At 38.8% G+C, this 72089-nt stretch overlaps 1 protein-coding gene across 1 annotated transcript; it reads right to left on the bottom strand.

The window, feature by feature from the left end:
* Positions 1–40105: 40105 nt before the first annotated feature.
* SLITRK1 (SLIT and NTRK like family member 1) lies at positions 40106–42393 on the bottom strand. The gene has a single exon (XM_063304314.1). The coding sequence runs from the start codon at positions 42391–42393 to the stop codon at positions 40318–40320; it is 2076 nt and encodes a 691-aa protein (XP_063160384.1). The 3' UTR covers positions 40106–40317.
* Positions 42394–72089: the final 29696 nt, after the last annotated feature.

The raw sequence follows: 72089 nt of genomic DNA, 5'->3' as shown, positions 1-72089 counted from the left end.
TGCTCAAGATCCTGCAAGGTAGACTTCAGCAATTCATGGAGTGAGAATTGCCAGATGTACAAGCTGGGTTTAGAAAAGGCAGAGGACTAGGGACCAAATTGCCAATATCCGCTGGATAATGGAAAAAGCCAGGGAGTTTCAGAAAAAAACATTTATTTCTGTTTTATTGACTATTCTAAAGCCTTTGACTGTGTGGACCATAACAAATTGTGGCAAGTTCTTAGTGGTATGGGGATACCAAGTCATCTTGTATGCCTCCTGAAGAATCTGTATAAGGACCAAGTAGCAACAGTAAGAACAGACCATGGAACAATGGACTGGTTTAAGATTGGGAAAGGAGTACGGCAGGGCTGTATACTCTCACCCTACCTATTCCACTTGTATGCAGAACACATCATGCAACATACTGGACTTGAGGAATCCAAGGCTGGAGTTAAAATCGCTGGAGGAAACATTAACAATCTCAGATATGCAGATGATACCACTTTGATGGCTGAAAGCAAAGAGGAACTGAGGAGCCTTATGATGAAGGTGAAAGAAGAAAGTGCAAAAGCTGGCTTTCAGCTAAACCTCAACTAAAAACCAAGATTATGGCAACCAGCTTGATTGATAACTGGCAAATAGAAGGAGAAAATGTAGAAGCAGTGAAAGACTTTGTATTTCTAGGAGTGAAGATTACTGCAGATGCTGACTGCAGTCAGGAAATCAGAAGACGCTTAATCCTTGGGAGAAGAGCAATGACAAATCTCGATAAAATAGTTAAGAGCAGAGACATCACACTGACAACAAAGGTCTGCATAGTTAAAACAATGGTGTTCCCTTTAGTAACATATGGCTGTGAGAGCTGGAACATAAGGAAGGCTGAGAGAAGGAAGATCGATGCTTTTTAACTGTGGTGTTGGAAGAAAATTCTGAGAGTGCCTTGGATTGCGAGAAGATCAAAGCAGTCCATCCTCCAGGAAATAAAGCCAGAGTGCTCACTTGAGGGAATGATATTAAAGGCAAAACTGAAATACTTTGGCCACATAATGAGGAAACCCTGGAGAAGATGCTGATGCTAGGGAGAGTGGAAGGCAAAAGGAAGAGGGGCCGACCAAGGGCAAGATGGATAGATGATATTCTAGAGGTGAGGGATTCATCCCTGGGGGAGCTGGGGCTGTTGACTGACATGAAGCTCTGATGTGGGCTGGTCTATGATGTCACGAAGGGTTGGAAGTGACTAAACGACTAAAGAACAACAATAGTTAAATATAGTAGAGACTTCCATGATTAAAGTGTCCCAACTGCAAGAGGGGAAAATAATTGAAGGAAACCAGCATATCAAGGAGAGAACTACACTATAACTTTTTTTAAGTTAATATCTAACTTATTACCTTTGAGAATGTTCAGTCATTTGATAAACACCTTTAATCTACAATACATATTAAAAATTCACTCAACTTCCTGTGAGACCATGCACCTTTAGACACACTGACTAGGAATTCCATCTTTTTAGATATATAACAACTAGTGAAAGGTGAAAGCTGAAAGGTCCCCTGTGCAAGCATTGAGTCATGCCTGACCCTTTGGGGGGATGCGGCTTTTGCGACGTTTTCTTGGCAGACTATAGTGGGGTAGTTTTCCATTGCCTTCCCCAGTTGTCCCCTTCCCCAGGAAACTGGGTACTTGTTTCACCGACCTCGGAAGGATGGAAGGCTGAGTTGACCTGAGCTGGCTACCAGAGAATCCCTAGATATACTGTATAACAACTAGTACCCCATGACAAAGGAAAAGTTACTCAGCTTTCCCACTAAGAATTGTTTAAGCTCTGATTTGTCCCTTCTGAAGGGTACTATTATTTTGAATATTTTGTTTATCAAATAGGAATGATGCATATTCATAAAATCTCAGACACCTATCACAGAATTAAAATCTCCAGAATTGGAGGTGATACACTTAAAATAATGTGGTCAATCCTGTAGAAAAAAGGCATACAGAAGTATTTTTACCATAATAAATAAATATATATATTTGTTATTCTTTTTTTCACAAAATTTGCTCAAGAATAGATATGTGTTGGATGTGCTTAGCTCATTATTAATTAAACTTATGGACATGGAAGTTCTTACACAGAGACCATAACCCAATATTTATAAGATTGCACAGAGGAACCATTGCCTGGCTCAAAAAGGTAGAAACTGAATGGACTACTATTATTTCAAGAAAAAATTAAACTGAACTGTCAACATGAGTTAGAGTTTTCAAATCAATTTAAAATCTGATGCTATTTCTATCCACATTATGGGATTCTGGTAAAGTATTTATGAGATGATTGTTTATCTCTTTGGCATAAAATAGAAAGAAACTCATATAAAACAAGAGAATGTACTGATGAATGAACTGAAGCAATTATTATCAAGACATAAGCAGAACTGAAATTGAATTTACAACAAAGATTAAAGTGACTGGCAATCAACTAGACAATGGAAGTAAACGAAACTTACAAAAGTATGGATTTTGCCAAACAGAAATATTTTGAGAAATGTAATAAACCTGAAAATTGTTGGCCTATCAATTGTGGGGGAAAAAAGAAAGAAAATAATTATTACTTCAATTTTGGATAGAAAGAGGTATGTTTCCACACCAAAAGAAATGATGAATTGATTTGTTAACTATTATTCTGGATTATATGGAAAACAGACATCTGGACTAGAGAAGGTCAAATAGTACTTAAATACAAGACAGATCATGTAATATACAGATCAACAAAAGGAAGACCTTGGTAAGCCAGTGAAAAAAGATGGAACAAAAGAAGCAATGGAAAAAAAATGAAATTGAATAAATCCCTAGGACCAGATAGCTTTTATACAATGCAAGACTTTTAAAGAAATCTTAATGAGACCATTAACCCAGGTAATGAATAAGATACAACATCAAGTACTTCTGTCATCCTGGCAAGAGGCTTTATCTCTCTGATTTATAAACAGGAGAATAATCCAGAGTCATATAGACCATTATTTTAATTGATTGTAGAGGACTTTTACTTTATTGTAAAGAGTATAAATGATGTTTAACTGATCTAATACATCCTGCTCAGAATGGGTTTGTCCTGAACAGACACATGACAGGCAGTATTAAATATTTTTTTAATGCTACTGATAATTTTTTATTTTTTAAAAAACTGCTATGATTTTTCTTGACACAGAGAAAGGTTAAGATAATTTGGAATGGCCTTTCATAATTGTGATTTTGAAGAACATGAATTGCAGCTTGAATTTTCTTGCATGGGTATTAAAAAATTATAATGAGCAAGAAGCCAAGATGATAATAAATTGATATTTATCACACACACAAAAAAAATGTATTATAACAAAAGGGATAAGACAAGGTTGCCTCTTTTCTCTTTCCTTATTCTTATAGGCATTAGAGCTATTAGCAATGAAGATACAGGAAGAAAACAATTTTTCAGAAATTTGAATTACAAAATGGAATATACATTAAAATTATGTACTGATAATGTACTTAGATTTACTCACTCAAAGAATTCTCTAAAATAAATAACAGAACACCTATAGCAGTAAGGTTCAGGATCAGGATATCAGATTAAAAGAACAAGATACAAATATTTTCATGGAATTTATCTGAACAGTAGTATCTGTAGTAGATAATATGATTTAACATCACTGCATCTGGCTTTTATTTGACAAAATATAATAAACATTTACTTTAGAATAATTACTTCCAGAATAGGAAAAGCATAATGGAGAAAGTTAAGGAAAAATATCAGCAGTGCAAATGGATATTTTAGCAAAAATTAGGTTTCAATTTCAATTTATTCCAATAAGAATGAAAGAATGATATTGAGTCGCAGAGACAAATAACTAATATTTCATCAAATAAAAGACTGAGGGTTAAACATAGAAATTTGCAAAACATAAGGTATATTATCAAGCTAGCTGTTTTGTTCTCTTTTGTTTGTTTTAACTGACAGCATGGTTACCCCTGTCAAAACAGAAAGACTTCCTGAAGGTTGCACAGATCTTTGAATGCTTCTTTTTGGAATGATCACAATGGTGGTTAATATTTTCAAATAGGTAGTATAATTCAAATTACAAAGCAAGGTGAAATACTGAAAGACTTGATTGAATCTGAAAAAAAAAAAAAAAACCTTCAACACAAATCACAAAACTCAGTACATCTCTTGGGACTTATTTATGAATTGTTTTTGAAATATAATTTGGAACCTGACCATGTCAAAGATTGTATGATGTTTGATGGAGAATTTAAACAGGAATTTAAACAGGAATATCAATATGCAACACTGAAAATATCCATTGAATAAAATTAATCAAATTTACTGTGAATATTATGCTTAGAGTAACCTGGTACAAGATGTTTTAGTGCTGCCATATTTCATTCTGATTATCAAAATAGATAATTCATATTTCCCAAATTGCTGGAAATATATTGGATGTTACATCCCCAGATTTGTTGGCAATGTCATAAAACTTAGCAGTTCTCGAAGATGATCTATTACAGAATGAAACAAATTTCATTTATATTCACATTCCAAGAAAGTATAAAGAGTTGGCATATGTGGCGGGTTAAAGTTCCTGGCAGGAGAAAAGGGGGTGGATTTATTTATGTATTGATTTATTTGGAGAAAGAGATGACTGAGCACAAGACCAAGAGCAGAAATGGAGAAAATGCTAGAAGGCACCTGTAAAGTAGCATGGAAGTACATGTCTCACACATAGAATATAAAAAGAACAAGGAAAAGAAGAGAAAGGGATATATATATATATATATATATATATATATATATATAGATGTTGCAGAACATGTTGGTAGAGAGGATGTCACCTGGCTAATGTGGAGTGGAGTGGATGTGCTGGGATGAGGAGAAAGATCAAGGGTTAAAACCTGGAGCAGCTTGTGAAAGTGTGGAAAAACCAGGAGGATGGACTGTGTTGTGTGTACAGAGATCTGGTTGCTGGACAGTGGAACTACTGTATATGAGTTTAATACTTTGTTGGGCAGCAAGACAGCCAGGAACAAACTCACAGATATTCCAGTATCAGTAATTGAAATAAGGAAGGGAAAAAGAATTGTAATAAAGTACAAGCAAAAAGTGAAGGAAAGAAACTTGAAAGGGAGGAAAACTGAGTAAGATAATGCTTGATTTCTTATATTTCTTATACTATCCTGTACACACATAGAAACACATACTGGCTGGGTTTCTATTAACATAAGGCTTTAAAATATTTGAACTTGCCTGCTTTGTCATAATAAGGATAGGTTTTTATATTTGATAGAAATTACATTTTTTATTCTGATTGATGATTCTTTCTATATTGTCTACTTTTGTTAATGATTGATGATTGTTTTGATAATCAGTAATGATCAAAATTATTCCATAAAACAGTTAAGATTATCTTATAGTGTTAATCTGATGTTATCTTGAGAATTCTTTTCAATTTTACACAATATGTAAATCTGTTTTTATTTATTTTTCTTTCTCTTTTTTCTTATGACTTCATGCTTGTGCTATTAAGTATATGTTTGAAATAAATGGAAACAAAAGAGTTTTTTTTTTTTTTTTTAAGAAAATAAGGTCAGTGGTAAAATGCATTCTTTGCGTGCCAAAGGTTGCCAGTTCATCTCTATGAAGATCTGAAAAATCTGTCATTGAAGAAGTTGGAGAATTGTTGCCCATCAGTATTGAACTATGTTCAGGGCCCCCACTGATGTAGGATTCATATTGTTATTCTACCAGCACCATGCTATGGTTCACCTTCCATGGCTGCACTCATTTTCATCTTGATTAACTCTGCCATGGCATCCGTTTTGCAATTTGTGATGTTGAAATTCTTCATGGGTGCAGAATGGGCCATTTTCCCTCTCACAGTAACTCCTTACTCACCCTGCCTCCCATCAGCTAAGCTCAGAGCTAGGCAATCTTGAAAATGAACCCAATCTTAATACCTTCCACTCAATTTCTATTCAGTTCATAATCCTTGCAAAAGTGCCCAATTTTCTCTGCTGATACGCAATGTGCCCTGAACTTTTGCTTCACCTACCATCCAAATTTTGGACTCTAGAAAGCCATTACTCTCTCTCCTCCTTTTCCAACCCCTTAGGAACACACACAGAGTCTCTATGCAACCTTTTACAACCATAGTGTAACTCTTAAGGAAAGTACCTGGCCATCAACACAGCTTTCAGTAGGAAGCTATATGCTAGAAGTATGATGTATTAATCACGAAGCAACTTCCTCTTCATACAAATAGTTCAGAATGTTTTGTTTGTTTTGTTCGTTTTTCAAACAAATAAATAAATGCACATACAGTATCAAGGACTGGGAATATGGGGGAGAGAAGTTTTATTTTTTTTCCTCCTTTCTTTGTGGAGTAGAGGTAAGAGGATTTTGTCAGCCAAAGAGCTACTGTAGTGGACCCTCAACTGAATTATTATTTCTGCACTCTCTTACTGATCATCTGCAGAGAGCATAATATAGTCTAGTGATTCTCAGCATTCCAAGGTCGGCTGAAAGACCATTACACAACTGACTTTAAAACCCTTGGAAGGAATTGGTGAATGGAAATGGTGCCATAGAGAAGTGCCATTAATTATTATCCTCATTAATCCAAGATAGCAAGCACATGATATACCCACTGGTTTGTTGTTTTTAACCTTTTCAAATTGCAGCCAACTAATGTGTACATACATGTAGTAAACTCAAGGTAAGATCATTGTACGTACTGCAAGATAAATCAGGAAAATGTTATTTTCCACATCATCTTCATTCTGCAGTTCACTGGCAGACATGAACTATTGACTCATACTGAAATACTGCCAAGCAACACTCTCACTGGCAACTCTCTCTGGGCTTCTCTTCCCCTCAGTACTATTTTCCTTTCTGGCAACTAATATTCTACATCTTCTCCTCTTTATAAACACAGAGCTGGCTTCTAGCATTGAACCCCTTCTGTTGTGGCACTGAGCCCCTTCTTTTGCAGAAATTCTCCATTCATCCCTCTTTCTGGAAGATGAAATCTGAACTTTTTAATCAAATAAAATTGTCACTGAAATCAATCTTGCTCAGTCAGGCAGTGCATTACTTGCCAATGAACTTCTGAAGTTCAAAGAAGATGGTGTCTGTTCACTGTGATATCAGCTTCATAAGTTCAGATGGTTCTAATATCAGATGTCTTCCTGATTACTGGACTAGCAAATAAACAAATACAAAAACCCATAAATATTTCCAGATACTTTTGGACCAGTCTGGTGTTCAGAAAGATAGGTGATGAATCCTGACTCTAGAAAAATTGGTACAAAATTAGGAGGGAAAATACAATTAAGAGCTATCTGAAACTGTGCAAAGATGAGAATTTATGAAGTGGCTACTTCCCATGCTAGATATGTGACTGTTGTAATGTTCATTGTTTCAACATCTTGAAAATGGATTGTCACAATTGGCCTCACCTCCCCAACTGAACTTGCACACACAGAGAGACACAGAGGAAACATTTGACTTAATTTCAGCTTGGTTGCAAAATGCTGATATGGCTGCCTGCTTCTGGAGATTCACCATCTGTATGGATTTTATTGTTGTTCTTGCTGTGCTTCAAGTCAGTGTTGACTTCTGGAGACTTCCTGGACTAGTCTCTGAAGTTTTCTTAGCAAGATTTTCAGAAGTGGTTTGCTATTGCCTTCTTCCAATGGCTGAGAGAGAATGACTGTTCCAAGGTCACCTAGCTGGCTTTAGGCCTAAAGTGGGGTTAGAACTCACAGTCTCCCAATTTCTAGCATGGTTCCTTAACCACTACACCAAACTGGCTCTTATCTGAATTAGAGAGGTATATTTAATAAATGATTACTTTTTCTCGTACATATAGTATATATCGTAATAAGGCACTCAGTGTCATGTTCACTGTTTCAATGTGCAATGTACATCGTAATGTTTCACATGCCATGGTGCTGATGCATGTTTCAGTTGGGAGGGAGCTGCTCTGAGACCTTGTGTCAAGCTCTGTATCTATGTTCATTTCAATGGAAAGTGTTTGGGTTATGTGCTCTGCTCAAGGACTTTTCCCGTGAACCAGCAGAAGCCATTAGGAGCACCTGAGATTGTGAGCCTGGGAAGATTCTATGGGGGGAGGGATTTCGTTTGTACTGAGGGTTTTTTAGTTTGCATTTGGCATGCTTTTCCCATTCTCAGCTTTCTTTGTGATCCTGCATATTATTCTTTAATAAATCAGATATCTTTATGAACCTGTTCATGAGTCTGATGGTGTTTTAGGATAGGCAATCATTACACTCAGACTGTGACATGGCAAATTATCTTTGTCTTTATGAATGAAGTGGCATAGCAATATGTCACTTAATTAATATATGTTATATGAATTAAGGACAGCCAGTTTGGTGTAGTGGTTAAGGCAACAGGTTAGAAACTGGGAGACTGTGTGTTCTAATCCTTAGACATGAAGCCAGCTTGGTGACCTTGGGCCAGTCACACTCTCTCAGCCCTAGGAAAAAGGCAACAACAAATCACTTCTGAAAATGTTGCCAAGAAACTTGAGGGGACTAGTTCAGGCAGTCTTGAAGAGTCAAAATCAATCAGAAGGTACAAAACAACAACAATAAAGATGTATTTTAAGCCTTCCTCAGATATACAGAACATGTAAATTCTATATGTAAAAAAGGGAAATGCAGCTATGCACACCAGTAAACCATCCCTTTGTGCCTTTCCCAAAGGTATAGTATGCAGAGAACATTGTATGTGTTACTACTATATTCAAAAGCTTCACATAATTTTAAACACAACAAATATACTAAAAAGTAATTGAATTTAATATTTCAACTGTTAATTGAAATCAGATGGTTAGATTCACACATCATGCTAAGCCATTGTTTGGAATTAGATTAGCATGTTATGTGTCATGTCCCCCGTTGCAATGCATATATGCATCATAACGGGGAACATGCCTTTCCAGAGAAGGGAAGGAAAGAGGAAGGAATTAGTGATAATCCTTTAAGCACTAAAACCAAATATCAATTAAGGACAAAGGAGCCATACCATTGCCCTGACCCGAGAAACCATCATCCTATCTCCCTGACACCTCTGCATTACCCCGGGGGACACACCTGCGCCAGACACAGGAAGAGGACAGAGGTGATCAGTGCTAATCCCCCTGATCGCCCATCGAGACTCTGGAATCGCACCCTGATCGCCCATCAAGACTCCGGATCAGGACTTTGGGGCAATGGGGGGTGGAGAAGGACCAGGTCCGCATCGGGGGTATTTACCAGCTACCTCGCATGCCATGTGCTCATTCCCATCTTTTTCTGTGTATGCATTCTATTCCTAATAAACCGGAAATCCTTAGCCCTGACTAAGTGAGTCTGTGTTTCTTTGGGTATAAGGCAACCATCACATTATGTGATTCCAGGCTTGATTAATGTGTTAAATGTTTAAAATATATTTCCCATTTTTTAAAAATCTTTATTTCAAATTAATACTTTTTTTAAAAAGAACTTGTTTGTAATTAACTTATTAACTGTTTTTATTGCATGTGCAGCTAAGGAGAAAAGTGGGAGAAAAATACTTTAAATTACAGTATAAACACACTATAATTTAGTGGGTTATACTGTAGTTCGGCCTGTTTAGATAAAACAAACACTTTTTACTGCAATATTTTAATCTAGCTAATTGTATTGGTGGTGGGACATTTAAGAGATTAAGGGCCAGAATTAAGCTACTGGAATTTATGGAGATTTTAGGAGCCATCTGATGGTATTTTTCAGTCCATTTTTTTTTTTGGGGGGGGTGTCTTTTAAGGAAAGGGGTCAGAAAGCAAATGCATGCATTCCCCAATAAAATGAACTGCAGTGGGGGAAACATTTGGAAACAGCACTGCTGCTTTGCCACCAAATTTTGGTGGTGCAATCTACAGAGGCCATATTCAGCCAGTGAGCTTTGTGCTGCCATCTGTGATCTGGTTTCTCCCTAACTGACAGAAATGTTCAACAATTTTAAATTATCTAATATATTTCACAGGCAACCCCAACCTTAGTCCTTCTAGTACTTTCTATCAGTTTCATAATCCCTGTTTAAGCAAACAACAAAAATCTGCCTGCCATGATTTTCCATTCTTATTTGAACAATGTGCAGAGAACTTCTGCCCCACCCTGCCTTCCACCCACTAAGCTCAGATGAGCCACTATCTCCTCCATGCAAATGCACACATACAAATAGGAGCACTAAACAGCAACTTACTACCTTGGATGCAGATTTTGAGGAAAATGATGCCTTGAGTATGAATTCATTTGCCAGACAATGCACACGTATTGAAAAACATGGGGGTATGTTAGCAATTAGTTTTCCTCCTTTATATAGGATAAAGGGATTTTTTTTCCCCTCCAGAAGCACTCTCTAGTTGTTCAGGTGGGGGAAAAAATAAATAAATAAACAGGGGCCATGCTGATCTCTACTTGTCTTTAGTGTTCCAAGGTCACCAGGAGTGAATACTTCGGAGAGACCAGAGAATGAAAATGGTGTCATCCCTGTTACAGTAAAAGCTCCAAAGAGTCTTATGATTCCTTCCTTACCTATATTTAAGATGCTGTGAGCCTTTTCAGTCTTTGTAAGAAATAAAGGACTAGTCCTGAGACAAACTATCCAAAATCAACTTTTCCTCCTCTTCCCCTCATGTAATACACTATAATTCTATATAGTCCATGTCTTGATGCCATTTCCTAAACAGACACAATCACCTCCTGCTTCCCTCAGATAGAATACTCTAGTCCAGGGTTGGTAAGGGAAAGCTGACAAAAACAGAAAATCCTTCTTCCTTTTTGTCCATAAAGTTTAAATAAGATTAATCCCTATAGAGCTTACAGGTTCAATCCTCAAAAGAAGAAAAGTAGGTTTATGAACAGTTGTCCTTGTCCAACTGACAATTGGTCCTTGCAGATATACAACATAATATCTAATGTGTGCATGACATGCTTTGTGAACAACTTATTCTATTAATTTTAATGGAGCAAAGCAGACACAATTCTGCCTAATCATTGTCAATTTGTGGACTCCTATTTCTTTTCTCCTCTTCTGAGAAATCATCTTCCCACTTTAAAGAATGCTAAGCTTTATCAGTTGAAGATAATTTGGTTCCCACCTTTCTATTAAAAAAAAAAAAAAAAAACTCCACTAGATGGTTTCATTAAAAAAAAAAGAACAGGCTATCACAAGAAAAGATTTGAAAAGTGAGTTTTTTTGAGTAAACATAAATTTTCTCTAGGATTTTCAGCTATACGTAACCGTTCTCAGACTTACATGGGATCTTCATAGATAGAGGTTCAATAAAGACAATACTCAATGTATGCCAAAAATGCCAATCATTTTTGGCCTGCCGTAGATGGCAGCAAGTAGACTTTTTCATGGCTCTCTGCTGTTATCTAATTGTTGCTCATATTTTTTGGAGTCCCAATATGTCCAGATATGGAAGCCCTGGTGCTAGGAAGAATGAAATGGCTATGCCATTCTTCAAAGAGTACCCTGAAGTATGAACAGCCATGATTTTTAAATTAGAATCTCAAAGTGTAATCAGATATTTCAGATTTAGTATTTTTTCAAACATAAGAAATAGTTGGGACTTCACTTATTCCCTCTTGAGAGAAAAGAAGAGCTATTTGAAGTTAGCTTTTACAGCAGGTTGGCCTGAAAATGAGTTTCCAAAGTTCATATTTTCCATTTATACTAATCCTTTTATCCTTTCAATTCAAGTCACTGAGTTTGAAAAAGCACAATTCAGCCTTTTGTAAAATCTGGTAATCCTGTATAAACCAAAATCTTAACCTGTGTGGAATGCTTCCAAAGTATATTGAGTTGCATTAATTCTTTTAAAACTTTTTAAACAGATTTTAACATACCCACTCAAGCACAGGAACAAACCCTACAGATATTTTAGTCTCAATGAATAGCATTCATGTTTCAATAGTTTGCAAGAGAGAGTTTAAAAAGGCTGAAACAATTCTGTATTTAAGAGCTTAGAGACAAAAGGACTTGTTTTCTTGTCAATTATATTTTTTGAAAAGAAAATGATTTTAATTTCTTTAATACTTTAAACCCAAATTCTCTGCCAGTTGGTTACTTTGCTACCCAACAGTTACAGTTAGGGATGATGGACTGTTATAAAACCAATCCATTTTACTACATGCTTTATATGATGGCTTTTTTTTTCTTCTTCTTTGGCAGCTCTCAGATTTGACATTTTAAATATCCAGGTAAAATGTATAAGCCTATTATCTCAGGGGATGATGAATCCTGTCCAGTCTCAAAAACTAAGCAGGATAGAACCTGGTTATGACTTCAGTGAGAGACTGCCAGGAAATTTCAGGTGTCCTAGACAAGAGTGGGATTTCTTTTCTTTTTTTTAAGGCCCTGAAGAAGGCACTGCCAAATGATGTCCACATTGTGGTCAGGTAAAATACATAGATGTGTCCATGTAATTACCAGGACTCATGTTCCACCTAATGGCAATGTTATATTCTTAGCATCAAATTGTGATTTGATCTTTGCAGCAGCATTTTCTGGAGCATCCATGTGAATGTATAGGGACTTAAATTTATTTTTGCTAGTGTTAGTCTATTACGGATCTACAGGAAGCTAAAAATCTCAAGTTCATTCTAGTAGGATTCAGAGTAGAATTCTTTGCATTGCTATTAGCAGTAAAATATTCTAGATATCTTTGATTGTCTGAATAGATATTAATAATCCATAAAGCTATAGCAAATTGATCAGCTTCTGCTTTCTCATAGTACAAAGGAACTTGGACAATTTACCTCATTCAGTTCTAGCTGAACAAGCTTGGATTTGTCTCATTAAGTCAGAACAAAGAATGAAAGGCACTTGAATTTAGTGTAAATCTGTAAATAGGATCACATATAAACCCAGATTAGCCAGAGGAGAATCTGTCAAGAAACATCTACTTGGTTGCAGATTAAGATAAATTCTAACCTTCCATAGACAGAACATGGCAGAATCTGGTTATTATTAGGAAATTTAGATCATAACTCTGGGACGCGGTGGTGCTGCAGGTTAAACCGCTGAGCTTGCCAATCGGGAGGTCGGTGGTTTGAATCCACGTGACAGGGTGAGCTCCCGTTGCTAGACCCAGCTCCTGCCAACATAGCAGTTCGAAAACATGCAAATGTGAGTAGATTAATAGGTACCGCTTCAGCGGGCAGGTAACGGCGTTCTGTGTAGTCATGCTGGCCACATGACCACGGAACTGTCTATGGACAAACGCCGTCTCTTCGGCTTTGAAATGGAGATGAGCACTGCTCCCTAGAGTTGGACACGACTGGACTTAATGTCAAGGGAAACCTTTACTTTACCTGGATCATAACTACAGTGTCTATATTTTATGAATTTTAGAGGAGGCTGAGACTCATTAGCAACCTGTTTTCTGGAAAGCTGGAAGGAGAAGACAATTTAGCTAACCATTTGTGAGAAGGAAACTACTGTAAGAGATGGAATTAGAATTTCTGTGAAGAGCTCTTCCATTCTCTCTATAATTCAAGCACTGGCACGTATCAGCAAAGCACTGACTGAATAATTTTATGTGGAATACATCATTCATTATTCAGGATTTATTTTGTTTTGTTTTGCACAAAGGGCTATTTGAGATAGATTAAAAATGAAGAAAGGTAGAGAGAGAGATCTAATCAGATAATCTCTCATTTTCCTATTTTTATCACATAGCATTTTATTCCATACTAACAAAAAGAATAGTACAATAATATGCTAATAAAAAGTTATATCACCAATCAGGAGTAATTTCTGACCATTTCTTTGGGAATGGTGACAATTATAGTCCAACATACTTGGAGAGCAATAGGTTGTATTAAAAGGATATTTACCAGTGGCTGCTTTGTTTATCCCAAAACTTACCATTTATCTATCAACTTATCAGCACAGCCAGCAACTTGATAAACATAAGGAAATCAAAATCAGATGTAGCCTTCTTATTAGATCAATTGATTGGAACCATATTTACCTGGATTAGAAGAATCCAGTACAATGTCATACCATGAGATCTACAGGATATTCAAATAATTCCAAATCAGCAAATGAGTTTCCTAGAGAGAACAATCCAGGCAATGGGGAAAACAAACAAACAAACAAACAAACAATTCATGTTCTTTTTTCCCACTGTAAGCAGCTATCTTTTTCGTGAACTGTGAGGATTTAGTTTCTTCCTTTCCAAAAACTGTGAACTTGCTTGAAAAAAAAGAAGAGAGATGGTACCTTAAACCATATATATATATATATATATACAGTATGTGTGTGTGTGCGCGCACACACACACACAAACGCACATACTCATCCAGTATATCGGCATTTGCCAGTATGCAAATACATATATCACAGAGATATTAAAATGTTTTCTCCCAATTTCAGATAGATTTGGATTATTCAATATTAAGAATGAAATAGCAATTACAGTGAGAAGAATTGGATTATTAATAATTGTCCCATAATCATCAGCAGTTGGCAATGAAAGATGGATCTACTGCACATACTAGCAGGGTTACAATCTGCCTTCTATATTGCCAGTTATTCTGCTATCACTCACTGAATTTATTTTTTTTTTCCCTGCCTGAAATAAAGTAGAATATGGTGTCTTCTTCTCATTGCATAGCTAGAAGGTAGTTTACAACTTGGTGACATGATTAAGCCCTCAAATCTTAAGACAGCAGGTAAAATTATGAGATCAATATGGGATTTTGGCTTATACACAGTTATATCCTCCAACAGAAGGGAAGTGCTGAGAAGTTCAGGAGAAGGGAGCAGAAGGATCTTCCACTGCTAACCATCTTGCTACATCTCCAGTCAGAGGTGATTGTTTCATGCTGCTTAATAATAGAGACAGTCTTGTCCCTTCTCCAAAAGTGGAGTATAGCTGCTGAAACCTGCAATTCATCTTCATGGTGTAGGCTAAAAGTTAATATACAAAGGTGGGGACAGATTGTGGAACGTGAATACCACACTGAATGGGGAGAACCCTGGACAGCTTTAATCAGAAGGAACTGCTTTCAACAAAGGAGGGTATAGCTGAGTCAGTGAGGAAAGGAAGAAATAGAGGACCCTAAAAAAACTTGGGATGACAAAAGAGTCCCAATTAGAACTGCAAATGGGGTAGTGGGTTGCCTCCTCTGATAGGGACAGTTGTGGTTTCAGGGATCATTTAACAACGGGGAGGGGGAGAATGAACCAGGAAAGCAGACAAGAGCTGTAGCATGGAAATAAGAAGTGTTTTGTGGACACACATATCCAGGTTGCAAAAACACATGATCTTCTGATTAAATAGCTCCATATGGTAGTAATGTCTTCCCAGACATCCTCCAGTTGATTATACATGTTCCAAGCTGGATATATGCCTTGAAACCTTGTCCAACATCCTGGGAAAGCAGCAACCACTATCCGACTATGCCAAACTGAGCTGCATTTCAGCCAATATTCAAAATGTTTGCACACACATGCACACAGTCTAATATGACAAAATATACTAATGTTGGATCAGTTCCTAAATCTATAATTAAAACATTCAGAGCAACAGCAACAACAAGAACTAATCATAATTATGTGATATCATTATATATGATCATTGACAGAGAATAGGTTCTGGATCTAAAAGTCAATAGAAGAAAAGAAACAAGGGGAGGTATATTGAGATTAAGTTAAAATGAACATTTTTTGAGTTCTAATTATGGTTGACTTGGATTACTGTTTATTACCTTAATAAGCCAGCTAATCTTCAAGGTTCTACTTTATTTGATTATATTGGTCCACGGTGCCTTCTGTGTCCCATTCTTTTTAATATTTATCTCAATTATTTATTACAGGACAAAGTTCTGCTTTAGAGAAGTACTAATTTCTTTACTTGTGTCCTTGTTCACATGATGTATGGTGCCTTCTGACTTAGGTCTACTGACATAGGGCAGTATGCACTGCCCATGAAACATGTACAGATTGACTGTAAAGGCAGACGATTGGGGAAAATAAATAATATATACTTCCCTTCAATGATTGCATTTATCAGAAGAAAAACATGTATATGGACATATAATTGCAAACATAATGCAAGATGATTCCAGCAAAAGTAGAAATCAAATTATATCAAATTATCAAATTCTGCTATTGTATATTTCAAAAATATTGAAAGCACAGAGTTATACCAAGAGAGACAGAGTGTAAGATTTTACTGTATGCAAAAGACAAGTTTTATAGATAAGCCAGAAATATCTATTTCTGTCTTACTGCATTAATACATGACTTTGGGATCTTGTCTGGTTATTCTAGCAAATGAAATAGATCAGATTTGATGCCACTGAATGATACTAACTTTACATTGCATTCTGACTCATTTGTTTATCCTGGTCTGGATAGGAGAGAATAGGCTTAAACTAAAACCTATCACAATGGAACTAAAGTTTGTACAGTCGGGGTCCTCTATACCATCTGTTTTGTTTATGAATAGGGTTGCACTGTTCCTGAAAGAGTAGGTCTTTGAAGACTAAACTTTTTCTGAAGGGCTTTGGGGGCCTGACGCCATTTATTTGCCTTATTTTTGTGCGGATTTATTTATTTACCTGTATTCCTTTGTCCTGTTAGCTGCTGAGAATCCTGTGATTGCAGATTTGATCAATCAATCAATCAATAAATAAATGGTCATTTTCAAGACACATGTTGTAACGGTTGCCTGTTCTAGAACACCATCAGACTCATGAGCAGGATCATAAAGATATCTGATTTATTAAAGAATAGTATTTATTAAAGAATAGTTGGTCTCTGATAGGTGCTCCAGAGGCATCGCTGAGGGCTGGGAGATAGCCATGGCTTCTTCCATCTTTTGCAACTCACCTCAGCTGGCTTCTTTGTCCTGTAGACCAGCAATTGCTGGAAAATCTCCAGGTGGCTCCAAAGAAAATATTCACAGGTCTTTGCTACATGCCTTTAAATTGTGTATGAGGTGTGGAGCTGATCTCTCTATTCTCTCTGGGTTTTGCTGGGCATACTGGGTTGTTTACTGGGCCCATAACCTGTTGGCAGATTGCTGGGAAAGCCTTTGGCCCAGGAGAGATCAGAAAAGTCACACACCAGGCATTTCTATAAAAATAATTTTATTTACAGAAAGCAAAACATATTTCAAGGGTTCTGCATTCTTGCAGGCTCTCAGTGAGAGCTGCTAAAACTCTCTACATGCCTACACAGAAAGGAAATGGAAACTAAAACAAGTCCAGGCTTTTTTTTTTTCCAGGTGCAAAAATTAACATTCGAAAAGGGGACAGTTGAATTCAACCTATTCACCCAGACAAAATGATTAGTTACCATAGTAAACCTTAATCTGTAGTAGAAAACATTAACAAGCTCAGGGATGGGAACAAAGTCATGAGCAGAAACCACACAAAAAGGGTTTGATGGACAGCATTGTTGTAAGCCACTTCAGCAAAAGGCAGCAAGTCCACCCAATTGTCCTGATGGTAGTTAATGTATGCTCTTAGGAATTGTTCAAGGGCAGAGTTCAAAATTTCAGTAGATCCGTCAGTCTCAGGATGGGACGACATGGACAGCACCTGTTTGGTACCAATCAATTTTAAAAATGATTTCCAAAACTGGGAAGTAAATTGTGTCCCGCGGTCACTGACCAAACGGGAGGGGCTACCGTGGAGACGGTAGATGTGGATGAGAAATAGGCGGGTCAATTGCAGGGCCGATGGGATGGACATACATGGAATGAAATGGGCTTGTTTGGAGAAAAAAATATTTTACAACCCAAATGACAATTTTCTTCTGACTGGGAGGTAGGTCTACAATAAAATCCATAGAAATCTCATCCCAGGGATGGGATGGGCTAGCCACTGGCTGTAGAAGCCCCTGTGGTTTTCCTCCTTTTCACTTTGACATGGCACAAACAGGACAGGAAGCAACATAGCCTTTTACATCACGCCTTAAGGTTGGCCACCAAAATTGACGGCAAACCAAATGGAAGGTTTTGACAAAACCAAAGTGTCCAACAAGTTTATCATCATGGGAACACTGCAAAACATCAACTCTTAAAGTTTCAGGCACATAAAGGCGGTGTTCCACCCATGCCAGACAGTTTTCAAAAGAAACATTGTCTCTATTAGCTAGCAATCAAGTGTCAGATTTCGGTGCCTGGAGAAAGTCCTTCTGTAACTGACAAGGAACTTGCACTTTCCTCTTCTCAGACAGGGCTGGGGGAGGGGTTGCCTGTGCACGGGTCTGGCTCTGGGTGAAAGCAACTAAGCCCAGTTGTGGTTCAGTGAGAGCAGTCCCAACTATATCTGCCATGTGGTCAAGGTCCTGAGGTAAACGTGACAAAGCATCGGCCAGAAAGTTTTTCTTTCCTGGAATAAATGTTAACTGGAAGTTAAAGTGACTGAAAAATTGAGCCCAGGAATTTGTTTAGGACTGAGACGCTGGGGGGTGCAGAGGGCTTCCAAATTCCTGTGATCAGTCCAAATCTTGAAACAGCATTTGGCGCCTTCCAGGAGGTGACGTCAAGCTTCCAAAGCAGCTTTTACAGCAAAAGCCTATTTTTCCCAAACATGCCACCAGCGTTCAGTTTCAGAAAATTTTCTGGACAAATAAGCGCAGGGTTTTAAGTGATTGTCAGAATCTCTCTGTATCAATATAGCCCCAACTGAGGAGTCAGAAGCATCAACTTGGACCACAAAGGGGCTTTCAGGATCTGGGTGCTGTAAAATAGGCTCAGCAGTGAAGAGGGTTTTTAACTTCTCGAATGCTGCCTGGCATTCAGGTGTCCAATTCAGCACTGCCCCAGGGTTTTTTACTTTACGTGTCTCCCCCAAACCCTTGGTACAGAGTAAATCAGTAAGGGGCAAAGCAATCTCAGTGAATCTCTGGATAAATTGGTAATAGAAATTACTGAACCCGAGGAAACTTTGCAATTGCCTCCAAGTGCGGGGACATTCCCAACTTAAAATCACCTGAATTTTTGCAGGGTCCATTTCAATGCCCTTGTCAGATACCCTATAGCCTAGATTGTCAAGTTGGGTCTTGTGAAACTCACATTTGGAAAGCTTGGCATAAAGCTTGGCACCTCTAAGCTTACTTAACACCTGTTTGAGAAGGTGTTCATGGTCCTCCTTGGTTTCAGTGTAAATGAGCACATCGTCCAAATAAACCAGGACCCCTTTAAACAGATGATCATGTAATACTTCATTAATCAATTGCATGAAGACTCTGGGTGCCCCTGCTAACCCCAAAGGGAGGACTTTGTACTGAAATGAACCCAGTGGACAATTAAAAGCGGTTTTCCACTCATCTTCAGCTCGTATGCGGATGCAGAAATAGGCTTCACGAAGATTGAGCTTGGAGAAAATCTTGCCCTTAAACAAGTGAGCTAACATGTCCTTCATGAGTGGCAGAGGGTATTTGTTGCAAATTGAGATGGAATTTAACCCCCAATAGTCTGTACAGAGTCGAAGCGTGCCATCCTTCTTTTCCCGGAATAGCACAGGGGCCGCAACTGGGGAATTTGCAGGTTCAATAAACCCCCTTGACAGATTTTTGTCAATAAAGTCCCATAATGCCCCAAGCTCCTTCTGAGTCATTGGATAATTTTTTGGCTTGGGCAATTGAGCGTTGGGAACCAACTCTATTGCACACTCAGTTTTCCGATGGGGGGGGGGTAGCTGATCTGCTTCTGTTTCCCCAAAGACATCTGCAAAGTCTTGGTATTGATCGGGAAAGCCTTCTAAAAGTGCAAACTAGGGAGCGGCGTGGTGATTGCAGCCCTTCCAACCTCCGCACTTGAAGCTCTCTCCGCGGTAGGGGCTTGGTAAAACCCATCATTAAAAGTCAGAGTTCTGTGTTCCCAATTTATATGTGGGCATCGATAGGTCAACCAGGGAATCCCCAGAATTACCAAGGGGTTGCCAAGAGTTGCCACTACAAATTTTAAAGTCTCACGGTGGCTGCCCATTTGCATTGCAACAGTTCCAGTGAAATGGGTTGCCAGCCGCCCCCCCGCCATTGAACCATCCAACTGTGTAAAGATCAAAGGCTGCTGGAGGGGGAAGCTAGGCAAGTCCAAAGCAGCAAGCAGATCAGTGTGAATCAGACACCGACAACACCCAGAGTCAACTAAAGCTCAGACCTCTGTAGTTTTTGTGCGGGAGCCCAATTTCACTTTTACAGCTAAAGTGGGACAGTCAGCACTCACAATAGGATCCTCGTGCCCATCCTCCTCCACATGCCCACAGGCGCTCTTCATGGCAGGTGGCTGGCATTTCCCGCTGGCTCCTTAGAGTCATCTTCAGCCTCTCCTGAGAAGTAGAATACACCCTCAGTATCGGCTGCCCCCTTGGCTGCTGTCATCCACCGCAAGGGGGGTGGCGATTTGGCTGGCAGCTTGCCCACTTGATCTCCAGCCTTGGCTTTTGGGCAATCAGCTGCTTGATGCCCTTCCTTTCCACAATGTAGACACTGACCCCTCACATAGCACCAATCTCTCTCCTCTTCCCAGGCTCTATAGCCTCACCAGGTAGCAGTTGCAGCACTTCGGGGTCCCCTCATGGTGGCTGGTTGCTTTTCAGGTCATTTGGTTTGCATGAAGGTATGCTGGGCGTGCTCAGCCTTGCCGGCCAGACAGATCCATTCGTACAATATCTATGGGTCATCTCTACACAATTCCCACCGCAGGACGTCCCAGTTGAGTCCCTCTTTAAACCATTCTATTAAGGTTGACTGAGACCAGTTGGGGATTTTCCCAGCTAAAGCCTTAAACTCCAGGGTGTAATCAGCTACAGACAGTTGGCCCTGGGTAAGATCCTTCATTGCCTTTTTAGCTCTTGACTTGGCTAGAGGATCCACAAAATGCAGCTTTAACGCCCACATGAAATCCTCAAAATACTCAAGCTCAGGGGAGTCAGCCTCACTTAATTGAACATACCAGTCAGCTGCTCGTCCCTCCTGCTTGGTGGCAATGACATTTTTTTTAGCCTCTTTGGAAGGAAAGTATGGTCCAAACTGCCTCATGTAACTTTTAGCATTAATGAGAAAGAAAGATAACTTGGTTGGATCCCCATCAAACTTGACAGAAAAGTCTTTCACCCCCACTCCTGTTAGAGCTGAATCAGCGGCTGCTTGAGTGATTGGGCCCCAGGTTACAGTAGTTCTCCCTCCTCGGGTTGGGGACACTGGTAGTCGAACTTTGCGGGGTGGAGATTCATCCCGGTGCTGTCTCCAGCCCCGCTCCGCTGGCGGACAAGGTGGGGGGATGGAGGATGATTGCGTGGAGCTGGAATCTCCTTCATGCCTCGGCCACCCCCCACCCCCATGACAGAGACAAGGTTCTTAATATGTACACCATCGATTCTATTTTGGCCTCCACCACTCTTAGCCCTTCAGGGGATTGAGATTCCTCCCTCTCTCGCATGTTAGGCTGTCTTTCTGTTGATACGATGGTAGATTCTATGGTTGGGGTCAGTGGGAACCAATAATTCCAGGAAGCCTGGGACGTCCCTGGCTGGGGTTCTCCCATTTCATCCCAGGTGATCAACTCTGCGGGTGATTCGCTAGGTGCTGGTTGCTCTGGTTCTCTCCCATCGTCGGATTTCTCCACCTCAGGGCTGGAACCCGAATCCTGCCGGAAACCTGAAGGTTCTGGGGTGAGGCTCAGTTCTCCACTCTTGACCGTTGACTCGGGCATCAAGCCACTCGGTTCCTCAATTCCCCCGGTTGTGAGCTTGGACTCGGCCATCATTAACTATTTTCCCTCACAAGAAAATAATCTTGGTAGGAGCTAACGGTACAACTTTGGTGATTCTCAGCTTTATGTAATGGTTGCCTATTCTAGAACACCATCAGACTCATGAGCAGGATCACAAAGATATCTGATTTATTAAAGAATAGCATGAAGGATCACAAAGAAAGCTGAGAACGAAAAAAAGCATGCCAAATGCAAACTAAAAACCCTTGGTACAAATGAGATCCCTCCCCCCATAGAATCTTCGCAAGCTCACAATCCCAGGTACTCCTAACGGCTTCTGATGGTCCGCAGGAAAAGTCCTTGAACAGAGCACATAACCCAAACACATTCCATTGAAACGAACATAGATACAGAGCTTGGCACAAGGTTTCACAGCAGCTCCCACCCAAACAGAAACACGCATCAGCACCATGGCAGGTGAAATGTTCTGATGTACATTGCACATTGAAACAGTGAACATGACACAAGTGGGGAGAAGCGGGTTGGGACGAGTACATACAAGGCTAACCGATGATGTTTTCAAAAGAATCATGACTCCTGAATATAGGATTATTATTATTATTATTATTATTATTATTGCTTGGATGATAGTTGTTTATTTGTTCAGTCATTTCTGACTCTTCGTGACTTCATGGACCAGCCCACGCCAGAGCTTCCTGTCAGTCATCACCACCCACAGCTCCCCCAGGGACGAATCCATCACCTCTAGAATATCATCTATCCATCTTGCCCTTGGTCGGCCCCCCTTCCTTTTGCCTTCCACTCTCCCTAGCATCAGCATCTTCTCCACGGTGTTCTGTCTTCTCATTATGTGGCCAAAGTATTACAGATTTGCCTTTAATATGATTCCCTCAAGTGAGCAGACTGGCCTTATTTCCTGGAGTATGGACTGGTTTGATCTGCTGGCAGTCCAAGGCACTCTCAGAATTTTCCTCCGACACCACAGTTCAGAAGCATCTATTTTCCTTCTCTCAGCCTTCCTTATGGTCCAGCTCTTGCAGTCATATGTTACTACTGGGAATACCATTGTTTTAACTATGCAGACCTTTGTTGTCAGCGTGATGTCTCCAATCTTAACAATTTTATTGAGATTTTTCATTGCCCTTCTCCCAAGGATTAAACGTCTTCTGATTTCCTGACTGCAGTCAGGATCTGCAGTAATCTTTGCACCTAGAAATACAAAGTCTGTCACTGCCTCTACGTTTTCTCCCTCTATTTGCCAGTTATCAATCCAGCTGGTTGCCATAATCTTGGTTTTTAGTTGAGGTTTAGCTGCAAGCCAGCTTTTACACTTTCTTCTTTCACCTTCATCATAAGGCTCCTCAGTTCCTCTTCGCTTTCAGCCATCAAAGTGGTAACTTCTGCATATCTGAGATTGTTAATGTTTGTTCCAGCAATTTTAACTCCAGCCTTGGATTCCTCAAGCCCAGGATGTTGCATGATGTGTTCTGCATACAAGTTGAATAGGTAAGGTGAGAGTATACAGCTGTGCCGTACTCCTTTCCCAATATTAAACCAGTCTGTTGTTCCGTGGTCTGTTCTTACCGTTGCTGCTAGGTCGTTATACAGATTCCTCAGGAGGCATACGAGATGACTTGGTATCCCCATACTGCTAAGAACTTACCACAATTTGTTATGTTCCACACAGTCAAAGGCTTTAGAATAGTCAATAAAACAGAAATAGATGTTTTTCTGAAACTCCCTGGCTTTTTCCATTATCCAGCAGATATTGGCAATTTGGTCCCGAGTTCCTCTGCCTTTTCTAAACCCAGCTTGTACATCTGGCAATTCTCGCTCCATGAATTGCTGGAGTCTACCCTGCAGGATCTTAGCATTACCTTACTGTCATGTGAAATAAGTGCCACTGTTCGATAGTTTGAACATTCTTTAGTGTTTCCCTTTTTTGGTATGAGGATATAAGTTGATGTTTTCCAATCTGATGGCCATTCTTGTGTTTTCCAAATTTGCTGGCATATAACATGCATTACCTTGACAGTATCATCTTGCAAGGTTTTGAACAGTTCACCTGGGATGCTGTCGTCTCCTGCTGCCTTGTTATTAGCAATGCTTCTTAAGGCCCATTCAACCTCACTCTTCAGGATGTCTGGCTCTAGCTCACTGACCACACCATCAAAGCTATCCCCAATATTGTTATACTTCCTATACAGGTCTTCCGTGTATTTTTGTCAGAGTGCTGGAAAGTGTTTGGCCCAAGAGATCAGAAAAATCACACACCAGGCATTTCTATAAAAATAAATTTATTCACAGAAAGCACAAAAACATATTTACCAGCTGTGTATTTACGTGCGCTCAGAGAGGACTGGGCTGCAACTGGGCTGGAAGGCTACAAAAGCAAAACTAAAAGAAATGCAGTCAAGTTCCTCCCCCAGGCAATGCAGCTTTAACACCCAAACTGAGGACAATTATGTTCGACCTCTTCACCCTGCCAATACTTAAGAAAGTACTCAATTACCATGATAACCTAGTGGCTTGGTCCATGCAAAAACGAAGAAATGCGAACATTCTTGCCACCTTTTCTTCATCTATTCTTCTTCTGTTAGGTCCTTGTCATCTTTGCTTTTTTCATACCCATTTGTATGATCAAAATTCCACTGGGATACTGTCGTCTCCTGCTGCCTTGTTGTTAGCAATGCTTCTTAAGGCCCATTTAACCTCACTCTTCAGTATGTCTGGCTCTAGCTCACTGACCACACTGTCAAAGTATCCCTGATATTGTTATCCTTCCTTTACAGGTCATCTGTATATTCTTGCCACCTTTTCTTGATCTCTTCTTCTTCTGTTAGGTCCTTGCCATCTTTATTTTTGATCATACCCATTTTTGCCTGGAATTTACCTCCAATATTTCTAATTTTCTGGAAGAGGTCTCTTGTTCTTCCTATTCTATTATCTTCTTCCTCTTCCATGCATTGCTTGTTTAAAAATAATTCCTTTTCTCTTTTGGCTAATCTTTATCATTTTGCATTTATTTGGGCATATCTCCCCCTATCACTGTTGCCTTTTGCTTTCCTTCTTTCTTGGGCTACTTTAGTGTCTCAGCAGACAGCCATTTTGCCTTCTTGATTTTCTCTTTCTTTGGGATGTATTTTGTTGCCGTCTCCTGAACAATATTGCGAACTTCTCTTCCATAGTTTTCTGGGACCCTATCTACTAAATCCAGCCCCTTTAATCTATTCTTCACCTCCACTGCGTATTCCTGAGGAATATTAGTGAGCTCATATCTAGCTGATCTGTGGGTCTTCCCTAATCTCTTTAGTCTGATCCTAAATTGTGCAATAAGAATTTTGTGATCTGAACTACAGTCAGCTCCAGGTCTTTTGGATGATAGTACTGGCTAACATTTTGAACCACCTCTAGCAGGGGCTCATTGGCAGCCATTTGGCCTTACTTCTCTTTCTCCTTGTTTTCTTTGCCTGATCATCAGTTTGCTTTCCAGAGGTATTGAGAACAATGGGAGAAAACAGTGGCCTCCACTTCTCTTACCATCTCCCTTTGGATGCATGTGTGAACTAGGCATAAAGATAATGGATCACTAAGTCAACAGTGATTACAACTGGGAATCCATTCAATTAGCACACGGAATCACATGAGCACATGGAAGGTGAAGGGTTAGAGATGCATTTATGCTACTATGAAAAAGTCAAATAGTAGTGGGTGAGGAAACAGATGTATATCTTCATCAAGGAGGAATCTAGGACATCTATTTCCTCCCCTGAGGTGTCAAACAGCTGTTTGCTTCAGTTTGAGACTCAAGGTTTTCTTAACCTTGAAACAAACATCAGCTAAAAGTATGGTGCCAAAAATATAGGATAGACAATTTATAACTATCATTTTTTAAAATGGGATGAGCCATAGAATTGTTCAGCAGTTTAACACACATTCAGCATTCAGGAGGATACATCTTTCATATCTCCAGTTCAAACAAACAAACAAACAAACATCAAATTCAAAAGATACCTTGCTAAATACTTGGAAAACTCATATTACAGTTTTGTGTCAGAAAACTGATACAGTGAATTTATTTAGCTGTATCAGAGCAATGTGCAGGAGAAACACATATAGATATAAAATATACACAGCAACATAGAGACAGACCAAGTACAACTTGGTTTCCCTTTTCTCTTTTCTTTTAAACTGCCTTTCCTTCAATGTTAAACTACCTTCAAACAAACAAACAAACTAACTAACACTTTAAAGTTTAACACTGGCCACAACAAGATACACATCATGAAAATAATCTTTGAGGCCCTGCATTATTGGTTTCATCCTATGTCCTAAAAATTAATTTCACATTTTGCAAAAAACAGAGTGATTCCAGTCTACTGAACAATTTGGGGGGGAAATAGATGCAAGGCTTTTTTTCTTGTTCTTTTTTTTTTCCTTTTCTCTGAATGAAAGTCTATGCCAGAATTATCTAATTTGGCAGAGTTCAGATATATTGGGCTTACAACTTCTAAAATTAGCAAGAAACCTTCCGAGAGATCTGTGAACTGAAATTCTAACATTCTAAGAAGACACCAAGCTTGGAAAAGTTTTTTTCACAAATTGTACAAGTGGCAAACTTTGTTTGTTGCTAACAGGTAAACTCATCCCTTGCATCCCTCTAACCATGGCATGATGATATCCTGCTAACTATTTTTAAAAGACACACCCTCATGATATTGTCCTCTTATTTCTGGTTCAAAGCTGTCCTTTGAAAATAGTCTTTTTGTACTTTTCTGATCTAGTTTGATTGTGACTGATGAGAAGGTCAAAAACTGGGAACTGCATTGTTCTTCCCGACTGCTACAAATTTGCCCTTCCCTTCTGGTCACCAGCACTGTTCTCCATGACCACCTGGAATCAGGCCTCAAGACAGATAAGAAACTTGGCTTCCAAGGAGGCATCTGTCCATGTAATGTCTATTCAGCCCTTTGGAAAATGCCATTCAGCCATTACATGGTCTGCTTACATACCTGGAGTAGAGAGTTCTTTTCAGACAACACTAGACCTATGGTTATAAAAATATGACCAGCTCACACTTGAATATGAGAAAGAGAGGGAGAGGCAAACAGCAAGATATTGATATAGACACAGGTGGGTCTTTAGAAAGATACGGCAGTTATTCTCAAGATGACAAAGGATAGAAAGACTATTAAGGGTATTGTTAACATTATCAGTACCACATTGTATGTGGCTGGAAATACAGTAGAATCGCTCAATTAAAAGCTTGTGAAAAGTCAATGAGTACATTTATAATTGTTCACTAAAGTATGCTAAATTTCTTCTGGGGAAAAAAAAAGGAATATCTCTGGATTCTCACTTTCTCCAGGCCAATTTATATGTGATGGAAATTCTGAAAGAAGCCAAGGAAGTCATTTTGCTTAGTGAAAGTTTTAATTTGGAAAGTATTGGGCTATCAACTATATACTGAGATGGTTCATATATTCCAGTTTCATTTCTTCATAGAGCTGATAAGCCTCAGCTATCTATTATGAAGCTCCTTAGATTTGCCATGAGAAATGACATTTCACAAAAGACCTGAATGATTTGAGTAATTAAATGGGGAAGTAAAATCTTAATGTTATGCTTTTTTTTTTCCAGATTACATATAAAAATATGTTCAACACAGCAAGAAACTGCTTGAGAGATGGATCTTCTAGATTTCATTAGGTTTTCAGATGTCTTTGTTTTCAAAGTATCAAAAAACATTAAAAATCATAATCATGTGGAGGCTGTAAAATACTTAAGTTCATGTGGAAGAAGGAAAGTTTTAAAAAACTTTGTTTTAGACAGAAACAATTACATTTATTTACCTCTGCTCTTAAATACACAATTGCTTGTTGAAGCTGTTTGTCCTTGATGATAGAAAAAGATTACAGAATGCTCATTATTTTATGTTTCTTCTTCTCCTACTTTTTGTTGTTGTTGTTCACCCCTCTTTTCTCTCTCCTCCCTAGATTTTCCCTTTTTACCTCTAAATTTGCTTTCATTTACGATTTATATATATTTAATAGGTGAAATTTAATACAAAATTATAAATGTAATAATTTCTATTACAGTTTTGTCATGATATGTAATGGTATGTGGGAAAGAGCTTGGGAGAATGGATGTCATGAGTACTGATGATGAGCAGGAGGGGGACCCTATCCAGGGGGGAAAACACATGCATAGTACTCAGGAGTTAAGCAGCCATTCAAAGAGACACAGAACAGACCTGCCTTGACTTTTGGGGTTTATCTGTCTGGGTTTTTCCCATCTTTTTCAGTTTGTTAGGATTTTCTGTCTAATGTAGCAGTAATAAAACACTAGAGACCTATTCCTTGTCTCAGCGTGGTTCCTGGCTGTTAGGACAATGGGCCAAGAAACACTGCCTAGGGAATGATCAGACAACATACAGCATAGCCCACAGCTGGATAGTGGGTGTGGCAAGGGGCTCAGAGGAGATCCTCCTCAGTTTCTCAGGCTGTAAAGAGGACTGTAGGAGAAATGTACTTTCAAACTTGGAAGATTCTGTTAATGTAGCTTTACAATAAAATAGAATTAGATCATCTGGTAGTGTCTCCTGTCTGGTCTACCTAGTAAGGCTGACATTATATTACCACATTAATCAAAAGACCAAGTCATTAATCTTGATTTACCTATTTTGCTTTAAGAAACTATTATAATTTGGTTTATGAAATTGGGGTAGATTTCTGGCTATGATGGTTTTCCAGTGGATTGTTACAAACATTTATGTTAATGGAAGTATAAAATAAAGGGATTTCCCCCCTTCAAATTAATCTCTCTCTCTTTTTTAATTACAATGACACAACCTAAATAGGGAAAGGTTTTACTCCAAAACACAGACTATTTTCCTTGTTAAATGTGGATCCCAACATTTTAACAGCTAATTTGGCTCATATATATTACATCTTATTTTTTCCATCTATTGTACACACTGCTTAGCCTGGATTTAAAATTATCAAGCTTTTAACAATATGAAATGTTATTGCTGTTACCTCAGAACCCAACATCATCATTTCTTTGGATGATGAAAAGGCATTTGACATGGTTTACTAAAAATCTTTCATGTGCATTTTACTTGCTTCTCTTTTCTTTGATGTTTTATATTTTATGTTTTTACTCAAATGGTGATTATTAATAGGGTACACTGTCTTTAGTTAAATGCATGTCAGAGTGAATATCAAGAATGCTGTCTTTGCCACTTTCTTGTTAATTTAGAACCTCCTGATTGTATAATTTAATATTCTGAAAGCAAGGAATTATAGCAGGAAGGGCAGAGTGTACAATTTTACTGTATGTGAATGACATGTTTTATAGACAGGCCAGAAATTTCTATTTCTATCTTATTCCATTAGTACATAAGTTTGGGATCTTGTCTGGTTATTCTATTAACTGGGAGGACCTCAGGTTAATGCCACTGGAGTTTTGATAGAGGTTTTACATTCTGTTCTGATTCCTGTACTTATCTTGGTATAAGAATTCCCAGGAAGTCTCAATTTTATTTCCTGTAATCTACCTAGTTTCATTTACTGGGATTTGTTTAAATGTACTAATCTGATAACAGATTATTGTTATGACTAGCTATTGTCAGATCAATTTTGCAGTTCTTCCAAGCATCAGCAGGATATCTTGGTGAACTTCTTTTCTTTTCTTTTCTTTTTTCTTTTCTTTTCTTCTTTTCTCTTTTCAATTAAAGCTTTCTTACTGAAGGCCCTCATCACTTTCCCTGCCTTCTTTTACAACTTCATCGATTGCTTGTTCCTTTTTCAAAATGTTGACAATGTCCCCTTCTGTTCCACATGGCTGGACAGTAAAAGGTAAGAAGACTGCCTTGTAACTATGGAAAGACTTCATAAAGTTAATGCAGGAGAAATAGAAACAGAACCTTTTCAATTATCAGCTCTCACTGCAAATGCCTTGCTGTGACACAACATTTTCATAAATCCAAATCCTGACTGAAAGCTGCAAAATTATGTGCCTGTGGAACTACAGCTTTCACATAAAAAATTCACTTGTGGGAAAGATTCTGGACTATGCATCTCAGAGAAGGAAACATACAGTGCAAAGACTGTAACAGCCATTCTGATATTCAATACTTATCTTTTGCTTACTCAACTGCACTAGGAGCAATGACAAATAATGCATTTCATATAAAGAATGTCCTTAGCATACCTTATGAAAACAGATTTACAACGTTGTCACTGCCTTATTGGGACATTTCACATATTACACAGGGGAAAAAACAAAAGAAAAGAAAACAAAAACAGATTTTCCACTGAGTTTATTCTCAGTAGCAAGTCCCTCCCCCTCCCCCCACTTTATGACATATGGACCTGTTTATGTAAGTATTTTCAAAATAGTTTGCTTTTTCTTTTCTTTTCTTTTCTTTTCTTTTCTTTTCTTTTCTTTTCCCTCCTCCTCCTCCTCCTCCTCCTCCTCCTCCTCCTCCTCCTCCTCCTCCTCCTCCTCCTCCTCCTCCTCCTCCTTCTTCTTCTTCTTCTTCTTCTTCTTCTTCTTCTTCTTCTTCTTCTTCTTCTTCTTCTTCTTCTTCTTCTTCTTCTTCTTCTTTCTTTTTTTTTACATTACCAGGCTAACTGGATATAGTGTACTGTCTTATGTAACAGTACTTAAATTGGAAAGGCTTAATATATTGGAAAGGAGACAGGAAGGGAAAGGGAAGAAGGGATGAAGGAAAAGCAATGTGGAAGTAATGGAGAAACGAACTAATTTCTCTTCTACAATTCATTCAATTGAAAGTTGATGCCAGCAGTAGCTCTTTTCACCAACCAGTTTCAAATACAAATTAATCCTTGGTGATTAGACTTACCTAATCACAATTATGACTTAAATTCAGAGAAAAAGAGACAGTGACCCCACTGAGTTTCAAGGCCAAACTTGAGTTGGATACTGACTCTGTCTAGGTCAAATCAAATGTCCTGTGTATTTCAATACATTGAGGTTCCACATAGCACATGGTGGGCTGGGGAAACATAGTGTCAACAGAGCATGAGAGGACAGTTAGTACCAGACTTGTATAACTCATCACAAGCCAGACTGAACACCCAGCCAGGGATGGACAGCTATGAATAATCTAGAAAATCTGAAAGCATTCATTACTACTCCGTCAGCTTAAAATCTAGCTCCAGCACAACTTAATCTGTTTAGAGTTTTTAAAAAGTAACATTCCAATATTCCAAGTAATTCATTCTGGTAAATACAAATGGAATACTTCAGAACTAAAGACCTCCGTGTGACCCTTTCCTCACCCCAGGAAGTATAAAACAAATATGAATCCCAAATATGTCATACCAAAGGTACCTTAACATCTGCTAAGAAAATCATATTGACAAAGGAGTGAGCACCCTTTGGTTATCTAACAAGGCATGCATTAATTGGCAGGCATCATTCCTGTTATTCCTGTTGAAGGTCCAAATCCAATGGCACTGCTCTAGCACCTGATGACACAGTTACTACAAGGCAGAAATAGGATGTAGGTAGACAGTACAGTATTTATCATGTGTCCCTTCTTTGTCTGTCACTCTGCCTGCCCTTTATCTAAGAGATTACTATTTGGTGACCATTTCCTTCTGCTTTCTTTTTGTAGACCTAGAACACATGCTTGTAGATGATCCTCCTGGTAGGAAACAGCTACCTAGGTGCTAGGCTTTGCCTATCTCTCCTATGAATAAATCTCCTTTCTGCTGTGATTATAAAATGCTCGCTCACACTGTCAGAACATTTCAATCTCCAGATGGAACTTCCTCCCTTCCACAAAATAATTCAAACAATAAAAAGGGAAAGGGACAATTATCCATTCACAGATGAATTGCAGTAAAGTAGTTTAAGAAGAAAACAGAGTGAGGCTGATAGTGCATGTATACAGGTTAAATTGTATCTAGAAAATTAAATTGCATGCAAGAAAATTAATCAGGACAAATTCTGATATAACCCATTCATGTCTCAGAGACAGACCTTAGTGCTCTAAGATGTGTACATATGCACACATATAACATATGTGCAAGATCATCTACACTTCTCAGAATAGGGCATTTTCAATACTAGTTTCCAGATGTTTATTCAGTGCATGTTGTTGCAATTGTTTTATTAAGTGTTACCTCTAAAAACTGAATGCAGGGTAGATGAATCCTGGAAAATATAGAGTAACATTGAGAATTATTTTCAACATGTATCGAGAACCCTCTTATCACTATTGTTTAACCGAACTCTTGAATGTGGGATTAGGTACAATGATCAAAGTACACTGAGATGGAAGCTGTGTAATTTTAAAATATCCCATATAAACAAGCCAGTCCATTTCTTTTCTTTACTTCAGCTGTAAAATTAGAGTCACCATGCTTTTCCATCCATGTTCAGAATATAATAAGTATAATTATAGGTATAGGTGATATATAGATATATACATGTATGGATAATCTGGGAGGATTTATAATACCAATGAAATTCAATAATGAAAACCCTTCAGCCTACTTTTACTAAAGAATCTGGCTGTATGGCTATAACCTGTTTCCAAGTCTACATTATGGCATTTTCTCTCAGTGCCAATAGAATATACTGCATTTTAGGCACATAAGGCAGGTATGTGACAACCAAGAAAATTTACAGTAATCTGCCAGGTATTGGAACATGAAGCACTAACCCCTACCCCATCCCTCTTCCTTTTTTTCCTCATGGGCAGTTTTATCTGATCCATTTCATAAGAGAAATGATGTGCTATTTCAAAATAATGTTGTAATACAGGCCAGTCCAAAGACACTGCTTTAGTGTCTTTAGAAAACACTATTTGAGCAAAAATCACCCAAGTGTATGTACATAACTGCTCTGCAGCACATTTTATAACATGGAAAATTGGAGGTGGGAGGGTAGAGGGGGAGGGGATGATGTAAGAGAAATCCACTACAAATACATTTCATTGCAAATGAAATTACTGAAATCTGCAGAGTACGGACTTTCATGTCTGGGCATGAAAATGGAGTCCCCTAGAAGCCATGATTCTCCACTCCTAAACATCACATGGAAATATATATACAGTGTGTGTGTGTGTGTGCGTGCGTGTGTGTGTGTGTATATATAGAGAGAGTATTTAAATACCTCTATTTGGATAGAGGTATTTAAAAAAAGAGCCTACAGTTGAGAAAATTATATACCAAAAAGTGCTGTGTTATTTATTTACTTGAAATTATTTGTACAAAGCCCACCCAATTACATCTACGAATTAGGGGAGGTTGTATTCAAACAAGGGAACATTTAGGAAGTTTTATTTTTTGGGGGGAGGTGGATTTTTTGTTTTATTAACTTAACATTTTAAGTAAAAAAAAAAAAACTGTAGAAATATTGGGGTGAGTTGCTTCAATGATGATTTTCTATCCATTAAAAAGGAAAGGAAAGGAAAGGAAAGGAAAGGAAAGGGAAGGGAAGGGAAGGGAAGGGAAGGGAAGGGAAGGGAAGGGAAGGGAAGGGAAGGAAAGGAAAGGAAAGGAAAGGAAAGGAAAGGAAAGGAAAGGAAAGGAAAGGAAAGGAAAGGAAAGGAAAGGAAAGGAAAGGAAAGGGAAGGGAAGGGAAGGGAAGGAAAGGGAAGGAACAGTATAGTATAGTATAGTATAGTATAGTATAGTATAGTATAGTATAGTATAGTATAGTATAGTATAGTATAGTATAGTATATAAAGCTCTGTTATACCGCCATGGGCTAGTTTTAAACTGTTCCATTTGCACATCAATCAACCCACAAGATTTAGAGTGCTTAGGGAGACATGTATTCTTATATTCTGAAAAAAATTACTTAGAGTAGATGATCATCTAAACCAAGCCATGTTATTCCAGCACTCACACCTATGGAGACTAAATTTCAGGCAGAAGATACTTCAGTGATGTCTACTTACATAAACAATACTTCAGGTCCCACAAATGTTGCATAAAATAACAGTGAAAGCATTTCCAACCTTTTTGAGCTTGTGGGTTTATGTGGAATTTTGATAGCATGATGAGAGCGCTCTCACAAAATGGCCTCCACGGGGATATAACATTATTCATGTATATATAATCTTCTGCTTTCTGGGTGGTACTCCCCACCATCCTTGCTTATCTTGCCCTTTTTCTAGACTGGTTGGCTCACTTTGAGACAATGTAGCACTAGGCTACAGATGCTTGTCAGTTTTATTTTATAAAAAAGCTTAGGAACCCCACTGTGTCTTCAGAGGCATTTTTTAAAATAAAAAATTAGGGAGAAATTAGTGATTGTTGCCATTTTAACATGTTAAAAAAATAAAACATAGGAGAACAGGGAGCTTATGCTTGTAAAATACTGCAGAGGGAAGTGTCTTCAGGCACATTGATGTTCCCTAACACCACAATGGCACAGATCATTCCATCTGTTTCATTAAAATCTGCAGCTGTACATAGTGCTCACAGACCAGCACAGATTTTGTAAAAATGCCAATTTATAAACTTAAGGAGGATTACAATCCCAATAAAAGGGCAGAAGTGGATCTATAAATCGGTACCTTTGTATTGAATATATTGATAGAACCAACATAATGTCATAATCATCTAATGGCTTTTTATATTGACCAGTACATATAACTAATTTCTTTAACTTTTGAACTCTCTGGCTTGCTTCCATGCTTTCTCATAGATAATGATATTTGGGATGGAAAAGTATGCCACTGTACTGTATATTTTAGCCCCTGAGATATCACAATGAGAAAACTTTAGGTGTAGAAACATCTGCTATTGGCAAAAAGTTTCATTTCATGAAGCCAATCCTAAAACATTGAGAAAATTATCCCAATGACATAGCCCCAAAGAAATCAAATTACATTTAGTAGGTATGAAGGGGGAAAAAATGTCTTAGAAGGGGGTAGCATCAACTTGATCTTGCTGGGGTCAGAAGTGACATGTAGAGTACATACATATACACACAAACACACACAGAGAACATTTTAACTTGGGGGGGGTGTATGAAACAACCTTTTAGATTTGCATCTGACCCCAAGTGGTATGAGAGCAGTCAGCCTAATACTGCTATTGCTGCTTAATATGATTCAAAAGAAGATCCTTCTGACATCTGATTAGAACCTGAGAATTCCTTTGTTGCAGTACCTCCAATAACATGCATGAACGTTCATTCAATACCATGTTAAAGCCTGAAGCTGTCTTAGAAATGTTTGTTTTACATTGGCCATTAGGTTTATAATCCAAGATAGCTAAAGATATTAGTAAGGTTGGACCTGAAACGGTATGCCAAACACAAACTCAGCTAGGCCTTCTTTAAGCCCAAGTATAAATATGGTGCTGGTATTGTAGCTGACACTGCAGACCGAAGCCATGTGGGAATCTCTCTGCACATATCACTGCTTTGATAATTAAAGGTAAAGGTAAAGGTTTCCCTTGACGTAAAGTCCAGTCGTGTCCGACTCTAGGGGGCGGTGCTCATCTCCGTTTCAAAGCCTTGGAGCCGGCGTTGTCATAGACACTTCCGGGTCATGTGGCCAGCACGACTCACGGAACGCCGTTACCTTCCCGCCGAAGCGGTACCAATTAATCTACTCACATTTGCATGTTTTCGAACTGCTTGGTGTGCAGGAGCTGGGACGAGCAACGGGCGCTCACCCCGCCGCGCGGTTTCGAACCGCCGACCTTCCGATCGACAGCTCAGCGGTTTAACCCGCAGCGCCACCGCGTCCCTTTGCTTTGATAATTAAGTAGCTACATAATCCAGGCTAGGTCAAATGAATTAGGCAAAATCCTTGAAAATACTGAGGATCCTAGACAAGATTTGTAAAAACAAACAAACAAGCAAGGAATAGTATCGGGGTCTCAGAGAGGGGCAAGGACATCATAACTGAACATTATATTTTTAAGATCAACCAAACTGGTCCAAAACATTTAACTTCATCAGGGCTCTTTATTTAGCAAATAATGGGGAAGAAGGAAGAAATCCCTCAAAATCTATCTAGGGTTTCAGGGAGTTGAAAGGTGGTCTCATGATGGGAATAGTCTGGTAAGTATTGTTTGGGTCAGTATATACCTAGCATTTGTGGGCCAGGAAGAACACTGACCTTCCTCAACTTTGATTTGAAAGCACAATGGCACCTAATCCCTACTTAATCTCCTGTCATAGGTCTCCAGTCTTTTCCTGGCTTGGTTCAAAATGAGATTAGAATTAGCCAGAACCACAAGGGTGCCTTTCCATACCAACAACACCACATGCAGTAGATTTCCTGGTTTTGGCAAAAGGTACAACAATAGCACTTGACTCAGTTTAGCCAGGGTTTCCTAAATATTTTGGCAGGGGTGGTTGATTGGTGACAATTTGGAGCAACTTTTAAAGAGATGAAGATTATGTTTGATACTTCGAAAGAAGCTGTAGGTCAGAGCTGATTAACTCTCTCTGTCTCTCTTGGAAGAAAATACATGGAATATTCTAATAAACATTTACCCAGATACTACACAGAATGTAAGACATTGATATTGCATCTGTTGCTCTGTTAGTTCACTGAAGTCCACCTTCTATCTCTGTCTCTCTGCTACCAATCAGATCCTACTGCTGCCCATCATATTGTTTCAACTCATAGCCAAGTACACTGATTTTTTTTAAAAGATTGCTGCTGCAAGAGATGCAGAACACGCCTTAACAAAAATTAGATAGCAAACAGTTTCTCAAAAGGGAGCATCTAATTCCTTTCCTATTCTATTCAGTGCCGTATATAGTACAAAATCCATTCAGCTTTCTAATAAATAACCATGTAAGATGCTCATATATATTCAGGCGTATATTCCTATAGCAACAAAGCAAGTTATGACCTATTCTTAGCTCAATGGCATCCCAGCAAATGATCTGTCTCAAGCTATAGAAGAAAATAAGCAATCTTTCTCTTCCTCGGACTTTCATACCTTGTATTATTGAAATCCCTTTTAAGTTTGATGAATTGAAGGCTGACTCAGTTGGAGGTAGCGTCCTTCAACAGCACAGACTTTTATACAGTAGCTTACAGGATCTCTTAATATTTGAATCACAGAAAAGGGTGTATATACATTGATACCTACATACATAAAGCCATAAGAGTGAAAACATTTATGCTTCCAATTGCATAAATATTATGGAAGTAGTTATACTTTGTCAGGATGAATAAAACATTTATGGAGTTTAATAATAGATATGATAGATTGAAATATTTCTCCATATCACTAATTCACTGCTACTATCCCTTGTAAGTATCTATTTCCTTTTATAATGGTATAAAAATCTATGAGTATATTGAGCACATAGGGAAACGTCCTTACTTGATAGAAATCTAAAATATTTATATTATTTTGCACATTATTCATCCATTAATTCTGCTTCGGTTAAAGCTAAGCTCCATTCTAAAAAAATGAAAGAAATTCAGAAGGAAATTTCAGAATAAATAATTTTTGAGAACTATAGTTTCTACTTCATAAAAAAGTGATTTCATTTACTTCTTTACTTAAAATATACTGTGCTTTAGCAATAATAAATCATTGTCTGTGTTTTGTCACTTAAAATAAAAAATATATATATAATCCAAATGTAGCAATCCATTTTTTTTTAATTCATTTGAGGCTTTTTTTTTAAGAAAGAAATATCAGGTAATGTGATATAAAAAACAATTGGCATTTTGTTAAGTTTCATATAGGATCTGTATTCACAAAGTAGTATGAATTAACTAGAACTCTGTGTTTTGATTGCTTCTGTCAGTTCTTTACAGATTTATCCAACTGTACATTTATAAGCAGCTTGTTAATAAAACTGCTTGCTCTTAGATGGTTCTGAAAACTGATTGATTGAGCAGAATTTTCTTTTAAAATCGAAGACAGATGGGGCTAAAGTAACTATTTTCTCTCCCTTCCCCACTTTATTCACATAATATTCTGGCTGGAAAAACTGAAACAAGGTCAGGGAGGGTAAAAGGGGGAAAAATGGTGAGGGGTCTTTTTAAATAGCTGTAGCTTGTACAGAGCAGAAGGGAGTTGTATCATCATCATCATCATCAGGTTATTCAAAGAGGATGAAATAACAAGACAAGGTTTAGGAAATTTCCCAATGCTGGACTCACATTGCATTGCTATCTCCACAAAGCTCCCTCTATGTTTCAGCTTCCTCCCCCCTCCAACCTTTATTTATTTTTATTTTTTTTAACCAACTGATTTTGGGTACCTTATTTGGTCATTCCTTCCTCTCCTTCTTCTCTTTCTCCTCTTAAACACCTGATGCACAAAAGCAGACACTTCATTCTTGTATATGCATTTATTTGTTAGGTACCCAGACTCTACCCCCATCTGTTCTCTCTGAAGTTGCTCTTAGTTAGCCCATTTTCCTCTTTAAAAGAATTTCTCTGCCTGCAGAAAGCCAGAAGCAACGTGACTGAAATCTTTCATTTTTCCCCTGGGATTTCAGTTCGGAAGCTGCAATTGATTTGCGGGGGGGCTTTCTGCCTCCACATGTATTCTCTAGTTAAGGGCCAGCCTACTGTGCAAGGGAAATCAAAGGAGATGGTATTGAAGTCGGACGGCAGGAACAAGAGGGATTTATTTCAAGTCTGAAAGGTGGCAGAATTCAAAGGGGGAAGGGAGGGTTAGGCAATTCCATTACTAATTAGTTGAGGGGGGGGATTTTTGCTCCATTCTTTCTCTCTCTCTCCATCCCTAAGAGACGCTGAAGGCCAATCGCCATCAGTATTTTCACTTGTCAATCATTGTGTTTAAAGAATTGCTGCCCAATGAAGTCAGATCCCCACATTAACGAGAGGGATCTAAGGCATAGTCGATTAAATAAAATTCCCATCCAGCTCCCTAGTTTATCTGCAGTGTGCAACCACAGCAGTATTGGCACCAACGGCATTTCTAGTATTAATAAAGGATTTCAGTGCTGCATTCACCGGAAGAAAGGAAAGGGGTAGCGATTGACTGCTGAAATGTACACAAATTTAAGACTGCAAGACTCGCCCAAGAATAAAAAAATAAAAGACTTATCCCCATCACTACCATCACCACTCTCAAAATAAACTAAAATGAAATAATCCCATTGTGGCAGTTAGAAAGTGACATGGGATGGGGGGGATTAAAATGAATGACCCAAGCCTTGAAAACATTTTCACTTTAATACTGAAAAAATATGCCATTATAAAATCCTTGAATAGAATTGGTAAGTCTTGCTTGCTTTTTTTTTTCCTCAGCTCAGATTTTTCTCCAGATATTATATTTTTTCAGAGTTTGATTTACAAGAGCACAAAAACCTTCTTTCATTCATCTTTGCAGCTTAAGCATTCAAGTGGCATTCACTACTCATGCTTAACTGCTTCAGGCTCTTGGTTTTGTTTGGTTTTGCTTGGTTCTGTTTTTATTTTCTTTTTTATTGTTATTATTTTAAAAAAAGCAAAAACCAAAACAAGACAAAACCCAAGTAATGGATATTTTAACATATTGATCAACAGAGAAAACCCCAAGGATACTTGCTTTACATTCAGAAGGAAAGGCAATCTGGAGATGTCAATTTCCAAAAGAAGCTTGAAAATAACCAGAAGCAAATTCATCCCCTCTTCCCTCCCAATAGAGAAAAAAATCCCCAAGAAAGTAAATTTCTCCCACCCAAAATGCAAAACCTGAACCCAGGAGAGTATAAACCATGCAAACATGTCTTAAATAAAATCTTTACATTTCCCTTGTTTGTTTCACAGTAAATGAACGATCTCTACTGCCTAGCAATCACACAAAAATAATGGCGAAATGGCGCTTTTTATTCTTATTATACTGTATTCTGTTTATAGAAAGTTTGATACGATGGAACTTATCAGATAAGAGGGAGGACGAGGTGAACTGGACGCTGCTTCCATTTGGGGCTGAAGCGTCCCTGGGTGGTTTTGTATCCATGCGAACCATGCAGCAACTTGGGTTGGTTTGTTCTAGATCAGAGTTACTTATTTACAATACATTCATGCCTTCGTGCAACTCGACTCTCCTGCCTTATTCACAATGGGGAGGGCACAAGCAAGAGCTTTTGCTTCCCCATCACACGTAGGGCCAACAAACCCACACAGTTATGGATCAACCTGCAGGAGAGTGTATTCACTCTTTCTTTTGCTGCAATATCAAGCCAACCTTGGCCTTTTGATTGGATCTTTTATTTCTTTCCCACTGGTTATACAGTGTAGAGTTACACAACCTCAGGTTGAGGCTAGGCAAATAATAATAATTAAAATAAAATAAAATAATAAAAGGCAGGCCTCCACTCATAGTGCTGGCCCAGGTTTGGTGAGAGGGTAGGTATTTTTCACCAGAAGGTAGCTTTAAGTGGGCTAAGCCCCATCCCTTTTTGTGGTCCAATTCACATCAGCGAACAAGACAGTGATGCACAGATCAGGAAAAGAAAGCTTTGAACCACTGAAGGGAAGTTGAGGTTGCTAGCTGCTGAAGTTGAACTGATTGCCCATACACAATGCTAATTTTTAATTGTTGTAGTTCCTCACTCTCGTGACTCAGTCTGATAGGGAGTGAGAGCCACAGTCATACACTCTATGGGCTCCATCTGTATTGTAGGGTCCATTGTGCCAGTAGGATGAGTCACATACTGTCTGTAAAGAGTTGATCTCAGAGGCAGAAGAGTTGGCATCCCTCCTTTTGGAGCGTTTCCGGTTCCTCAGGATGAAAACAAGCATGCCAACCACTGTGAAGGCAGAGGTGACAAACACCAACAAAAGGCCAGGCACCAGCACTGAGATGGAGACCCTACTAGTCTCCAAGTAGGAATTAGAGTGAGTCCCAGTCTCAGCCAAGCCAGTACTGTTCTTATGTGTGGAAGTCAAAGTGGGCATGACTTTGAGTTGAGGGCAAATGGCCTCATTGGAGAGGGATTCAAAGTCTTCTTTAAAGAACTCTTCTGGAGTCTCACACCTTAAGTCACTCATCATCACCTTGGGCCGCAGCATCTCCACCCACTGTTTGAAAGGGACAATTGGACATTTGCAGTCCCATGGGTTGTCATGCAGATCTATTTGGGTAATGGAGGTGAGTTGATCCAGCACCCCTGCCACTGGCAGATAAAGGAAGTAGTTATTGTGGATACTGAGCTTAGAGAGAGATACTCCAGCAAAGACATCAACTGGGAGAGACCTCAGAAGATTGTTATTCAAAATGAGGACTCTCAGTTTAGGCATGGCATTGAATGTCCCTGGCAGAATGAGTTGGATGACATTAAATTCCATATTTAGGTACTCTAGGTTTTGCAAACCATTGAACTTCTCTCGAGATAGTATGTCTAAATAATTATTGTCCATGTAGAGCCACACCAGCTCCAGCAGGTTCTTGAAAGTGTTGTTCTCCATAGTGGCAATGTTGTTGTTGCCCAAGTCCAATAGGTTGAGTTTCTGGTAATCCACAAAATGTGATTTGCGAATGGTGTGAATCTTGTTGCCCCTCAGGAAGAGTTCATGGACATTGGATGGCTTAGGCTTCAGGTCGACCAAGCTGCTGATGTTGCCATCATTGCAGTTCACCTTGAATCCTCCAGGAATCTGGTGGCAAGTGCAAGTGGCAGGGCAAGGTGTATTACTGGAAGACTTGCCTTTCATGGTGTGGACTGAGCTGGCCATTGTAGGTCTGGACTTGATTTGCCAATTGACTGGGATCTTGGTACCCCCATGAGGTGCAGAACCTGGTGTGGAAGAATCTTCCTTGCCATGAATCTTAAAGGGAGTGGGAATAGGGCCAGGATCACAAGTTTCCTCTTCTGCAGGTGGAGCAGCCAGGCTGGAGTCCAGTCGGGTTTTTCTGCACAACTCCTGTTCGGTTGTCTCATTTAAATCCTTCCCTTGCAATCTTGTGGGAGCTTCACAAATCACCCGACCGATCAAAGCATTCTTGGGGATGTTCTCCAGCCATTCTTTCAAGGAGAGTAGATCACAGGTACAGTCCCAAGGGTTGTCCTCCAGCAGGATCTCAGCAATTCCTGGGATCTGTTCCAAAACATCCTCATAAGGCAAGGTTTTCAGGCGGTTCCCTCGTAGGTCCAAGTGGGTAATTGGCACATACTGGAACACATTGGCAGGTAAGATGCTGATCAGATTGTCATTTAAAATCAGCACCTCCAGCTTGTTTAAGTCCCGAAAGGCTCCCGGGTCAATATCCCTCAATAAATTAAAATCAGCCTGGAGATATTCCAGATCATCCAGCCCCAAGAAAGTCTGCTTGCGAAAAGATTTGAGCTTGTTGTTGTTGATGTGCAGCCTCTTCACCAGCTGCAGCCCCAGGAAAGCCCCCGGCACAATTTCGTGCAAACCGTTGTTTTCCATGTGCAAGCTGACCGCATTGTAAAAGTTAGCGAACTCATTGGGGAAAAGGCGCGTGAGGGAATTGCCGTGCAGGAACAAATGGTAGAACTGGGAAGTGGGGGCCGAGAAACGTTGCAGGCTGGTGAAACCCTTCTTCTCGCAGTCGACGTGCAAATCGCCTTCGATCTCGGGGCACGAGCAGATCTTCTCTTTGCAAACGTCCCCCGTAACATTCCCGGCAGCCAAACAAAGAGACGTCTCCAGCAAGAGAATCCAAAGCAGCATTTTTACACCGAGCAAGTCATTCCCGAGCTGAAGCACAGAGGAAAACTACAAGGCAAAAAAAAAAAAAAAAGCCTCTTTTCAGGCTGGAGCCCAGTCAAGTTCCTTCCAGGCACGGAATGTCCGAACCATCGTCAAAAATTTGGGGGAGGGGGGGGGAGGAGGGAGGAGGGGGGAGAGGGCTACGGAGGGAAGGTTTGACAGCCAAAAAACAAAAAGAAAAAAGATTAAAAAAAAACAAAAAACAGTTATCTTGGCTAAAGAGGAATGCAGTCAGCTGGAGGGCTGAGAGGCACCGTCTGCTCTCCTTTTAGCTGTCTCTCCCGCCGCAAACACTGCAACAGCCCGGACTCCAGTCAGCGATCATATCCACAAAGTCTCCAGATACACATGGGGAAGCCCAAGAAGGAAAAAAAAAAAAAAAGTTGAATCCCACCCCCCCGCTTCATCAACTCCCCCTCAGTAGCCTCCCCTCCTTCCACCCCCCGCCAAAGCAAAGTCGATCTCCGGCTGCCTGGACTAAAGAACGACCTCGCTAGGAATCGGCAGGAGCGGCCGCTGCATCTGCAGGAGAGTGGCAGGGCTGGAGGGACGGAGGTGGGAGAACAGAGCTCGCTGGGTGCATGGCTTGGCTTCGGACTGACCTTGCTTCTCTCGCGCAAAGCCGGCCTCCGGGCTGCTGCTGCGGCTGCTGCTGCTGCTGCTGTGGTCGACGCCGGATGCCCGGAAGACCCCCCTCTGGGTGCTGTCCAGTCCCCCTTGGTGCTGAAATCACGCCCCAGACTAACGGCGGGCTGCCGAACCAATGGCGCTGCAAAAATTCTGCAATCGCTGCGGTTTTGCTCTGTCCGCCGCTTTCCTCCTCGCGTTCGCTCTCCCACTCTCGCCTCTGTCTCTCTACTGTCTTTCCGTAATCGGTCTCTGTCTTTCTCCGTCTTTCATCCTCTTATTATTATTATTTACTCACTTACTCACTCCTTCACGCGTAGAAGGCAGGAGTTGTTAGGAGGTTGTGTTCTTTCAAGCCTGGCGCACTCAGAAAGATCTGACACCCTCTGCTGAGCCGCAGTGGCAAAAATCCATCTGCTGAGGGAATGTTGGGGGGGGGGGCGGTGGAGAGATGAGAAAATCCGGGCGGGCGAGCGAGCGAGTGCATTAGAAAGGGCTGGAAAAGAAAGCGATCAATTCAGGACAAGTTTGGAAGGAGGAATGGGAGTCTAAATCGTCCATCTCCCCGACGCTCTTTCCCTTTCCCATTTTCGTAATGAAAAGTTGAGCCCTGCCTCGCTCCTTCGACCAGCATTCCCGCCCGGCAGGCGTCGCGCGTGGAGCCAAGCTCGTTCGCCAGGAAAAAGCAAGGGAGTGCGCCTGCGGAATCCCGGTGGGGCTTGACTCGAATTAGTGGCAGGAGTCAAGCGACTAGCGATCGGAGGTAATTAGACCGCACACCATTTTTCCACGTCTTGCTTCCTCCCGCCCTGCAGTAGAGAGTGTATCTCACACTGCGTTTGGCATCTTCTTGCCGTCTCTGGCTGGCTGGCTCCTTCTCGTCTTTGCGTTTTACCCTTTGCTGAGCCAGCCCTAACACTGGATGCACGAATGCGTGGCTTCCGGCGGCATCCCGGACCGGTCTCAATCCAGGGCCAAGTACCCAGTCACTGCCCTTCCAATTCGCCACTGGAGCATTCAGAAATGGTTCGGGACGGTTCCCGCCTGCCCTGCTGACTGCCCGCCAGGCAGCGGTCCGAGAGGTCCTCAGAACGAAGCCTTGTGAGGATCAGGGGGAGGGGAGAAACGTCGGGCGACGCTATGGGGCAGCAGCTGGAGGCCAGAGGGTGAGTGGCAGCGGAGCTGTGGCCAGAGAAGGGGTGTGAGATGGCAGAGGGTGAGCGCGATTTCCGGGTGAAGCAAATCTCACTGCAAATGGGGGACCTGTGCGGTGAGCGGAGGAATGCACAATCTTTCCCCCACTAGAACCCACATTCGCAATGTGGGATCCCTCCCACGCCATCAAACTTCCCCTGCACATTGTCTAGCGTCTGCACCATGTCTTGCTCCGTTCCCACGATTCTTCTTTCGCAGACCCAGTGCTCATTCTGCGGGGAGGGGAAGAGGGGAAGCGAGGGACCTTCCTGAGATCTCAGGCAGTGCCCAAAAGGTACTTATACGGGAGGCAGCGGGGCAGCTGTAGCAAAGCTTCCTTTGTGTAGATTTGGATGGACCGCTGGGTTAGTTTTTGCACTAGTCAGCTTCGTGTCCATCCGGTCCAGAAGGTGGTGATGGGGAGGTAGTTCTAAAGTGTCAATAATGCGTCTCTCTTCTATCCTTTCGCGGCGTTTCAAACGAAGCAAAGCTGACCAAAATACTTTCCGCTGGCTGCCGAAGTGTTGTTTAGAGATATGTGGTGGCAGCGTGTGTCTGTGTGTGTGTGTAAGGGGGAGAGAGACGGGGGGGGGAGGGGTTAAAAGAATTGTGGCACGTTTTTTGAAGATTAAAAATAATGTATTAATATTTCCCTCCTTTTCCCCAGTGCATGGCCAAGCAAAGAACCAGTTGTATCTCCAAGGTGCAAAGAATCCGAGGCCCTAAATCATTTTATAGTAAAGGCGACGGCCCCCACTTTATCATCAGAGGGTGGCGTGTTACATGTTTTCCCATCAGGAATTGGACTTCAGATCTTCCATCCCATAATTACGTTGGTTCTACTAGTGAACTTCACATCCAGCTAGACAGCTAGTAGGATAGAAGAAGGCTAAGGCATATAGAATCTAAAGGATGGGTCTGAAGATCCAGAGTCTAAGTACAAGTAAAATCAGGAAGTGCCGAATTCATAAAAAAATCACTTTAATAAGAATTTCACAGCCTCCAGCTGCCACAATTCTTGATAATCTTGTAATAGTGCAAGAATCTCTGTTCTTCCTCCCCAACAAAATAATTGGTGAATATATCCTTTCCTTTCCCTTTTTTTTTAAAAAAAAATCCTGATTAGATGGTAAAGCAGGATATTTGGTTGCTTTGTCCTTCATATTCATGCCATGTTTTTCCTGCACCTGACTGTAGAATTTAGGTTATTTTTATTTTATTCTCAAAGAGCTTGAAAAGAGAAAAGCTATCAAACTTTGGAAAATGCAGATTTTCTCCTAAAAAGAAATGGAGGAATCATGAGAGAAATGAGAATAGGACCAAATAAACCTTTCAAAACATGGCAAAAAGCAAGAAAGAAGGAGAAGGAAAGGCACCCACATCTTCCTTGAGGTGAGCTATCCGGCTCTTACCCAACATTCTTTATTTGGGCTCTATTAAAATTATTTCATCTTTGGAAAATGATATGAACCTGGAACCAAAAAGAAGTAGGAGTTTGAATGGATTTTATTTGGGGGGGGGGGATTCATATCAAAGCTCCAGTATCTATGGGGGACAGAATGTCTGAAAACTGATTAGGAAATTTGCCATACTTGTTTTAGGGGCTTTATATACCCCCCACCCCTCTCTCTCTCTCTCACACACACACACACCTCCTTTCCCATTTCCCCTAGGAAGAGATAACCTAAAAAAGAAGGATTTGTATCAGCCCAAGACATCTGCTGTTGGGGGGCTGAGACCCTACAAGTCCCTCTACTCCCCAAGGGACAACACTAAAAACAGTCTGTCTGCATAACTGTCTAGTTCGTGTTTTTATCTCTTGCTTCCTGGAAAAATGAGACTTCACCTTTCTGAAACCTGGCAAGTCTAACCTTGGAGTTTTACACTGTATGATGGGGAGGGCAGAAGGACAAAGAAATACCCTGCTTCTCACGATAGGGTTCTGTGACAGTGACCATTGGAAGCTGGCTCTCTTTTATGAAAAATGCTTCTTGAAGACACATGGATGGGACGTGGTGACTTTCTGAGTCACCCCTTGGAGGAAAGAATTGAATGGCAGAATTAACCCTGAGTTTTTATTTTGTGGAAAGTTTCTGTATAACTTCAAAACATTGCTGGCCCAGCAATTTTTCATTCCAGCAGATAAACATTCCACATCCAGACAGTGTCTGAAATTTCAGCTGCATCCAGTTCATTTCCTCATTGTTGTAAGTTTGCATGAAGAAAAATCAGGAAGGCAAACCTGGATTTCTCAGTTTTTTTGCTTCAAATTAGAAAACAATTACCACCAACTAATAACCAGAGGTAGGATCAGTGAAACAATTCCCTTTCCCATTTGCAGGGCTCTTTACCAAGGCCATGTTAATGTGCATTCCTCTAACCCTTGAGTTAGCAACACACACACATTATGTTGGTATATGTTGTAGTGTCCTGGTAGCCTAGTCCTATTCTGCCTTGGGAATAAGGTTGAAGACAGGTGTCTTTATTTAACTAATGGAGGACAAGTTAAGGGAAGGGATTGGAGAATGGCTTCACTCCTTCTCCCACTTACTTTCCAGCTGCAGAAGCATCCACCAATCACTATACCTAACATGGGACTGGGAAGATGTATGTTTTGACATCTTCACAATTCACTTTGGTTTTATATTGGATTTATACATAAGTGCATTCAAAGGAAGCCAGACTATCAATTAAATTTGGGGTTCCATTTTGGAAATGGGTTTATTGTTCTTCTGGAAAGACCACTATTCTGTTCCAGAACAGACTTATTATGGAACCACACTAAAGCCAAGTTTGGAAGTAGCCCTAAAAACAACTGACAGGTAAAGAGGAGAAGCTTGCAATATGAAGTAGGAGGAGTTTTCTCACTGTAGTGAGAACTCTCCCCCACCCTATGACTGTCAGCTCTTTTTAGAGTAGAAAATCAGTAATAAAAATGACATTTTGAAAAGGGAAGCTTTCAGTAAAAGAGAGGAGGATTCTGAAATTGCATTGGATTAAACAGGCTGCAGTGTCAGTCCCAGTTGTGAAGTTATTATTGTTGTGTTTGTGTGTGCATTTACATACACACTCAAGCATCAGTGCCCCTTTTCCCACCCATTAATGAAAGTTTTATTGATGCTGAATTGAATATATAAATAAGAGGAACCCCATAAACCCAAATGTCACTGCATATCTCCTGTAATTCTTGAACAGATTTCAAGGAAGTATCTTGGATTTGGGGGGAGAAGATTAGGATCTTTCTTTTCAAGTTTTAAAGGAAAAGTCACTGTATGTTGTTCAAACACACATGTTGAATTTGGATTAATTGGCATTCAGAAAGAAGTAAATTATTATTGTTATTCTTATTTAAATACAAAATTAATCAGTTTCATTTTTCTGTAGAAAATTTCATAGGAGTGCTCTTTTGCTGTATGAAGAGGGGAGAAGACAGAGGCAACTCTTGATGTTTTAGCTGGCTAATTGAAAAAGATTAACTGTGATCTGCAGCCCTCTGCAACCTTTCTGCAGAAAAAAATAGGGGAAGGGACTGCTAGCACTAACATCTGCATACAAACAGATGCATCTAAACATCCATTTTTTAAAAAACATAACTATTACTCTTTCAAAGAATGCTAAACCTGTATTTATAAGGAGTTCCCATAACACCTAACCAATAGTTCAGATAACACCATCCAGCAGTGTGCAAGCAGATTCCTCTGTAGCAGTCAGATGTCCCATCTCTCCAGCAGCCCAAGCCAAATGGCCATGTAGGATAACAATCAGTGGCCAGAAGAGAGGAGGTTAGCCTGCAGCAACCTAAAATAGCAAATGGAAACTACTCAGATTCTTGTCCTTGACCATGTGCCAACTACAATATCAGTGAGATATTTTAGATCATTCATAAGGCAAGACTTGTGCCAGCATTAAAAAAAAAAGCCTTAAAATGAAGAACAGTTAAGAATGAACTTAGGCTATCTAAGGGGCAGGCTGAGGATGAGACAATATGACTTCATGAGGACATATTCTTTTAAGCCAGTTATAGATGCATCTTCAAGCTATAGTTAGCAAGATGTAAGGATGAGCCCACAGCAGATCAATTCAACTTCCATGCATCATTTCTGTGGTTCCAGAAACGAAGACTAGAAGCACAGAGGAAGATTGGTATTTGAAGAGAGTTCCCAACAGGGTTTAGCCTCTTGGAAAAACCTAAACTTACTCCCTTGTTGGATGGGAAGTCATTGATCTTCATTGTAAGTGCTTAAATAGTAGCTGGGAACTACCAGTTAGATGTACTGTACTAGCCACCTGGATCAAAATCTAAACAATTTCCAACTCTGTGATCAACATATTTCCAAATTATGAGTTATCTTACCCAAAGCAAGTTTCTAAAATCTCATTATGAATATTTCTTATCATCATTAATAGTCATTCCTGCACACGCACATCACACTTTACCAAAAAGGTAAATCCCAGTTAACATGTCATTTCTACTCTGTCTGAAGCAAGGGATTACTCAATGACCACGGCTATAGTTGAATCAGACCCAAATCCAGGATCATTTAAACATTACTTGAGAACATGTGAAGTAGTTGAATGCCTCAAGCCATATGCTGCATGGGTTTCCTCAACCCTGAAGAATAATAGCCATTTCTGTGCAAATGAGATTAGGGAGAGGACTGTGTCTCCTGGAAAGGCCCAAGATTTAACATCTCCTATTTTAGATATCATCACTAATCACTCAAAAAAGCAACAACTCTATTTCTTGTTTTTCTAATGGGAATTAAACAAACATGAAACACCTGGCAACTAGTTATGCCTAGCCAACCTTTTTTGATCTCAAAAGACTAAGCAGAGTCCGACCAGATTAGTACTTGGATGGAAGATTACCAGAAACCTATAGTCTAGAGAGAGAATTGGGGGATAGGAGAAGGCAAGAGCAAATCTCTTCTGGGTTGTAGGTAAGAAAATTATGTGGATATGTGTTTAACATGGAAACTTTACTTTTACTTTTCTACTGTAAAATGTGCAAAACTAAGGGAGAATTTCATGAATATGGCAACAATATTGTTATGAGTTACACTAGTTGGCTTTTGGGAGAAAATTTATACTGCCTTACCACTTTATGCAAAGGCCAATATATATTTTACCAAACTACATGACTAAATGAGTTTTGAGAAATTGAAACATACAGCCAGTAGTGTATCTATTTTGTATTTTGTAATGTATCTACATAACATTTTGATTAACTTCATAATGAAAATATGGGCATTAAGATGGGCTTATAAATGCTTAGAAAATTAATGGAGAGCAAGTGTCTTATATAGTAGTAGTAGTAGTAGTAGTTCTTCCTCCTCCTCCTCCTCCTCCTCCTCTTCTATCATCATTGAATTCTCAGTGAGCATAAAATATGTATATCTAAAGCCAGACTAGATTCTAAGAAGGATGTTGTACATTCATACCTGCAGAGAGTAAGGGAGGTGACCTTGACATACGTTCTTTAAGTCCTGAGAAAGAAGATATTATTCAGAACTTGTTCAGGCAAACAGCAATCTGATTCCCTGGGATATAAGAAAAAAATGTATGTAAAGCACAATCAGACTTGCAAGATTCTATTATTATAGCCTGTCTCAATAAAGTATATAGTTCTATTCTTCCTATGGAGTTAATTTTCTGGTCTGGTCTACCTAGTGGCCATGACAATACTCTACTTCTAAACTCTCAGAGAATCAGGTTGTCTGCTGTTAGAAACAAAGAGACTGGAAACTGATCACATGCCAATTCCAGATGACCTGGGATGGTAAAGCTTAATTAAATATCTGGATTCATTCTAGACCAGGTTAATTGAATTTAGGTCTCACTGAAAACATTGTAACAAATTACTCATGATTTTAGCTATCTTACTTCTAAGCTCTTTTGAGCATAGGACCAGATATAGTGGGTGTAGGTCTCATGCCTACTTCATTACACTCTTCTGAAGCAATGACATGTAACTTACTCATAGATCTAAGTGTGCTACACTGTTGATCATTGCTCCTCCTTCTTAGTATTGCAAAAAAACCAATATAACTAAGAATGTACTTTGCTCAGGAAAATGCTTGTTCAATAGCATCTACAACTACTACCAGGTCATTTTAGCCAGACCTGCATGTGATCCAGTTAGAAATAATCTGCATATATCGACTAGCTAAGATGTACAAGGTTAGATTCCATGGCATGTCTTTGTGTGTAAGACCACACTTGTACAAGGCATAGGGTATTGAATGTAACAGAATGTCTCATTTGATAATATAGAGGCCTTTACATAATGTTCTTTATATAGGCAAGGACTACAGCCAGCAATTTTGGGACATCATTAAGGTGTTACATATCCTGCTTAGGATAATTGTTATATGACAGTGAGCAAATATGATCAAGAAGTTGTCCTGCTTAGCATCCAATCTAGTATAAATGTGCTGCCAGAACAAATTTCAGGGGCCCAATAAAATGCCCTTATTACAACAATTCTAGATGATGGAAAATTTGATGTTTATGATCAATGTACAATATATCTCAGCACTTTTACTAATTTGATCGTTTTGTTCTTTAAATTCCCTTTCCCATCTTGACACATTTGAAACTAGAAAGCAGAAGTGCAATGAAGCAGCCAACAAGTTATAAAACAGAATATTAAATTGATCAAGGTACAGTGGCCTTATGACGCACATGACTGTTAACATGGTGTGTTGCCCTTTTCTCAAATAAGTAATTATGTATGTATACCTACATAACTGAGAAAGGTTTTTGTTATTTAAAAGTCACTATAATTATAGTGTGAATGGTACACATACACAGAACCACCCTTTTTTCATAAAATTTCAGAGGAACAAAGAGTATGACTTCTAAGTTTCATTGTAAACATTCCTATTACTATGCTACTTTGGTGCCGTATATTTCTACTCAAAAGATATAGCTTAGTTAGCCTGGGTGTGGTTTTCATTTTCTTTGTAGTTACTTCCATATAAAAAGACTTAAGATCTCATTATTTTCCATTATCCTCAAACCACTTATTCTGATTCATCTACAGAGTCTTTTTGATTTTTTACCCACAAACATCCCTTGACAATATATTTTTTCTGCTACATTCTCATGTTGCTGCCTTCATCTTGTCCCTAATCCATAGGTGATATAGGCTTAAGTTGCCATTAATTGTACTGGTGTTAAAATACTGCTTCCTCCCTTTCTCAGAAACAGCCCAAAGGTGGCCTCAAGATTTGCCACCCATAACTTTGGAGAGAAGTTAACTGACTTCAGTGACTTGAAAGATAATAAATTATTGTTATGACTTAAAAGACATAATAAATTATCTGCTTTACATAATGAAGAATGATTTCACTATGCCAACAAAATCCTTCTGAATTTTCACTAGTAGAACATCAAGCCAAGTTTATAAATTCTGGTTGATCTCAAATTCCAAATGGTCTAGTAATATGCAGTTTATTTAGCATTTCAGATGTAAGAAGGTATATAGAATTTGGGGATCCATATAGAAATGATGGACATGCTTTTCCTAAGAGGATTCTGGATAACGTTACAATTCTCATTAGAAAATAGTTCCAAGATTTGTCAATGCTGTTTTTCTGCCATTGTATTTCAGTAGCTAGGACTACCTGTGGCTCAGAACACTTCTTCACAGGTGATGAAATAGCTTTGAAGTTTCTGGAGAAGGTGTATCTTGCCACCTGCATTCTCACCATTTTTTATATCCAGGATACATTATTATAACATAGACAATATAAGGCTCCTTTGTAAAGCATATTAAATTAATTGAAAACAATGACTGGTTAGATTGCTGGAAGTGGGGAAGGTCTCATCTTTGAGTTACATACCATAAACACTGTACCATCTTCACCAGTAACTAATTTGCTACCAGAATCTATTCAATTTATTGATCATCATCATCATCATCATCATCATCATCATCATCATCATCATCATCATCATCCAAAATTGTAGAATAAACCTCATTTATGCGTTTGCTATTTGTTGTAAATAACAAAATCTAGTAAAGAATGGCAATCTCTAATATTTTGGGAGGGAGATAGACAGAGAAGGAGAATTTGGAGCCTGTGCCAGGAACTACCTGTAGAACCTATGCAGGGTATCAATGATCCCTGGCCAGTGCCCTATGGTATGTTTTAGTGATACAGGTTGAGCCAGTGTGCTGTAGTGGCTAAAGTGTTGGATTAGGATAATGGAGACCCAAGTTCAAATCCTTTCATAGCCATAAAATCTCATGAATTATGATTGTTCTTGGACCTAAGATTCTTTCTTAACCCTCAAAGGTTTGCTGTGGTGGTGGAAGGGGGAAAAAAAGGGGGAGTGGGCAGAGTGTTATACATACTACTTTAAGCTGCAGGAGGAAATGTACAATATAAATCTAATAATACATTAATAAAAACACAGGAAAGATTAATTTTAAAGGATTCCCACACAACCCTACCTCTCCTGAGTTGTTCTTCAGATACCATGGAATCCTCTCAGAGTTTAAATCAGACCTGATCTTTGATTCCTATACTGAGCAGGCTCTATTATCACTGACCCTTGCAAAGTTCAAGATCTTTTAGGGGGGGAAAATGTGTTGCATGAAAATTCACAACACCCACTACAAACAGAAAAATGGAGTGATGTTAAGAAAAGCTTATATTACTAAGAATGAAGACATCCCTTGGAACTCTGAAATTCATGCCTACAAAGATTTACAGTTTCCCAAACTAGCTGCTGCTGGAGAACTATCAGCAAACACGGATAAAAGAGTTCCAAACAGTGACATCATGGTGAGTCTGTTCACATGACTTGTTTATACTGGTTACTGAATTAACTCCTTATATTGGTTCACACAATGCACTGAGTGAACAACCAAACTGACTGGGTTTTTACAACACACTGAGTACAAACACAAAACCTAACCAAGGTTAAAACTAGTCAAATTACCATTTTGTGTCAGCACAGTTCACAAATCTTTAAATAATCCAGTTAAAAGTATTGTGTAAACACTTCATTGAGTTCACTAGGACATCAGGTGTTTGTCCATTTTTTCTTATTTTTAAGGGTGTGCAAAGCATTTGAGACAATTTGATTGAATCACCACACTTTTGAACTGAGTCATCAGATAAATTGACTTGGTAATTTAATGACCATTTGTGCATACACAACCATACTTTTTATCAGTGATTAATACTGAATTGAATATTATTGGATTGACTTATATCTGTTACTAAGATAAGATATTGGGCAGTTCACATACAGTACTGCTAGAAAACATTTCTGTAGCCATTCTGAGGCTCCTTCTGCTCTAGGATCTGAGCTTGTATAGGAGTGTGTTGAACCTCCACTTTTTGGAGATTTCAGCAGAATTTTAAAAGCCCCAATGTTTTAATTGAAAATACATTTTCTTAGTAAAAAGGTTCTATTTCTAAATTGCATTCACACTGACAAACCATTGGCAGCTTTTGCAAAGAAAACCTTCAGAATCCATCCTGCATTTTCCACAAGTGCAGAAGTATCACTTGAGTAGTAAATTTTAGTCCTAACATAGAGTTCACAGTGGTCAGGAACAGGAAAAAAGCATACAATTTGTAAAAATTGGGTTGTCCTGTTTGAAATGTCACCACAACAATGGGTAAATTTAACTGTATAGAACACTCCATTATTTTCCTTTCCTGCCTTTCTCCCCCCCCCCCAAAAAAAAAAAAAAAAAATCTCTGGCAAGAAACTTATCCTGGTAACAAATTTGTCTTTCTGAAAGAAATCCAATATGATAGCTTGGAATGTCTCCAGCCTTCCCCCAAAGCCAAACAAATGGTATTCTTTCATACATGTAGTCTACAGGGAGTTCAAAATGTCTTGAATTTAGTTGACTTTAAAAAAAAAAATAATACAGTTGACACACAAGCACCAGGATGCTTATTCTGAAAGGCTGATTATGAAGCACTTGAGTTCTGGTTGCCCAGGCCTATTATTGTGCTATAAATTTATTCCAAAGGCATTTGAGCTCCTTTGGGGTTCTTCCAGCAGCCTTTTGATCCTTTTCTGAGAAAAGTGTTTTGTTTTGATTTTTGATTTGTTTGGGGGTACCCACTAGGCCTACATGACTAAATAAATATAGTGGGGATTTTCAAGTGAACACATTTTTGGCAACATATACTTAGAGAGCTTAAGAACTGGGTAAGTATCTACAGTAAGTCCATATCATAGTAATTACTTTTTTACAGTAATTCATACTCAATTCTATTAGACAATGTAACTGCTGTCATCCACCTTGAAACAAGAGAGAAGTGCAATGGGGAGGCGAATTACCCAATATTAGAGAAGAGGTACCTTGTAAAAGAAAGTCTCTTTTGCTAACAAGCAAAAGTGACATTAACTTGAATACAATCTTCATTGTACATATCTTCATCAAAACTAGTTTGTCAGCTTTATTTTGAGTTTCTGAGAATTTTCTTGATGGAGGAACTGAAACATTGGGGGGGGGGAGGAGATAAATGACTGAATCTTGCAGAAATCTGGAAAACTGAACATTATTTGTGAATATTTTTATTATTCATGAATGGATGGAATTTACAATCACAGTTTTTCACTCTTCTTCTTTTTAAAATTTAAGGATAATTTTTGCTCAGTGAGAAAACACAGGCAAGACCAAGGTTGCTAGGAAACCTAACATCTGTATTCATTTTCCCACCATGACAACCACTACAATAAAATGTAGCTTCCTGCTTAAGTGATTTGTACAAATTTGGTATTTCTTTTGTTTTTGAAAGGTGGAAAGCTTTGGGGAGGGGGGGGGACTATTCCAGAGATTTCATGAGACTAAGCCATGGAATTCTGGAAATAATTTTGTTCTGCATATATATAGCCTTAAGCTTTTTCATCATAGATTTCTGAAACATGAACAACATTATGCTATTGTGTATATAGATGTTTACTTAATGATCCTGAATGGATAAAGATGCAGCTAGTTCTGTTTTGAAATGCAGTGCAGTGTGTTATCATTTAATAGTAACAAGTAAAATTATTCCTGGAAGGAAAAACATAGAGCAAATGTACTTATTAATAATCAAATACTGAACTGCAAAGCATTCATCTGGGGAACTTTGATTAAAATTTAGAATGAAGAAATTATATTAAATTAGTCAGGATTATTCAGAACTCAGAGAACATTAATGAAGATCCAAATAATGATGATACTATGATTCTACTTAGGAGCTTTGCCTCAAAACGACTGACTAACAGACACAGGAGGCATATTGGCCCGTTGCCATGTGTCACCATCCATGTTCACTTTACCATATTAGTATCTTCAATAAGAACTCTTGAAGAAGACTTATTTTCTCACCTGCTTTCATGACAGTCGATTTCCTTATATAACAAGAAACACTGTTTTGTTTTGTTTTAAGCATATGTGAATAGGAACTCCATTTAATTTTTAAAAGAGCTGGTAAGTTAGGGAATCAGAAGATGATTATTAAGGATTTGGAGGGCAGGTTGGTGTGCATGGTGCCATATCACTTACAGGTGTTTCCTACCCTATTCAAGCATAATATTGACTAAGGCTCTTAGTAGATTAAGATACAAACCTTCACTTACCTTACCTAACTCTGTAAAGCTTATGTCCGAGTAGGCAAAAATCACGTTGTGCAGCAAATGTGGAAATATGAAACTGAATCATGAAATTTACTTATGCTGTGTTAGTTCATTTGATCAATCACACCTAAGGACCAATGCCCTAAGAGCTCAGTTAGAGATTGATTATAATTAATGATACTATGATCTTCTGCATACAAATCATAGGTTTAATTGTGAAGCAGTTATGCCAACATACACATATCTAGTTGTCTTACCAACAATATTATTGTATCCCCATGGAGAAAAAGAGGTTTATTAAGGGTGGCATACAGACCTGGTGGGTCCCACTGAGTTTGGTGTGCTCCACTGAACAGTTTGCTTCAGGCTTTATGTGATAGACTTTTGTTTCTATGGAACTGAAAATTCCAGTACAAAAATGTTCTAGAGTTCTCAATTCTTTCTGTTAGAAAGAATCGTGCTTTTGGTTTGGATGACTCTGATCCTGGTTTATGATTTGGAAAATGGTGACTCATATCTGGCATACAAAAAGCACAACATGTCAAAAGACACAAAATTGGATTTCCTTCACTTTTCCTCTTTCTCCTTCTTCTGTTTACTAATCCAGACTTCAGTGACATTTACCAATGGAGAAAGTTTCAAAGGAGGTACAATATATTAGTTTTGGAGAGGGGCAGTTTCCATCAGGAACACAAAAGAGTTAAACTTGTCCATCAAGTGCTAGTTGCTATTTAATCATTAAAATACATGCACACAACAATGTAATATTGACCCGAAAACATGATAACAGGAATTGCTCCAAATCTGTACAGGCAATACATTTATTAGGTCAAATTTTACAAAATCATTCCAAGTTTTCTAATTTGGGTCAAAGTCGTCATTCTGTTGAAAAAATACCCTAAAGAGAAGTTCTAAAAGACAATCAATTATTCAAACACAGGATACAAGTCCTGTTAATTTGCCATAAAAGCAGGATTTCTTCTCGAGAGGTATCGCTGGACACATATATCCAAGGGTGTTGCCTAAATAGCATCCATGATAGAATAATCTCTAGCATTTCTAGAGAGAAAAAAGTATAATCTGAAATGAGGTTCACCGGCAAGGGCAGCTTTAAACTAAATTCAAACGTTATCCTTCAATATGTTATTGTATTCACATACTGCATATAGCAATAATCACCATTCACAGCCAGACAAAATCTCCTCTGTTCTGCAACAGCATGATACATCACATTATTATGACATTTGAAAAGAAAATAAATTAAAACAAACAATTCTTTCATCAGCTGCTAAGGAAGAGATAAGGAAAATTTGAGATATACAGTAAGTATCTCAGTATGTACTGTATATACATTGTCTTATGTACACTTATGCATTTTAAGCTCTTAAGTGTTTGGTTTGCCATGTTGGTTGACCATTCATCTAGTTTAAAGAGATTCTTCTGGAGCTCTTAACCATCCCTTTTTGTTTTTACCACTCTGCATAGTGCAGTATCATAAATAAAATTGGCCAGCTCAGTGGTCAATGATAAGCCAAGCTCATTTATGAGTCAGTTAAAAATCACTGGTCTTGATACAGATCCATATGGAACTCTGCCTCCTACTTCCTGTGAAAGATTGTGTGGAAGCTAGGAAAGAAATGGAAGAGAGAGCAGACATAAACATCAGGTGATACAATTGATAGCTTTTCTCATAAAAGACGAATTAGCCCTACTTGGGAAGAAGCATTTCAAGTCATTCAGTGAGACTCCATCTCATTAACTCACTATAAACAAGAATGGGGAACTCCTCTTACAGCTTCTAAATGTCTGTATATGCCCCAGACTAACATTAAAGATACCTTACCAATATCTTTGTAATTCTTGCTTCTTGAACTTGCAAAGCAGTGTGGGGCTTGGCACTTCCCTTCATTTAGGAAATTGGCCATTTATTTCCCCCCTTTGCTTTCTGTTTTTTAACCAGCATCAATTCATAAGAGAACAAATCCTCTTATCCCATAACTGCTAACTTTACTCAAGAACCTTTCATAAAGAACCTTGTCAAAGCCTTTTTGAAAATCCTAGTATACAGTGTCGACAAACTCAGCTTCATCCATGTACCTGCTGAACTCTTAGAAATTCTAAAGGATTGGTGAGGCAAGATTTACTTTCACAGAATCCACACTAATTGTCCTTCATCAAGGCTTGTTCCTTTATGTACCCAGCTATTTCTTTCCTTTTTTGTTTCTACCAATTAGCTAGGAAGAGACAATAGGCTGAGCAGCCTATCATTTCTCAGATATCTTTTGGGTCTCTTTTAAAAATTAGTGTCACGTAGACTGCTGTCTAGTCCTCTGGCACTGAGCCTTATATGAGAGAGAAGTTACATATTTTTGTCTGGGTCAGCACTTTCACATGAATTATTTAAGAACTTTTGGGAAGATGCCATCAGGGCCAAGTGATTTGTTGAAGTTTCTTGAGATGTCTAAAATATCTTCTCCTGCTACCTCTATTTGCTTCAGTGAGGAAATCAACCCAGGCTCAGGTACCTGTTCAATATCTTCTGTAATAAAAACATTATGCAAATGATACATTTCATCTTCCTATGATCTCCATGTCTTCCTTGAGGATCGCTCTTGCTCATTTTTCATCTAATGATCTAACACTTCCCTGGCTAGGTTTCTGCTTCAGATATACTGTATTTAAAGAGGTTCTTATTGCCTCCTCTCTCTCTCTCTCATCCATCCCCATATGCTCATCAAATTATTTTCCTTTTTCCTTATTATCACCTTATACATTTTTTTGGTCCAAATTTGTCCCCCTTTTTCTTCTCCTCATTAGGGTAAGCTTTCCATTTTTAACTTTCCTGGTTACTACTGGAAAGCCATTGTCAAGACTGGTCATTCGAGCTTTCACTCAATAATGACCCATAAGCAGGTACTTATAAATCTGTTTAATGATGTGAAGCATCCAGTACAGAATGAAAGTTGTGAATGGAATTTCCCACATGTTCTACAGTTTAAAATCACAGAAGCCTCTAATTCCCCCTCACTACATCCATAGGTATGCACCCCTCCTCCTTGTGCTAGCAGATGGCTTGAACAGTTTTCTGCCCATTGTCCTTGGGGCAAGGAGCATCTAGCCCACACAAAAATGATTCACACTCCAGTCCAACTCCCCCTCCCTGCTGGCGACTCACAGTCTGACATGGGTTGCTTGAAGATGGATGTGAGTTTGATAAGATGTTCTGGGAACATTTGATTGGGGAGCCTGGCAGTCATGCTGGTCTTTTGCTGCAACTGGCTGAGCCTTTCTTATGTTGTGGAATACTACACCTTGTAGTGAACCCTTTATATATGTGTCTTTGAATAACCTCTGGGCACTAAAACAAGGGCTTATTGTTTTTTTTCCTTTGAGTTTCTTTTTATTAGTTCCCTCATTTTTGAAAAGTTTATCTTTTGGAAGTCAGATGTGATTGTGCTAGCACTTTTTTTATTCCATGTATGTCCTAGTTCATACTACTTCACCATTCAGGATTAAGGCTAGGGTTGCCTTCCCACTGGTTAGTTCCAATACCAACTATTTCAAGGCACATTCAGGGCATATGGATAGGGTTCTTTGTCATGGCCTGAAAAGTCTATGTAAGGATAACTGAAGGGACCCATTTTCACAAGAACTTCTCTGCTTGCTTCCCTGATTTCATATACTAATGCAAGACCAGTCTCAGTATACTGATCAATGGCATATCACATTGTGAATCTGTGGAAAAATCTGGTCTTCCACTGTATTCTGACATACCTCAATCCTGTTTGTCGAGTATAGATGGTAGACTTTGTTTCAGTAGATAACTAGTAAGTCAAGTCATCTGAATCCTGACTACTTTTAGCTTCAGCTGGGAAGAGGTGATCTGGGGGTGGACATCTGAGAGTCCAGTGGCAGATATTTAAGGAACAAATGGCTCAGTGTGGGAGCTGTTTTAGATCTGATTCTTCTTCAATACATTATGTCATTGTTTGACTGTCTAGAGTGTAGGCCACAACTCTGTCTTTGTAAAGAGTACTATGGAGAGTTGAACTTACTTTGCATAAGTTAATGCAAGTATGTGGTCTTTAAAAAAAAAAAAAACAGCAGGTGGAATGCAAATGCAAACATTTCTGATATGGTATTGATTTGATTGGTCTGCAGAGTGGGGGGTGGCTTGACTCTATGTATTTTTTTAGTCCCTGCAGATGTTGAGATTCAGGATGTTTTATAAATGCAGTGAGTCTTCACCTTCAAAGATGCTCTGAAAGCTCCAAATTCAAAAGGACAAAGTAGCATATACAAGGTGCACCTAACAGCAAGCCTTCAACATGACATTTTTTTTCCCCAAAGCTTTCTATGGTAATGGCTTGTTTTGGTTTGCTTGTCTGCTTGAAACTGGCTTTTTGATGAGTGAGTGTATTTGAGTGAATATACAGTATATACAGTGTGTATATACTGTATATTGTGTGTGTGTATAGAGAGAGAGAATGAGAGGGAGTGTAACTCTGGTTGGCTTGCTGAATTTTTGGTGTTCATCACTGTATTCTGCATTCTCTTGTACCCTACAGTGCAAAAGTCTTTATGCTGGTTGGTTAGCTAAGCTTAAGGTTGTGTGGGCTCTTTTCATGTTCCATGATGCTGTCCAGCATGCATTTTGCTGCCACACCATCTTTGAACTCCTTGGATTGACCTGTTTGCTTCAGTTCTTCTGTTCATTTAGCACATCAAATGCAAAAGAACTGTTTTGCTGTGGAAAGGTGTGTGCATGACTCATGATGACTCTTTTATTCTGTATGCCACTGACAATGTAAATATAATTTACTCCTAAGAAGTAAATGTTGGCAATCAGGTGGGGGGGGTTGTTTGTTTGTTTGCTTGTTTCTCAGGGGGAGGGGACTCAGTTTTAGACAGCAGCTCCATCCATCCTTCCCCCTTCCTTGGCAGCTAGCCAGTGAAGAGGTACAAAGGTAGCCAGATGGTCTGCAATGGAGTCTTCATGCAGGGGCAGAAATTTCCATGTGAATTGAAATACTGATCCCACACCATCCACATAAGTGGAAAGGAGGGACAAGGTATGGGAGGCAGATGGAAAGAACTGACTTAGCCAGAATCATCTACCAGTAACTGCCCAGGCGTGGGGTCAAGAGGTTATTCTACTAAGACTCAGAGAAGTGGAGACACTATGGCCATTTCTTCTAGTTAGAGAAACAGGAGAAAAAACAAAGCAGAACTAAATGGGTACATTGTGTGATGTGAACTTGTGTGTGTCTGCATGATTCTGTGAGTGCATTTTCAATAATTATGCTGTTGTTAGCCAGAAATTCACCCACCAAGCTTCATGCCCTATCTGATTTTATTTTTAAAGATTTATTTATTTATAAAGTATCATAATGAATAGCAAGCACCAGCCACAACCATATAACTTGTATTTCATCTGAGAAAATAAAATGGTAGGTGACTTGCTCACAATAATGTATTTTTGTTTGTTTGTTTGTTTGTTTGTTTGTTTATGTTACATTTGTCTTTTGTGACAGATCACATCCATTATGGAGACCTTTTTGCACTTACAATATGCCAATGATATACTTTTAAAAGAGTATTCCTGAGTACAAAATTGTCGAAGACCCCTACTCTGGCCAATTACTTCCAAAGATGTTGCACAAATAAACAAATAAAACAAAAAGTTATTTTTTCCCCTTCTCTTTCTTCCCATCTCTCTTACTTTAAAGTCTGTTTATACCTTTGCACCATTTCTCCCTATTACTTTAAATAATTGGAGAACAAAGAGACAATATTGAATGAACATAGTTTCTTTCTAGAGACTTATTGTTATCAGGTTTATCAAAATATCTCTGATGCCCCAAATGTATGTTCACCTAGGTATCTTTTCCCAACCTATCAGCATGCCTTGGTCTTCTAAACATCTTATTGCTGAGCTGACCATTCATTTTTTCCCTGGGAAGCTATATTTGGAGAGGGCATGGTTTACTTGCCCGAACTAACACCATATTTTCTCTTTCAATCTAAACCATAGTTCTCATAAGTCATTGCTATATGTACCAAGTACATGTGCTAGAATATACCTGGAAGACCTTTTAGGGAATTACAATAGATGCACAGAAGCAATCAGACTTTCCATTTATGTTGTAACTTTCAAAGAAGGAGTCAGGTCTTTTACAGTTGATAATACAGGTAATTATATATGGATAATGAAAGAGTGAGGAATTATACATTTGTTAATCATGGCATAATACCATAGTAGATATAAGGTATTATTGGAGGATACTGAGGTCTGTATTCATAAACTAGTCCTTAGGTAAGTCCAAAAAGAGACACAGTAAATCCAACTAGTCCTTGGTTCTTCTAAGTTGGAGAAATCTATTACAGGTCTGTATAGTCTTCTTTACTCTTAGAAATGTAGTTTCAGAAGCATGTTTTTTTGGGGGGGCACCTTTTCTCTCATTGAATTCAAGGGCTATTAGGCATAGAAATAGCTACCAAGACATTTTTTCTTCCTTCCTTTCCTTACCTTTGTTCTACTCTGGTTGGAAGATATGATGTTGTTAGGCTATCCCATTCAGTCTCATTCCTATAGGAAGAATTCCTCCTCCCCTCTCCCCCCCAGGATAGAAAGCTCAAAGATGTAGGCTGGTGTGACAGAATGTGAGGGTGAATTTGGAAGATGGGGGTGGGGAGGGGAAGAGATGCCATCTAGAGGACAATCAGATCAAAGAGAACGGAGCCTGCAACTGAATAACGGTCACAGAAAGAAACTTAGGAAGGACCTGCCCTAATTACTCAGGTGGTAGTTAGGGAGGGTGGGAGATTTGTACTTTCAGACTTGCAAGATTGATGTCAGCCCTCCCAGGTAAACCAGACAGGAAAAAAGATGAGATGACCTAATTCTATTTTACTGTAAGGCTACATTAACAGAACCTTGCAAGTCCCGAAGTACAAATCTGCAAGTTGCAGGCTCCTTTCTCTTTCATCCTTTCCCTAGGTGACATATCTTCCTCCTGTCTTCCAAGGTCACCCTCACATTCCATCACAGCTTTTTATCAGAGCATGTAACTTCCTTAATTAACCTTACCCATTCTTTTGGACCATATGACTTTGAATCTAGATATTTTTCATGTGTTTGGTTCTATGCTGATCTGAGCATGGGCTGCTGGATTCCAATCAGAGTTATCTCAAAACTTTTGCTTTACATTCCTACCTTTGTTGTCCAGTTGATGACCAATGTGATCATGCCACCGGGTAGTTTGTGAATTTGGACAACATTCAGTAATCCCCAGAATATACTCCATAAGATTCAAACAACTTTCTCAGGAAATAATTCTATGCATCTCCAGATGATGTCATAAATATCCAGGAGATTCCCAAAGTAAAGCTGCAGCTCTTGCTCATATAGAGAAATCAGGAATTCCATTTTCAGAAACAGCAGCCATTTAGAAGAATGTGCTGTCACGATTTTATTTAAATAATATGTAGGGACTTTCACTAGCATTTTCAGGTAGTATGCACTTATACTACCTGTGAATGAATATGCATGTGTATCTATCATGTGGGTCTGTCTGTCCTTATCAGTCTGGTGTGTGAATGTGTGTAGAGTGTTGGTCTATCTCCACCTCCACCTCCACCATTATCTCTCACTTTCTAAATCTCTCACTTTCTATCTCTCTATTCCTCTATCAATATATACATATCTATATAATCAATCATCTCCTGAACCCAGCTTCAGCCTATTAGAATTGGTATCTAAACTGTCAGTGTTTAATTTTACCTGGCTTTGGGCCAAGGTACTTCTGGATTCCAATCAGAGTTATCTCAAAACTTTTGCTTTACATGCCTACCTTTGCAGGAAGCACAAACTCTTTGCATTTTACTAACAGTTTTGAGCTCTTTTGCGTACACACACACATAGACACACAAAGGTTGCATCTAGCACTATCGAACCAGCATCTTAAGCTTCTTTACAACTTTCCTTCAGTAAGAGCAAGAGCTTCTAAACTAAAACATACATTTATTTGTGTATTAGTGTATATTTGTGTATTATTTCAGTAGTATTTTTTCTTATACATAACAGTGCATTGCATCACAGATTAATTTTAGATTATTTGAAACAGAATGTAGAAGAAAGCTGATGATCTGAATTGGCATGCTGAATGTTCTGCTGCCCTCAACAGGATACCTCAGAACATACAATTTTCTATTTCATAAAAAAAGATTAAAATGAAAAACAGCATAAGACAAATAACTCTGATAATACTTCCCACTGATCTTTTTTTTTCATAATTGTAAGATACGTTTCCTTATAGTGATTGTTGCATATTAAAAAAAAAAGACAAAATTATCAATATATAATCAGTGTTGATCTCATGTGCAATAAAAACCCACCTGGAATTGTAACAGGATAGTTTTAAACAACATTACTTATTATTATTCAATTCATAAAATAAAAACTAACTTTCCCCCTCTAAATTGCAGAAATGATCTCTTAGTCATACCGTTGAACTGAATAGATATATTAGACATATCAGGTGATTTTAAGAAAAAGCTATAAAGAAATTTTAACAAGAGTACAATAATATATAACTCAAAGCTGACATGAGGTTACAAGTGGAGAATAGCATATCTAAATGTCCCTCATTATTATTGTTATTACAAATAATTTCTTTGGGGGAAAAAAAAACATTGTGTGTACAAAACCAGCATCATTGGGCATCAGATGGAAACTAAGGGTTGAAGTTACCAAAAGTTTTATACATTATTGTCTTCCCTATATTCTGTATATCTCTTGTAAATTGGAATGCCTTCCCCATTTTGCTTTGCCATGTGAAACTGATGAAATGGAGGTGGGTCATCATAGCTGAAAAGAGGAGGCTAGACTCTTATAATTCTTTGCAGAGACAGGCATTGAGCACACCTTGTTTTTCTTGCACTGGAATATGAAGTGAAGTTCCAATCTATTTCTCTAATGGAGAACTCAGACAAATAGCAGCTCCTACTAGGGGCATTATCATTTTCCCCCAGTGATGAAGTCATATTTCTCTGATTCAGGATTCCTGGAAGGGGAACAGCCATCAATAGGGAACCATCAATACAATTTCTAAGAGTCCTTTGAGCCTTACTTATGCCATCAATGTTGAGTGAGGCATGTCTTCATCAGAATCACACCCAAGACAGACATTCTAGAAGTATCTAGAACCTGAGACTTGCACATCTGGTTTCCAAATCCATAAAATACAAAACTGGATCAATTACTTTAATATCAGCAGACAAGCTGTGAAACTAGCAAACTCAGAAGATAATTGCTTTGGAATATTCCTTCCCTGCTTTAGAATAAGTCTTGAGGACCATAGAAAACATGGGGGCAACACATTGAAAATGGCTGTGTAAGTTGCTACACAGGACAGCATAAGATTGGTGAAATCCTCACCCCAATAAAAATGAATGCATCAGATATTCCCTCTGAAAGAGAGAGAGAGAGAGAGAGAGAGAGAGAGATCTTGAAACATAGGGTTCTTCGTCACTGCTGTATTAACATGATATCCTCCTGGGCAGAAAAGTATGCTGGCATAAATTCCATGCCCCAACTGCTAACCTCTTTTCTGCTGTACTTAACAGTTTTAATGTGGGACAAATTAAACAACATTACTGGTGGATTTTCCTGGCTTTACTTCTTCACCCATCATGTATCATCTGCTCTTCTGGATATGTGGTAGACAAATTGTATGAGTGTATTCAAGTATCTGGAATGGAGCATTTCATTGCTTAAGAGACAGTCATAGGGGCTCTGCACCTATGACCTATCAGCCAGGGTACTTCTGAATCCCAGTGTAATGCTCTTTTGAAAAAGAGCTGAAGCCATGACAGGGATGAGAAGAATACAATGTCATGAGTGCAAATTATATAAAAAACAGTTACCAGAATGGACACTATTGCTGAAATTGCTTTATAAATTGACATTGCCATTTCTGTCATTTTTTTTTCCCCCTTCCACATTTCAGAGGAGTTGGTTGTCAGCCACTAGGAAATATTTGAGCACAAGGATCTTGGTTCATGAAGACATCCACAGGCAATTTTATAGCTTTTCCTTGCTTTTATATCTGTGATCTATTCTGTTTAGTGTTGTGTTTCTTCTATTCTTGCTGCTTAACTTTTCTTTTTCTGTAGCAGTGGGGAAGGAATATCAGCAAAGCCATATATATATATATATACACACACACACACACACACACACATACATACACACACATACATACACACACACACACACACACACACATATACATATATACATATATACACACACATACACTTCTTAAATCCTTATCAACATATTTACCATTGGTGATATGTGTTGTCCATCCTTAAGATCACATTAATATTTACCTTCCCTGAATTATATATGCAGTCTGAAAAGAAATCTATAGGCAGCATCTCTTGCACTCAGATTATTCACATAAGACAGTATTTTCCCTACGCTACCTTTCATGCCATTAATAGTAGTAAGGTTTTCTGCTGTTTTCTTCTTTCAGCACTAAGTTAGAGAATATAAATACAAGTCAGGCCCAAATTATCACCACTCCATTGCTACAATGGTTTATAAATTTTAGGATTCAGGTTTAGTTCTATTTCTTAAAGAAGAACACATATTGCTATACCCCTCAAATAAATTCCCTTGTTTGTAGCAGGGATATGAAATTAGGTTTCTAAGTGTCTATGCATGTTAAACAACAATGCTTTAAGGTTGACACCTTTTAATCTTGGAAATAATTGAAATGCCAGACATTCATAAAATTAGGGAATCAAAATGGGAGACTAATTCAGTTTTCTGGTGTAAGTATAGAAGAATAATTGAGACTGACCCTACTTTTGTCTTTCCTGTTGTCTTCTGATGTACCAGAAGATCTAACAAGGGGAGGACACCTTTTTTCAGGGTTGGGGTTGTCCTTGGTCTTTGAGTGATTCCCTGGAGCTTCATTGTAAAATTGGGAAGGCCTGGAACATATAACTGGAGGATCCTGAAACACACACATAGACACACACACACACATACTTAAATGTAATTAAAGCCACATTAAATTAATTGAATGCTTTTTATATGACTAGGAATATGTAGGAAGACCTACAATGAGATGGATTGATACAACTACAGCAACAATGGATGCAAATATTGGAACAGTCAGGAATATGGCAGAAGACCAAACAGCATTTCATTCTATTATACATAGGGTCGTCATGAGTCATAAATTACTCGGCAACTAACAACAACAACAACATTACAAAGTTAATTTTTCCTCCATTCACATTAAAACTGTAATTGGGTAGCCATTTTTAGAGGTTCAGGGACCTTATCCAAAGTTTAGATGGTTCCAGGTTATTTATTTTATGTGTCATATTTTTATTACTGCCCATCTCCCCCACTCAGGGGACCCTGGGCGGTTCACAATAAAACAGTATAAAATACAGTAAAATCAGAATAATATCAATAAATATATAGATAAAATATAATAAAATCCAAGTAATGGCAGATCTAATTCCCCCCAAAAGGGACCGGAACCGGTTCCAGCAGGACTAGGGAACCAACCAGCCCCAAGAATGGCTCTTCCTCACCCCACTCCAGGCATGGTGACAAAACCAGGTCTTCAGCCATTTCCTGAAGTCCAGAAGAGAGGAGGCCAACCTCACTTCTGGGGGAAGCATGTTCCAAAGGGCAGGAGCTGCTGCAGAGAAGGCCCGCCTCCTGGACCTCACCATATGGAATTCTCTTGCAGACAGGGTCCGTAGCATGCCCTCTCTGCATGACCGTGTGGGATGGGTTGATGTAACTGGGATGAGATGGTCCCTGGACCCATGCCTTATTTGATCTAAATAGTCTATGCAACACAACTATTCATGGACAGACTTGGTTTTAGCGATTTGGGTGCTCACATTTTATAGAGTTTGGATTACCCAGAAGCTCCTCTGCAAGACTTTGGCTTGATTAAGTCAGCATTTTAATAGGGAAGATCAGACTTCATTATTTATGAAATCCAATTTCTCTTGAATGAAACTTTTTGCAGAATTGGTCACAGATTTCAACTTCATTTCAGATAAGACAGCTTGTCAATAACATGACAAAGCTTGAAGAAAGGAGTACATCCAAATCATTTAAAGAAATACAGCCAATATTAGATACAACTCTTAAATCAAATGGAACAGAATCTCTAGAAAGTCTTTAAAAAGCATGAGAACAGGATCTGGTATTTGAACTGGAGTCAATTTTGAATCATTTATGTTATGAAATTCCTTTAAAAATCTATTTTAGCAAGTCATCAAGAACTACAAAATACTAGCTCTAGCAGGGTGGGCATGCTGTGTGTCCCCCAGTGAAACAATGTCACATGGTGGGACCTTGTCTGTCATGGCATCTCTCTCATGGAATAGCTTGTAGATGCCAATGATACAATAGATAATACTGAAAGACCTTCTGGAAAAGTTGTTTTCCACAAGCTTCTGGAAATGTGGCTCTATTGTCTCTCATATGATAAAGTCTAAGATATTAATTCAATGTTTGTAATTGTGTGGCAAATTTATTACAACAAAATATGGAAAATTAGACTACATCTTTATTTGGTTTTATGATATTTCAAAATCTGGGAAATTGGGTTGGTTAGCATTTTAACACAAAGGCAGCAATAAGATTTTCTGCGATTAAATAGCATTTTATTCCCATTCTTTATGTCAGCAGTGATTTCTCATAGAATACCTAAGTGTATACACATGGATAGAAATTGATAAAAAATATTGAATGGGATGTTTAAATTTCGTATCTCTTACAAATATTTTGAAATTGTTTTTTCTATTTTTTTTAATAATATTGTATGCCCTTGTGAATTCTTTTTTATTTTCAGTCAGAGGGATCTGCAGTGATAGAGTGACAATGTCAAAATAGGGGATGTGGCCAAGCAATTGAACCCACTCTTTTTCAACATGCATCACACTCATCACATACAAGGGTAAGGCTTCAATTGCCCGGTCACGCCCAAAACGTTGATCCTATTGACACCCACACTCCCAGTGGATGCCCTTTTTTCAATCTTTAAAAGAAAGAAATCCAAATGTATTCCATCTTGATTGTAAGGGTCATTTGGAAAATTAATTAAATCATGGTGGTCTGGGGAAAATTAGTGTAAAATATATGACTAGAAATAGATCAGTAAAACTGTAACAAAATTCTATAGACACTTTGATCACATTTGCCTTTCCCCATTGTGTGTGTGAGTGTGTGTGTGTGTATTTTACATAAGTATTCCATTTTTAACAAAATCATTTTTAACGTGTGCTCTGCTGTATAGTACCCATGTTTCCCCATGACTTTAAGGGTTGTATTTCTTTAAACAACTGTGTAGAATGTGTAGAAAGGCTCACATAATAACAGATACCATTCTTTTCTGGTGTTGGGCCTTGGATGAGATAACTTTGTTGACCCATGTCAGTAGGTATCTTTAGAAATCTCTAGTCCTGGAAGATTTCTTCACTATCCTTTTGATAATTTTTTTTCAGGTTAATGGGCCTATTTACCAAAACTGACCTGATGGGAGATCTAATCACAGGTCCATATTACCTCTTCTGGTCTGCCTCTTAAATTGCTATTCCTAGGTCCTTGTTCTCCTCAGCATACTTTGTTCTATATATTTTCTGCAGATACAATGGATATTTATAGTGATATGCTCACATTCACTTGTTTGCCTTATTAGACTCTCACATGTCCAGCTTTGCTCAGAGAGGCTTTCCTCAATGCATTTAGAAATCCAAGAAAAGACAGTTCCCAAATGTACATAAAGTCTGTGGTATTCAAATAGGATACGAATTATGTCCATATTTCGGTACAGCCTGCCATCCTTATTCTGCCCCTTCCATGTACCACATCAAATATCTGAAAAGAGTAATTTTTTTGTGAACTAGTTGCATTGAAATCCCTATATGGTAATTGCACTGTGATTACAGTAGGCTTTTGGTGAAGGAAACATCGGTTGAAATACTGTATCTTGCAGAAATGAAAATTGTCTGCTCACTTATTTGTGGAATTATGAATGTGTAAGGTTCTGATCATCTGCATTTGTGATTAAATCTGATGAATTATCAGGTGCATTAGAATGAAATTATGCACTGGCTTCAATTTGTCTCATTACATAAACTTCATTATGTCACACCCCTGCCTAATGCTTTCCCTGCAAGAAAATAAATAAATAAATGAACAAAAGTGACTGGGTTCTACAGGAATCAGCAGAGCACAAATGTAAAATGTGCAAAGGCAGCTAGTCAGCCAAAACAAGCAGCTAAACTGTATCTTGGTAGGGCAGAAACTATAAATGTTGGAGAACCTGCCTTAATCTCCAACAGCTTGTGTGCAACTATAGCCAAGTGAAAGGGTGCTTCCATTTCCAAACAGTGATCAGTTGTATTTCTGAAGGCATCAGGCTTAAGGAGCCTTGTACAGAAGTCACATCAACATAAAGAGAAATGGCATCTTACTTTGACTTTCTTTAAAAGTCTAAGTTGATTTATTATAGCAAGAGCTTTTTGTCTTCCATACAATATATACCGTAATATGCTGAGGTAGGGAAGAAATCTCTTTTCTGAAGTGGTTTTATTTAGATTAGGATGGCTTCCCCAATGGCACTTTGCCTGCAGATACTATATGTTGGGATTGCAACTTCCAGGAATCATTCCAATACATACAATATGAAGGATACAGTATGCTGGACTGAGAAATGCTGGACTGAAGTTTAAGCTGTTTGGGCTAAGCCTAAATTACAGCACTGGAATCATCCTCAGTGACTGGTAGGACTGTGCCAGTTGATTTATACTACAGAAATGATGCAATTCTCAACAAAGCAAAAAGGTAAAATATTTGTGTTGATGTGTGTTTTGCATGCTTGAAGCAGCACTTTCAAAACCCATGTGCAGAAGTTTCTTTGGCTGCCATTTAGAGACTGTGAGGCTTCACTTCAAAAATAGGGTATTTCTACTAAAAAATAGGGGATGCATGCATTGCTCTGTGGATATATTTTAGTAAGGTGAGTTGACCAACCCACTGTCAGATCAAATTGTCCCACTGAAACTTTGCACTTCCCTGGGAAACGTTCTCCTTATTCGGAATTATGCTCCTTTGCCCTCCACAATATCTTAATCAAATCTAATTATGGCTACTTATAACTATGAAATAATCTCAAACACTATCCTGATTGGCTGGGATTTATCATTTGAATCAGCAAAGAGTAATCAGCACAGTAGGATTTTCTGAAACAGTACATTTACATAGTTCAAACTCACCTATACTATGCAAGCACTTAGTGCTCTTGAGAAATTAATAAAGCTGGGAAGGGTGGAAGGAATGAGAAGAGGAGGCCCAGCAGCAAGACAGAGGGACTCAACTATAGTGGCAAGATCTTAAGAATCAGGTTGGAAACAGATTGTCCTGGAGAAGATGTATCTATGACAGGTGGTCATTAAGAATCAATACTTACTTGATGACACATAATTAATCCATCAGTCAACTAGCTATTGTAGCTATTTCTGTTCTCTAAGTTGTTTGAAAAAGTCTTGGTAGATAAATGACATTCAGAACAGGGAAATGAGAAGGCTAGAATGTAACATAGTTCCTGAATGATTCAATTGTATGCAGAGTCATAAATTCAGATGTAAGTTGCAGCCTCAATCCATTCTGGCACAGAAAAATCTGTAAGCCATTAATTCTGATGTGTCATTTCTCTGTGTTGCTGCTCAGGAGTCCCACCTTGCCAGTTTTCCATTTCTTTGCAGTTGGCATATTTAAGACCAGAGTATTTCAGTTACTTTTCTGAGGAGGAAACATATCTGGGCAGTAATAGGCCTATTGTTATCTTTATCTTTAATTCCGGGCATTTTGTGTAGTGAGAGTAGAAAGAAAAACAGAAGTGCTGTTCTTGGAAGTTATTGTATTTTTTTCCAGAATGTTGTGGATACAGTATTTTTTGGACATACTTGGCATATGATTGGTATGCCAAGTGATGCATTTCAAAAAGTTGGTGGGCCATGGTAAAAACTAAATTCCATGAAAAGTGGAGTCATAAAAGTATGTCAGAGGTTTGGCCTCAGAGACCATAAAACCCCTTCTGGTCCTTCTCCTCTGTCATGGGTTGTAAAGAAGGGAGGGGGAGGTTTGATTGCTGTGTGAGAAACGGAGACATCTCGAAGTGACCCAG

Source organism: Candoia aspera, chromosome 5, assembly GCF_035149785.1.
Source record: "Candoia aspera isolate rCanAsp1 chromosome 5, rCanAsp1.hap2, whole genome shotgun sequence".
NCBI classification, from domain to species: Eukaryota; Metazoa; Chordata; class Lepidosauria; order Squamata; family Boidae; genus Candoia; species Candoia aspera.
This window is presented reverse-complemented; position numbering and strand designations above follow the sequence as displayed.

What these genes read in the sequence shown, in the direction of transcription:
- SLITRK1 (XM_063304314.1), bottom strand. Translation starts at nt 42,393, where the DNA reads ATGCTGCTTTGGATTCTCTTGCTGGAGACGTCTCTTTGTTTGGCTGCC.